Source organism: Megalops cyprinoides, chromosome 8 (genome assembly GCF_013368585.1).
Source record: "Megalops cyprinoides isolate fMegCyp1 chromosome 8, fMegCyp1.pri, whole genome shotgun sequence".
NCBI lineage: Eukaryota > Metazoa > Chordata > Actinopteri > Elopiformes > Megalopidae > Megalops > Megalops cyprinoides.
Genome location: NC_050590.1, coordinates 11,173,341 through 11,245,429, shown reverse-complemented (window position 1 = coordinate 11,245,429; position 72,089 = coordinate 11,173,341). Strand labels below are relative to the sequence as shown.

Sequence of the window (72,089 nt, the reverse complement as noted above, 5' to 3'; positions counted from 1 at the left end):
TTACTTGATGTGAGGTAAGTTGTAAGTACACATAGAAAAGGTTATACTACAATTGAAAATCAAAAGACAACAAAAAGGTAAAATTCAAAATAATAATCTTAATATTCATTTTTAAACACCTGTCAGTGGTTTTTGGCTGCATGTGTTTTGTACTTTGTACTTTGTACTTTGTGTGTGTGTGTGTGTGTGTGTGCGTGTGTGCGTACATATCTGAAAATGTGTGGTAATTTGAACATTAGTACATGATATGTACAGGGACATAAGTGTTTGAATATGTGATTGTGCAAGCAGTCATGTGAACAGCCAAGGTTGACAGGAGTGATGAGGTATTTGTTGTGCAACAGTTTGTTTTTCCGCCTGTGACACTAATCAATAAATGTACTCCCTGTATCCCTGATGGGCCTAGGCGCTGTCTAGAAATCTGAAGAGTGGGTGGCGAAGGGGTTCCAATTAGGGAGAGCCACTGGTAGAGGGCTCGGCAGAGCCGGGTCCCTTGGAAGAGGAAGAAGAGGAGGAGGATGAGGAGGAAAGGCTGGGGCTGTGAGCAGAAGAGAGGATTCCACTTGGGCCAGCAGGGGGCACTGTAGCAGAAACAGCAGCACCAGTCCATGCAGACTTCTGGGCAAACAACATCCCTGTAAATATACAGAAGACATGGTAAATAATTCTTGTTACCATTACTTATAATGCTTAGTCAGTCAGGAGAACAGACATATGATACTGTTAACAACAACAACATGCAGGAATTGTCCAACTACAGCCCCAACAAGGAAGGTGCTAGGGTGAAATAAAGAAAGTGCACTGCAAAAAAAAAAAGAAATGCTGCTTGGCATTTTATAATCCTGGTGTTTTAGATCTGTTCATATATCTTTAAAAATGGGATTTATACAAGCTGTACAGGTCATTTCCCAGCACTTGCAGCCAGTCTGGCACACTGTACCTGAGTAAAGAGTGCCGTTGACCTCCACAGACACACTGATGCTGGCGGCTCCGTTAGAGGAGATGCTCAGTGCCAAGTCCTGCTTGTCTTCTGAAACTGGGCAAAAGGGACACATGAGTGCAATGAACACAAAAAACAAAAGTGAAATCAGAAAAGCAAAAAAAAATTAAAATTGAAATTATTAATGGTATCATTAATAATGGTATCACCTGTAAAGAGAAAGCATGCTTCTGAACTTGCGGGCATCTTCAGAAAGTCATGCATTACTGCTGTTCCGTTTTACTATCCAAATTTGGGTGGGCAAATTTAACAGCTGATAGTTTTCTTTTGTAAATGGTTTGTTTTAATACTGACAACTGAAATTCACAGTGGTAATATGAAAAGGGTTTGAAAAACAAGATTAAAAAAAGATTACGAAAGCCACACAAAGCAAAACTAGACTATGGTATTTCACAGAGTGCTTTTGTCTTAGTTCTCAGCATATGGGAAAGCACTGACTCTTTCATGGTGTCATGCTAATGTCATTCACAGAGCAATTTTTTTTTTCCCTCTCGGTCTCAGTTAAGTTTTTCCATCAGTCAGCACTGCTTTGTCACAAAGCCACACAAACCAGAGAGATGTGGGGAAGGGGGACTCCCAACACACACACACACACACATGCACACACACACACACACACACACACACACAAATGCATGCATGCATTCACACACGCTGCTCAAAGTGCTATATGCACTTTAGAGCTCAGAGGCAGATACTCTATGACAGGGCAGGAGTGGGAAATGAGTGTGCAAGTGTGTGACACCAGTGACTGTGCCTTGCTGAGTGAGTGGGTGAGAGCGTGGAACTGTACTAACCACGGTTGCTGTTCAGGCGGAGGTTCACGGGGACTTGTGTTGCCATGGCCAGCAGGTTCTGCTGGAATGCCTGCTGCATAAGGCGCTGCTGCTCCTCCGCCAGCCTCGCCATCTTCCTTTCGGGCCCGTCGGCCGCGCCCGTCTCCAGCTTCTCCCGAAGCTGCTCCAGGGTGGCCGCCCGCGCCAGCTGCTGCTGCCCCAGTGCCATGGCCATGGGCAGCCTGCTGGGCAACAGGGAAGGCGAACCCTCTTCTACAGGGACAGACAACAAAGATGGAGGTGAAGGAATGAAACACTAGTCAGAGATTCAGTATATATAGGACTACGTTGTTATAATGGAATAGAAGCAAAGCAGTATTTCAAGATGTTCTGTACAAACAAGGGCAAACACCTTGAGCTAAGTGATAGGGTGCCCCCTGGAGAAGACAACTAACAAACCCTAGCAAAACACTCCCAATTTTAAATGCAAATCAAGCAAAACCAACCAAATTCGCCTGCTAGTGAATGCGATTACCTTGCTTGACTCAAATCCATTTATTACCGATGATGTGTTTTTGAATCATTAAATATCAAAATGTGTGTTTCCCATTAACCGGGGGAAATGTGTTCTCAACTGGTAGTAAAAGCTCAAGCGCTCCCCAATGTAAAACACACCTGGAGGAACAGGGGCAGTATGGTCCACCAGATGCCCTCCTCTCAGCACTAAGTGCCGCAGGGCTAAAGAGGAGGAGCACACTTTAATGCATGTAACAGCCCGATTCTTCATTAATGACCCATAGATGATGAACACAGCACTGGGTTTCATGACAGATTTCCCGTAAGCTACACCCCTGAGAAGCTGTTGACCTGGAGTTTTGTTCTTTTACATTCACGTGCCTCAGTTTGACTGTTCAGAGGTAAGCTTTTAGTTTTGAGACGTATTAGTGTCATGTTAGTAGAACATGTCTGTGCTCAGATATAACCCCCATAATTTATTTTCTGTAGTTTCTAGATAAAGTCACATTGAGGGTTCTGAAGTTGAGTCAGCTGCGGTTTCAAATCTGTAAAATGCTACCATATGGCTGGAGAGATTAAACCTGCTGTAGTTTTAAAGATGTACAGAAGAGGGCCCTCTTTTGTGAATAACATTTTTAGAGATTATGCAGGGACAAATTTTGACAATAATAAACAGAAAAACAAAAACAGTAACTCAAGAAACTTCAGATTTTCCATTCTATAATAAAACAATTAATATAATAATTGATATTGATATATCAATTGATAAACTAATAATTCTGGTGACCCTAATAAGCATAAATGGAAGAATAGTAGATTATTTCTGTTCAATCTTCAACTCTTCTGCCTGACAGATCATGCACCCACCTGCAGCTTTCTTAAGGGAGGGGCTGGGTGAGGCCTGCAAACCATTGTGCCCACTGGGGGCGCTGCCCCCCAGTGAGGACAGGTGCATCTTTGGAGGAGGGAGGATGTGGGGTGCAGTGCTCGGGGAGGGCGAGAAGCGGAACAGGCTGGTGCTGTAGCTGGGGCGACGGCCCTCGCGGCGGTTGCTGTCGATAGCAGCCTGCAGCTCACTGGGAGAGCTCAGCCCCTTCTTGTCACACTCATATGGGTACAGGTACTTCATATACCTGCACAGGGAACACAACACAGCACCAGACCATTACAACACCGCTGAGGCTGTACAACATGTAGCATTTGCGCACACTGAATAACGTGCATGTTCCTGTGAAGGTGTGTGATGTTTATGGTCTGACAGTTCAAGATCTCAATCTCGAGGAAATAATGGAGGGCTTCTAAGAATGTAAAATCAATAAACATAACTGGTTATGGGCCATTAGAAAAAGATGCTGAATTGTTGTCATAATTATTAAAAATGCCTGAAAGGTTAGACAGCGAATCGTGTCATTGTAAAAAGCAAATAATGCTCTACACTCACACCCACCTCCTCAGATTACAATTCAGATGTTCTGAACTCTGACCCCCATCAATAAATCAAACTCCAATCAGTTCTTTAGATGTATGGGGTAAGAGAAGGACAAGGGGGGACAAAGAGAAGAAGGTGCTGGCGACAGTGAACAGATAATTAGTGAAAGTGAAATGGGGGAGAGCAGAGCAGAGCAGAGACAGGGGGTGAATGGGCGCTTACTGGGTGCGGAGCGTGAAGGCAGCGCTGGTGATGGAGGTGGGCAGGTTGAGGCCCTTGGTGATCTCCCTCCAGATCTTCTTGTTGATGACCTCCACCAGCCCCCCCTTCTCCGTCACCAGCTTGTAGAGCATGTACAGGTCCAGCACCTGCTTGGCCATGATGGGGATCCTGTTCACCGGGGTTCCTGGAGGAAGAAAAGCAGAATATGAAGCTATCTGTCAAATACTCCACAGAGGAAATAATGCCGATTGCAATGCTGTTGATCCTCTCAGAAAACTGGAATACAACTTAACTAAATGAAGCAAAGCTATGTTTCGCCAGCAGGTTGGTTTTTTTTTTTATTTGTGAGGTAACTGTCTTGTAACAGCACGTGAGAACCGTGTTGATTTACAAAGAAAATAAGAATAGGAATGGTCTGATTAAGACACAGAAACTCCACTGCTGCCTCCTGCTTGATTTTGATAGAGATCCATTAATCTCGTCAAGCGCTTTTCTGAGCATTATCCCGTAGGTGGCTGTGGGGGTGAAGCTTGACCGTCAGCATTAAAAGTACTATGCACAACTCTCCAATCACCACATGGTGCTGAGATTGTACAGGGATCCTAATCCGTGGGGGGCGTGTGGATAGGACTGTATAATGAAGCTCATTTAGGGGATTGGCCTCAGTAAATCCACACCGCTCTGCTTTGACTGCTGCTTTCCGAGGGGCAGCTTTGTGTGCTGTAATGCCAGCCTATCCCTCACCCTCAATCAGGCTGTGGCAGCCCAGAGTAAACCAATTCATGTGTTTTCAAATGGTTGGTAAATACCTCTGAATTTATCTCTTAATTAAGTAACTTCAAATACTCAAATACATTCTATGTCTCCTAGTTCCTGTGTCACACATGTGCACATACACAGCCAGTCTGGCTCCTCACAGGCTAGGCCTGGCTGTATGGCAGGACTAGAGACGTGTCATTATGTATCTTACATTAAATCATTATATCACTTTTTACTGCTGAACAGTTACTAAAGCAATTCATTGCAAATAAGCCAATAGGCAATAGGCAATATTCACTGCAAATTTACAAGATCCTGCAACTGCCTGGTTGTGGGCCATATTTTCTCACCACTGCTCTGCCCCGGCTGCAAACTGTATTCACTGAAAAAAATATCATTTTGTCAATTTGGCGTAATTCAGTGTGTGTGGCGGGGGGGGGGGGGGGGGTGACTTTGCAGTGTTCTCCAGTAAACATCTTTCATGTAGGTCATATTGCTGTGGCTATTTCAGATGGAATTCTGAGGTCTCAATTCAAATTCAGTCAGACGCACTCATGGGGCAGCTCACGGGGTGAAAGGTCAATAGCCAGGAACTGCCGAGACTCCCACCACAAGATAATATGATTCCTAACAGTTGCTGTTAATTGTCACCCTTTATTAAAGTAACTGTACAGTCAGGTTGTCATCTTTGATATTGTACAGTGCCATGCCAAAAATCCCACCTTTCTTCAGTTTATGAATGCAATAAAGTCATATGACAACATATCTTCCTAGCCTACAAACTTGGCAGGCACTACAAACTTGTTTAAAAATAACAAAAAAACAAAAAGCAGGTATTAATGCAGAGTGGCCTGAGAAAAAGACTGCAAACTCCACATGTGCCTATTGAGCGACCAGCCCTGGAAACAGAAGTTATGTAAGGCAGCACTGGACATCAATCGTACATCAAACAATTAGAACAACTGCAGGGGTCAGAGGTCGGCCAGAGGTTATTGATGTATGAATTAAAGTGCAGGTCAGCAGGAAGCCATGTGGAGTGATGTTTTTATAAAGAAGTATTCGTCCCTCTGGACAGAGGGCAAAACAGATGATGTACAAAAGAACCAATCGGCAGTGGCAGCACAGTGTTGCAGTTTTTAGCTCATTCCAACGCCTGTGTGACCGCAGGCTGATTCTCATTGGCCTGAGATTAAAGTCAACAACATGTATTCTGTATGTGTGTGTGCGCATGTGTGCGTGAGTGTGTGTGTGTGTATGTGTATGTGTGTGTATGTGTATAAACGTACTGTTAGTGCCAAAGGTCCAGTAATGATATTAAGAATCCAAATGTGCTGAGTTAAATACTGTAAAAGACTCAAAAACGATCACAAATGTGTTTGATAGAAATCAAACGACATTGTTACCATCACAGTTGCCACTGGTAACAGAGCCATTAAAATCCATTTAATGAGCAGGTCAAATGACTCTAACAAAACTAATGTGTGAGAAAATTCACAAAATTCAGTCTGTCCTAACTTCATGTAAGCACATGCTGGTGACCCTGCCTCTCAGCCTCCAGGCAACAACTGATAGTCTCACATTTTTCATCAAGCCTAATTATTAGTAGTTATTTCCACTTTGAGGACACTGGACCGCGTCATTCAGCATTTACACTAATGCAAATTACTGCAGGACACTGAAACCCTGGATTTGCTGGGGAAAAACAATGACAATGACACAAGCTGGCTCCAATAGGAATGTACTGCATGTGTGCTGGTGAGCTCACCCAGTAAAAGGATTGGTCCGGAGGAAGTTTACACTCGCTGTCATTGGCTGATACTTAAGAGATCAGCAGGGATTTGTCCTCTGTACACTGGTAAAGCAGTTCCTAATTGGCTAGAAGCTACTCTCCCATCATCCCCTGCAGCTATGGGCCAAACGGGACTGGGCACTCAAATACCAAGTGATTAATGGCATAAAGGGTCAGAGGTCACTGTTGTGGAAAGTAGTCTTGGAGAGGCCCCCTGAGCCTCTCCCCTCACCATATCTTTAGTCTATACATGCAAAGCCTGTCTATCCAGATCTTCAAGAGACTGAGCAGGGCAGAAGTCGTTCACCTCTCACCCCCGCAGAAGAGAAGCGTACAGTAAAACATCAGAGGCACTTGAGCTCAGACAACATGGGCATGTGAAGAGACAGGAACCAGCAGCACTGCCGTGTCCATCTTTTCACCGTTTAAAAGGACTGGGCATACTAAGGACAGATAAAAGATGCACTCACACTAATTGTAGCACAGTGTTTAAACCCCCCTACCCCTTGCTCTGTCCCTCATGATCCAGCAACACTCCACTCATCCTCTCTGTAAAAACAAGGTCATTACATCTGACCCCTGACCTATTTTTAGAGTAAAACAGCTGCCCACATTAAGGGCCTCTATAATAAATCAATGGTCTGCTGCTGACGCCAGTGTGGCAAATTAAATATCGCTGGTGTCACATCGCTGACATTCTTGAAATAATCAAGGCCCAGAGAGTGACAGCTTTCCAGTGTATGAAGATTGGGGAGACAACACAGAAACAGAGGAATTTTACACTAGGTTGCTGTGAGCGTTTTCACCACTACTTGCTCTACACCAGCACTTCAGGAGGGAGAAAAATTGCTTTTTGCTTAGCTTAGTCATATCCATTTGAAATACTGCCATCAATATTCAATTGACCACCAATTTCTCATTCCAGCCAAACTGTGGAGGATGGTGGCAGAAACTGCATTTCTTTCTGAAACATCCACACATAAGAAATGCTGCAAGCACCATTTGTGATTAGGCTGGGATGGTACACAGTTTTACCTTAAGCATACAGTCAAGCCACTATTTTCCATCATAATCTAGGCCTGAGGTCTTTAAAAGTTGGCTTTTCTGAGCCAGCAGTTGACACCATGGCAATTCTTGATTGCACATTAGTATTGTAGCAAAGCCCAGGACAGCGCACGCCCCTCCACTCACTAAAATTTCATGAACCTACAGCTAGCTGAATGATGGCTGGATTACCACTAAGAGCCATGTGAACTGACAAAAATGAGACAACCTCATGTCAGAGTCCCCTCAGCTCGTAGCCCCCGCTCTCCATTATGGGAACCATGGCTACTGCAGTTCATATGTTCACACGCATAGCTCTTATTGTATGCCAAGAACTCCACAACACTGGACCAGTTTTGTTTTTATTTTAATGCAAGGCCTACATGTAGATATACACATTCATACACACACCTCACCAAATCAGTGAAGAAAAAAAGAAACAAAAGTGCCAGTAATCTATGTCAGCCAATACACAATAATGCACAGTCATTGGGGATTGGTCCAAAATTGCATCAAGCTCTTGATCTTGTTCACCTCAATTAGATGGATTAGTAAGAAGATAAAGAGCAACAGTTCACTCACCCCTCCCATACTAGATACATGACCTGATGTCCCAGCATAGGGAGCTGTCTCTGTGAGCCTGATGACTTTGATACAGCCCCAGGGTCAGCTGTGGTAAAGAAAGAAACCTGACTCCCTCCATTCAGGTCATAAAGATGGGTCACCTGGTGAAATGGGGGAGGGTCAACCTCACGAAAAGTGAGATGGCCACTTTAACGGTAACTCAAGTTCCCTAAGTCACTGGAGGTCAAATAGGCTAAGACTAATCTGACTCTAATCAACGCTCAGTCAGATTAGGAAAAAGATGGCAGTAACCAAAAAGCATCATCGGGAGCCAAACAGTAGCTTGGCTATATGCTGTCAGCCTCCCAATCATCAGCTCAACCAGAGGCTCAAGATGATTTCAAACAATCAAACAAGCCTGCCCTTTTGCCCCAAGACAAACTGTGCCTTGCCAAGGCGTAAAACAAACCCATTACACTGGGACGGCTTTGATCTAGGCTCCTAATGACACCCATCACAACACCACAAGAGTCTATTTCTCTCAGTATTTACAGAGAGAAAATTCTCATTTAATTTGTCCACTTTGCACCCCCCCCCCCCACACACACACAGACACACACACACACCACTAGTAGTTGCTTCAAGAGGTTGACTATGACAGAAATTCACTTTTAGAGAGGTAAAATGCATTTCTGAAGACTGATGCACCTTATTGCATGTATGGTGTAACTTGGTCCAAACAAATGTGGCAAATTTAAGATATGACTCAATCAGGAAAAAAGTTTTTTGGTACGAAAACTGGTAAACTGGTAAAAATGTGTCATGAATCACTGAGATTCTCCGAGTATATATCTATGGCAAATTTCTAAAACAGCTGTTCTTTGCACTGGTACCTTTGCCTGAACTGCTACCAACACTTCTCATTCTGGTGTCAACTTTCAATATGACAGAGAACCCTGCCATCAGTAACCACAGTGCAGGTGAAGCTGGTCATTCCAGAGGGCAGAGAGGAGACCCAAGCTTCCCTGTTGGCTAATGTAGGTATATTATCGACAGTATCTCAGGGGCCCCTTCTCTGATGCTCTTCCCCTTCCCCCTACATTTTGCTAGCTGTTCAGATCAATGCTCAGAGATCGACAAATAAAGCCATCAGCTCATGAGGACCATTTCTGGCTCTGCTGCGGTAATCAATACACTCACATCAGCATCTGTTTAGGGACCAAAGCTGCATCCAAGGACTGCCGTAAGGCCAGAGGCTGCAGGAAGTACTTCACTTCTCTTGGCCCTGTGAAATCCCCCAACCCATGATGTACATGCATACTAGACTACCATGATCTGCATTAGCAACTACATCTATCGGCATTGTCCTATGTTATTGGGAATACCATGAGACAAAATTTCCCCTTTGGGGACAATAGTGTATTTCGTCGACACTTTGCCTGTATTAACATTTCCAATGCAACTTGTGGGGGGCGGATGGTAACACACACAGAAAATCATCACCTCGATCATTATCGTCATCAAGCAATCAGTGACTTTACTAACAGGGATAGTGAATGGCTGTACATGTGAAGAAAATAAATCACTGTGCAGTACTCCTGTAATTAAAGGGGACAGGATCATGAAAATACCTGCCCGACCAATTTAGTAGACTGAGAAGAGGTAAAAACAAAAGGGAAAAAACACATAACTTTGTCAATTCAAATGCTGAGGAACATTGGGAAGACCAGGGAACATTGTTTAGACATTGGGGAGCATTGTTTATTTATTTTTGAGTGACTTTTATCTGTTTAAAGTAGGAAAAGTAAGTGCCCTCGGAATGGCTAACAATGACACAACACTGCCACGAATAAGACAGCAGATCCACGTTACTGGAGAAACTAAGCCCTGAGGGGAGAGAAAGAAACAAACCACATCAAACCTCCTTCCATCCCACAAATCACAGCGGTACCACTTAATGGTCTTTTTGGTTTGTATAAGCAGCATAGAGATGTCTCTGGAGAGACACAGTCATCACCACTACTCCCCGCAGGTTTGTCATTTGCAAGCGTCATCTGGGGTTGAGGATTTCTATTTCAGTCTTTGGTCTGTACCGTAACAAACCCACGGCTCCATATATTCATCAAAAATTAGAACCCTCCATACAAAACGGTACACATTGAACAATACTGAAGAAGTCTAATGTTCTTTCTCAGTGTGCATAGGAGCCTCATCTTACTCTTGTCCTGAACTGGACAAGTCTATTTGCCAGCCTTGCAAATGGGAGTTGAGATAGCAGCCTTGTTTCTGTTAAAAAAAAAAAAAAAAAAACATTACCGTTGCCTCCCACTGTCTTGTCCCTCCATTTCTCAGCCTTCCTTGTCTCGTCCTTTCATTGCTCTGATCTCATTCCCCCAATCTGTTTCTCTCTCTCTCTTTCCAGGCTGGCAGTAGTCTCCATCCATGTCTGCTGTCCATCATGCGGCCCGTATCAAAGGCCGGGCTCTGAGTTTTAGGGGCTCATTAATCATCCTATACAGGACAGGAGGCCCCTTAATCCAGCCCCACCCCCACTGCCCCCCTCCTTAAACACTTAATGGCACTGCCCCCTCCTCTCAGCCCCTATCCCCTGTAGTGTTATCAAGTTTCAGTGGCTGTAACTGAACCACAATAAACAGAGCAAGGGGAAGACAGCAATAGAGGATATATTGTTCTTCTCCTGTACATCTCAGTACTTTAAGTGTAATATTGGTTCTGAGAAGTTTTGAAACGACTCCTGAAGTCCTGTGCTTCCCTTCAGGAATCGCACATGCTGCGTCCCACAAAGAGCTGCTTGTGACCATGTGAGCATTTAAATAAATAAATGTTTTGATAGTAAAGCAAAGCTGTCTGCTGCTGGTGCGGAACCTGCAGCAAGGTAAACGGCTGAGGCCAATTAATGCAATTTAACACGTGGTCTGAAAGGATGAATGTAAGACATTGAGGTTTAAGCTGAATAATGTTGCTTCTCCAAACTGCAACCGAAACGGATGTGGTAGCAGCGTAAAGCTCCTTACACCCGGACTCAGCTTCTCCCAGCAAGATGACGCTGGCTGATTGGGAACAGAAGGAGCCAGTGATTTCTCGAGCACACCACCCCAACAAAACTCAAAACTCAAAGGATTGCTGTTGTCACTCACTGCCAGTAACCACATGGGAGTGATTCAAAATGTGATTACTTAAAACATGTTGATACCAAGATGAACTGGACACATAATAAATAAGCCAGGCTCAGAATCAATCACTGGGACATTTTTCTTTTCAGTTACAAAGTAGTGCACGCAAGTTAAAAGTTTGAACTTCTGAGTGTACCTTCAGAAGAAAAACCAAGGGAAAATCTGTAAATGGGATCCTTTACACACATGGAGAATACATGAATACATACATGTGTATAACAAGGTTTTAGGAATTAATATACAGAATAATGGCTTCAACAAGGCATCCATTTACAAATTATTTTAAATGTATTATAAAACTACAATTTAACAAATTGTTCATGTTTTCTCACTTTTCTAGTCTAAATGTACTGCAATATACATTGTGCTAAATCCAACCTGTGGTTCATAATATCCATTAGGCTAGTAGTAGGTAGTGCTACCATGAACAAAAACAACATAACAATTTGTCCATTGTTTAGTGTTTTTCTGTAATCTGTAAAGAAATTGTTGTTTTGCCATTGCTGTTTGAATAACTGTTTACTGATAAACAGCTCTGACCTCTAGCTCTTCCTGCTATTCCAAATCCCACAACATTCCCACAATTCAACCCAGATCCCCCAAACACACTATATATGAGAACCAACAAACAGCTGAGCAAGTCACATCAATATGACATCAGCAGTCAATATGACATCAGCGGTAGTACTGTTTTATGGGAGAAGTTGGGCCAATGTGCAAAGGGGTTTATTAAATTAGAGGCTTGGATTCTGGACCTGAAGATCACATGATCAAATCCAAAACTGGACACTGCTATCATACACTTACAAGGTCCTTCATCTGTATTACCCAATGCTAATTTTACTTCACAAAATTAAAACTGTAGGCACTGAGCAAATCTCTGGGGTCCATTCATGTCTCAAACTGTCTCCTACTAAACTATAAAAAAGTAATCTAATGGTTTAATGCACTCCTTAGCTTTACCTGCTAGTTTGTACCTTGCCTGGCCAACCATTGAAACCTGGTCATCCAATGCTTCCAATATTGTTGACTCCACATGTTGTTTTCACTTGTGTTGTACTCTACCTCACTTGTAAGTCACTTTGGGTAACAGCATCTTCCAAATAAATAAATGTTAATGTAAATGACAGCATCTAACTAGCAAGTAAGTGATGCAGTGTTAGCATGGATCTCCAGATTCAATTCATTATCGTTGACTTGTAGGTAATAGAGTTGATCACAGTGTTGCCCAATTGTTCCCCCATGTCCCCTGCTGGGCTGGGCTGCATCCCCAGTGTCTCCTCTGTTCCCATGTCAACATGGGTACTTCCCCTCCAGATGCTGTTTTCTCTCCACAATGGAAATAAAAATAGAGAGCTGTGAGAGCAAAAAGGAGATGAATCTTCAGACTGCAATCACAAACAAAGAATCAAAACTGCAACACCTGCAACGCAACAGCTGTGACACGACATACAGGTGAATTTTATATATGCTTATAAACTACAGTGCGCCAAAGGACCTCAAAATTCTATGGAAGTTTTTTTTTTTTTTTTACCCTCACTTCCCTATCCTGATCCCACTGGCAGAAGTCTCTCACACTGGTGTCTGTCACAGACAACACCATTAATCATGTCCAGTGGACAGCGCTGACAGGCGTTTTTATCCTCTGTAATAAAGCGCCCGTAGTCTCGCTAGTGGCCCCCACCCCCTCATCCCATATCACTGTCAGGAGGAGATGGGGGAAGGGGAGGGGGGCCTCAGGCCCAACATAAACAGTCACCCATCTGCTTAATTTAAACCTTTTGGAGGAGGTTAATGCTTCCATTGAGCAGTGTCATTTAAATTTTGATCCTTCACTGCTGCCAACCATCTCTACTGCCATCGTCATCTCTCTCCCACAGTCCAAATCCAACTACCACACAACAGGGAAAACATGTTGCAGTGTTGTAATGTTACAATGCTGTGCATTGCACAGACACTGACAAATAATTAAAAATGCTAGCATTCTGCTCCAGTTCAATCCTGTTTGGAACACTGCTTTCCTGTTGCCCCTCCCGGGCTTGAGTGTTTGAAATCATCTGAGCGTTACTGCTACTGCTGTGCAATTCTTCCTTTAAATGATCTCCACCACCTTCAGAGTTTCAAAATGGGCACATGTGACCTTTCAACTGTTCAGCACACAATACATTTATACAACAACATGTAGAGCACAGCATGACGGCCGAGGACCAAGCCCAATGATCCTTCTCTGATCCACGTAAATGCAAGCAGCAACAGCTCTTCTTCACAACCCACAAAGCAGGAGTACAATGGAAGAAAGGATGAAAGGAATAAAGGATACACTAATCATACTACTGATGAAAAAAAAAGAGAATAGTGGTAATCATTACAATTAAGGGACTGGTAGTCCAGCACAGTCAGAGTGATTGCGTCTGAGCTACCTGCATATTCCTTCCAGCTGAATGGAAATATGACCTAGCAATTTGTTTATCCAGTTATGGCCCCAATGTAGTAGTGAAGGTCAGCAAAGCGGCTTTCCTAGATGGAGTGGAGGGAGGAAGTGGATGTTGTTTTGGGGAAAAGGTACAGTTGCTGGAGGTAAGGCAGTGGCTTGACATACATAAATAAGCCTAGATAAACACACTGAGCAGCACAGTGTTTCTAGGGTTACCAAAACAAGAACAGCTGGCTTTCTGCATGATCTTGCCAATACAACTATATTCTCATTTAAATGTGCCGTCCTATTTCCAATTAAAGGAACTTGTCTATTGACAGACTGTTAGATCCCTCTGAAAGTGTCACATTGTTGCATCCCCATCTGTATATTTGTGAAGAGAGACCCAGATGGTAATTCTAGAGTGTGACAGTTCTCACTTTCACTGTAATACACAACAAAAAACCAGTAACTCCTCATGAAACACAATGCAAATCACATCCTTGCTGGCTATTAATGCTCCCAGTGGTAAATGTGGAGTGGAGATGGGCGATACAACATCCTTGTTGCCACAAAACACACACACACACACACACACACACACACACACACACACACACACACACACACACACATACACATACACACACACACACACACACACACACACACACACACACACACACACACACACACACACACACACACACAAAAAGCAGGCTGTTTATGTTAGCTGCCCAAATCTTCAGGAAACATACAATGTCAAAGTAATGCCCTGAGTCCTGCAATTAGGCTGATGCTGAGATAAGCATGTCTGGGTTTATAAATCTCTGCCTCACAATCACACAGCCTCTGTGTCATGACTCTACCTGCTAGTTTGGTAGACAGGCTGGGAACAGGACACAAGTGAGGAAGGCATGACAGCACAAATTATTCTTATTTCCATGGCAATGAACACAACCTAATATGTAGGTGTGAATATATTACTTAATCACAGAGTCTACAAATCCAGGAAGGAAGGAGAGTAAATTCGCACACATACTTATTGACAAAACTAACAGCTCCATTCAAAGGAGTCAAAGATTGTGGAGGTTTCACACTACTATTTGCAGTGATTTCTACCACCACCACCTACATCCCACATCCCACATCCATAGTAACCATAGACAAAAGTGTTTTGTCAATTTAGGCAGAAGTGGATGGGTGACTGAGTTTAAAGACATAACTTTTCTACCTTAAGCAAAAAGTAGTAGAAGAAATAAAAACAAAAATGCTACTTGAAACTAATGCGGAGGATGGTCTTGGTTTGTTCATCAGCAATGAAAGGCTCATTTGAGAAACATTTGATGACCATACGCTCCCACAGCAAGCAAGCTGACATGTGTCACACAGATGTCACAGAGTATTAGGACAGTGACAGTATGGCAAATTGAAATCACCCAGGCTCCATCCTAAAACTAGCCTCTTGTGTAGGTACGGATTCCAGGATAGGTCAGGCATGTGGGCCACAGTATAGGGTGTGTTTATTTGAAGTTTTTCAGTGCCCTGTTTAACTGGTCTGGTGCGCACACACTGAAACTTCAGGGATGTAATCGAGAATGCAGGATGATCGCAAACACGTCAGGACTCCTTCCATTCAATTCCACTGGCTGTGAGATTTCGGTGTCAAAGATTTTTCCCTATTTATACTTTAAATCAGTTCACTTTCCACAGAGCAGCAACATGCATATTTATGCTTCAGTTCCACTCCCATAAACCATACCCTTACTGGACATTATGTAAATGAATGAGATTTCAAGAGAGGGGATAAATCAATAATTCACACCAAGGTAAAAAAAGCAGTGCTTTACAAAATGAACCAATTGGCTGGGGGAGTATGCTTTTTTTTTTTCTTCAAATACATGTGATGTCATAAGACTTTTGTCTCAGTAATGTTAAAGTCTTGTAGATGGCTCACTAATCACTGATAAGGATGAAAAGAAGTTGTGGAGCAGTACCTCTTTTCTGCATGTAGCTGAACAGGTCATCCAGGAACTCCTTCCGGTTAGGGTCATTGTCCAGTTCATATAGCTGTTTGGGGAAATTTGTGGATGAAGTTGCACATTTTCTCATCACCATTAACAACTGCTATCATTGCCACCATATATTTCCACAAAGAAACGGCTATGCCAGCATCATATCTAGCACTTACAGAAAATCTATGCTGGCCAAAAATGTCAAAACAAAACCCATTCAAAATGTGAAATTTTACTTCAGTGGTTTTTACAGAGAACCTGAGAGCGTCATGCCACAATGGGCACGATCTCACACGGAATGACCCACACGGCTGTGTCACAGATGGCGGAAGGCAGTGAAATCTCTTCGAAGCACAGCTGTGTGTTTCGGAGGTTTACCTTGGCGAAGTCCCTGGACGCCTCTCCTCTTCCTCTCCCACACTCAGCTTCATCGGCCCAGGCTGCGCTGCCATTCTGCTGGCACAGACAGGAGAACACAGGAGACTCAGAGCCGTAGATGAACATTCAGCCCACTGTGCAAATGAAATTCCTGGAGCCTCTGGGCCCCCTCGCTCTGCTCTGCGCCTTACCCCCAGCTGGATAAGTGAGCAAAGGTCAGAGTGAATGACTGTTAGACAGGGGCTGGTCAATGGCCCCACAGTGCTGTAGGCAGGTAACACTGGGACTAGAAGTTCAAGGTATGCGACTAGATATTTAACTGAAACAAAGGCTTATCAATGCAAACAGAATTTAAGGAATGGTAATTTTACAAACTGAAAGAGAAGCTACAGCAAAAGGATATTTCATCAGATGTGTAATTGGTCATATTAAAAAAAAAAAACAATGCTAATGAGATGAGAAGCAAGAGAGGCGATTACGTTTGGAGAAAGTTTGCAAAGATCCACTGAGAACAAGACATTTTTACTGCTTAAAACTGCTGCATAACCCACAATTGGAATGGAAAATTCATACAGCAGAAACTTCTGTAATGGTGTTCTTAAAAACAGGTTTGCGACAATTAACATAGTGATTCAATTCATTAAAACATTGAAGCAAATTTAATTCAGCTAACATTATTCAAGCTGCATTCATCCCAGAAAGAACACAATTCCCAGTTACACATTAGTCCAAACCATCCCAGCACAAAACTGTGCTGTATTAATGGTGCTATATAAATAACATCTCTTTATTATTACCGATTCAAAGCTTATCTGGAAAACAAAACTGCAAGTTGCCGGTCCTTCAATCACTTAAGTTGTCTTATTCACAATTAAGTGGTCAGCTGCGTAAATTGCTAACATTCAACTTTGAATGCACATGTGTTTAAAAAACATTCCACTTTATTAAGTAATATAAAAAATAAATTTCCACAGACAAGATGTGCCAACAACAAGGCAGTTGTTTTTAGAGAATGTGATTAATGTAAGAAGAGTATTTAATGTTCAGAGAGGATTATTTATTCATTTTTTGGTCAACCAAACAATTTATTTCATGCCCCTTTAAGAATAGATCATTACCACGCATGGCTGATTCCAGATCAGTATGACTAACACCTAAATCAATATGCTTTTGCCTCCACTGTGACTTCACACATTTTTCCTGTATTTGCGAGTGTGAAAAGCCCTTAAGGCATGTCACCTACCAAGCTCTGTCTGCATCTGTGTGTATCGCGGTCAGCTGCTATCCTTGGAAAACTGAGAGATACAAGCTTTGTTAGATATATACTTATTGCTTATGTTCTATTCTATTTATGTGCTGGAAGTCGCTTTGGAAAAGAGCTGCTAAATGCATGTAATGTAATGTAATTTAATGTAATGTTTCAATCTAAGTTACCATACAAATATTTGGTCGTCCTAACAATATCCTATAACCCAGAAACATTATGCTGTGACAGGCCCGAGATGCACCACACCAAATTCATTACATTCTGATTTTTGAAAGCCTCTACAGCCTAAAAATGTGCATAAGCGGAAAACACCCATAGCCCTACTCTTCTGAAAATTACACTATTCCATTTAAATAAAGAACGCCAAAAAAAGACATAATGGCTTCAAATCACCCTTTAATTGCTGCTGCCGTCAAATAATACAGTACAGCATGGGCCTCTGCTGAACCTCCCACTCCTCTCACAATCCACTTTCCCTCTAATTGATCTATATATATGCTTCTATAAATACACATCAGCACAAGCATGCATGCTAGATTTCTGTGTCTGTTTCGCGTCTTCCTCTTGTCGCTGGGCAGTTATCTCCAGTTTAGCCATTAATGCCTCTTGTGTGGATTCCAGCTGTGGGAATTGCTGTTGAATTGTACTTTAAATTATGGAAAGAGCGATGTGGGTTTCACCAACCAACAGTGATGAATGCGTGATGAATGGAAATAGAGATGGTTACCTCAATAGAAACAGTTAGCCTAATATCTCTGTGTGTCCTGCACTTACAGTAATTCATAAACTTTATAGGGTAGCACCAGTGACCTGTAGGCAGCACCATATTGCTCCTGAATTGTTGCCAAATCCTGTTGTGGTGACACATGGTAAAATCCCATGATTTCAAACACATGTGGCATGTCTCCCCAGACTCCACCTACTCCTCAGTGGTCGTAATGCATTTCAGGCTAACTGGTATTACTCTTGCCAATGATTTTGAAGGATTGTAAAAGATGTACCAGCTCTGCTTTTCCTGCTGACAGTCAAGCCACTTTCTTGCTGCAGTGGCAGCCTCAGTGTTGATTCTTCTCTTTCCTCACCTAGGAGTAAAGCACCAGGTCCCTCTCTCCCGTCTTGGCGCTGTTCACCCACACTGAGAGCCCTCTGTTTCAACTAAACACTGCTTGTCAGGGCCAGGCAGTAACTGTTACTGGTCTCGGATATTCTGAGGGGCAGTCAGCAGTGGGGATCCTGGTTCAGGGTGCAGGTGGGCCTGGCAGCACAGGATGTGTAAGAGAGGAGCTTCATTGAACGGCTTCTGCTGTCTGAAAGATAGCCTTTTCTTCAACCACTCATGCCAGTGTCACGTCAATGTGTCTATCACTGAAAGAATTATCACAAAACTTGGATGAACTACTTAAATGGATTATTTCACCATTCTAAATTGTGTTCTGTAAGCCTCAAACATGACCCTCCTCCTCCAGTCAACGTGGCAATCCAGTCTTACTAGTAACCAGATATTTTCATTGGAATAAGCGGAGAATGCACACACTCTGGCAACGCTCTAACAATTTCACTTTTGAACAGGGTTCTCCATAACTTGTTTTCTCTTCATATGTGATTCGATATAGCTGTGTGTACTATGTATCCGCATTTCTTTTTTCGTGGCTCATATGTGAGCACATATGCTGAAATGCAAGTGTGCACACCCTCCTGCCCTCCCTCCCTCCAACATACACATGTAGGCACTTGCAGAGGAAGACAGTCAGTTGAGCAACTGCAAAACACTTTTGTTTTTTCTGTGACTTGCCTTAAGCCCTCTTTTGACCACATGCATTTCCATCCCTTTTCTCCTACATGATCAGCAATCCCACATTCAAAATGTATATATGTACACACAAACACACACACACACACACACACACACACACACACAAAACATTGTTCAAAATGTTGGGCTCCTACTCATTTCAACACAGAGTCTATCCCTTTCAAACTGCATAATAAGTTATCATTAAGCAACCTTACACTGCCCCGCATATACTGCATGTAAAAGGCTACCAGCAAAAACCTAGCTGGCCCCACACTGCCTGTTTTTAATTGGCTTTCATACTACCTTGGAGATGGTGTAAGGCCACCCATAAGAGACAGCAGAGGTAGTGCATGTGTTTACACAGTCAGCATCACATCATGCATATCATGGATATCAGTGGCCAAATAGAGAAGTAAAGGCCAGATATCCATGACTGCTGAAAACCAAAATTAAGCACAACTGACATTTTGTAGATTCTTATCTTTCAATTTTGAAAACCTGTAAAAATTTGCAAAACCCAGCAAGAATACCTTGGAGATGGTGTAAAGTCACTGATAAGAGATTGCAAGGATTTAACACTGTTAGCAAGGATAGCCAGCCACTTAGCAGGACACTTACCCAGCTTCATCCAAATGAAGAAAGCAGTTATGGAGGAATTTGTGTGCAAGTGTTTCCGGCCATGTAATATTTGTGTTTCAGTATGTTCCTGACATATTGAAAAACAAATATTACAAGAAACATTGCCCTCTTTTGAAAGAGGCCTACATCAGGAGATTTGAGAAAAGCAATGAAACATACAGCTATGTCACCACTGCAGGCAAGTTGTAGGTAAAAGTGGCTTTTGACAATGCAATCTGAAAGGTACTACACCGGCACACAGCTTTCTTTTTAGTGCAGTAAAGCCCCTGGTGAGAATGGTGAAAATGGGATCAATCCAGTTTACGTGAGCTGTCTATAAGACAGCTTCCAAGATATGAAAAGAGCTGCAGTAGAAACAGGCTAGCTCCACTCTCCAAGTGGCTGATGGTATGAAGGGGCTGGCCAAGTTGTTTAAAGGATAATCAGGTTAGGCTGTCCGTGACTGAACAGCATCCATCTGAATTACGAGTGGTAATGAAAACAGAAGATTATCTGTGACACTGGGAAATCAAGAAGAAACAAACACAATTCCCACTTAAATACAGACCTTGATATGAGACACAGACTCCACTATCTTGAAATATAGTCGAGGATTACATACCTCAGGGAACTGACAGCTCTTCCTGCATGGTTCCGTATGATTTAATCTACTGGCTCTTATTCCAGGCCTTTGTATGAAAGCACTGTCTAACCAAAGTTGAAAATCTTATTGAAAATCTTATGGCATGAAATAATATAGCTACCATCACGTATACTAGAAACTGGATCCACAGATGGCTCGTATCTTAAGAGAGGTTTGAGCTTTGTCTCTACATTCTAAATTTATAAGACATCTACCCACCACTGACAAAGTTTTGACAACTACAAGTCAGGTGCACAAGAAGGAGACCAAATATCATGATAGCTGAATTGACACATAGCCTAATTTTTCACCAGGGTTTTGAAATGTCAGGAATTTCACATCATACTGAGATAAATCACTGATGTTCGAGGTTATTGGCAGCGGGGTACCTGACGCACAATGCCTGCAAATGAAACGCCACCAAGCCAATTTGGCAATTTTTTTGGTTTGAAATCAAACCAAATGAAAAGGGGAACCCAAAGAAATGTTACACGATGTCCTTATTAGCAGTAAGTATCTGCAAAAGATGTCAACACAACCATTTTACATTGGCATCTGGTGTTCATCACCCATGTGGACTTTGCAGGAATGGGATCAGGAACAGAAGCTCTTATTTGACAATGCAACCTCCCAACTAGGTCATACAGTATGTTACCAAGACTGCCATTCCAGAGCTGTGTACTAAAGTTCTAATTGCATTCAAGGATGCAGAATTTCTACTTTTTTACCATAATGAACTACAATGAGGCTAGATGCATCATTAACAGCACACTTCATTAAATAAAATGGAGTCAAAGTGTAAGATGCTGTCTGAGCATGTTAGTTTATTGTTGAGTTTTGCTTACAGCTAGAAGAAAATGCATAAGTTGTGACTGGCTGGTCCAATGCAATGAAAAGAGTTTTTTTCTTAAAATCATCAATGGGATTGTCACATCAGCAATGGAGTACCACATCACCAATGTCCAATGTCACTGTCCATCAGCACAGCACTATTATTCATTATGTATCTGTGCTCAAAATGAGGGATTAATGATGCCAGAATGGGAAGAGGGAACAAATTCATTGTAGAGTGTTCAACAGCTGTTATCTCATTTGATCAGCTACAGCTATTAGATTAACAGCTAATAGATGGTTTCTAAAAAAAACAAACTTATGATTTTTTCCCCCCCGAATGGTCCGGAAATTGGCATTTACTGGGTTATACTACTTTCATGTGATGAACATCTACATATATATTTTCTGAGAACATGTACTGATCAGTGGAATGAATGGACTAGAGTCGCGCGTACTCCTGCTTTCCAAGCAGAATACTGCTGAGTCATAGGGCCTGGCTTTAGAGAGCATTAAATACAGCAGTGCATATGTGTATCTCATGATCTGGTGGTTCTGGTTCTACCTTGTCTTTTGATTCATCACTTGGAAATCATTACTAGGGCAGGAAGGAAACAGGGCAAAAATGGGTCAGTTGGAAACTCTAAAATCTGAATAATTCTGATTCTCCATGGGATAAACAGCACATTACTAGCTTGGAGTTTTCATGAGATGAGAGCAAACTGGTGAAACGGCACACAAAGAGCTAGCTAACAAGCAGCTGCTTGCGCACTTCCATTAGAACTGACAGGGCACTGAAAGCCATTCTTACAGCTTCATTCTGGGGGTCTATTCCCAGAGGCTGGATAGTCATTGAACTGTATTCCAATCAATAGCTCTGGATTTGCAAACATGGGAACCTCCGTCCGATCTCGTTACATGAGTCAATACTAGTCTTCATTTTCAGGCAGTTACAGTCTTTGTCATGTGCACTCTGGTGGTGAAATTGGGGGTGGGGCTGTGGATACAGAAGCTGCTGGACCTATGGATCGTGTAAATAATGGAACTCTTTATTTAAATGCACAGGCTACATTTCAAAACCTTCAATGGTATTTTCCTCTGTGCAAATGTTAAAGGCCCAAAAGCTGAAGTGTCGTAGGGTCACACGGGAACATATTCAGAAACATGGTCAGTAAACACATTGAAACAATTATTACTCGCCAGATATGCACAGAATTTGCACTATTGTTTAATGCAGCCTCTCCACAATTTGCAGTGTAAAAATTTACAATACATATTTTTAATGACAGTTGTATATCCCAAAACATGTCTACCCTTGTACAATTACTTTATCTATCATAGTAGCTGCTGTACTGCGCCAAGCACATTGTACTGTCATTGCTAGAACCAGGAATGGAGAGGAAGTCAAGAATGTGAAAAATGAGGTTAATAGGAGACTGGGCTCTGGGTGTTAACCATGGTCGATCCTTGTGTTGTGTCCATCAGAAATAGAACGTGTTGGAGCATGTGGACAGTTGGGGAGGAGACGAATCATCAGCTCTGCCTAGTTTGAGCCTATTTTTAAAATTGAATCAAAATTTAGTGTGTCTGTGTCTCTGTGCCACCATTCTGCCCCTTATAGTGCAGGACTGAAATTACCAGCTGCTTTATACAGACACTCAAGGAAGCTTTATTTGTGCAGGGATCACAAGTTGGTAGGACACATTTTTCAAGTCTATCATATTCAGTCCAGAGGCAGAACGCCCGACTCAAGCAACATACTCACGTCCCTGGTTCAATACAAAGCCCAAGAACAAAGAAAATCCCCAAAACAACTATTGCACCATGCAACGTAAATCTGTAGTCAACCAGTGTACATTTACAGCCTGAATTCTGCAATAATTGTATTGTAGTCCCCATCCACCACCCCACCCCCTGTCACAGCCACTCTTGCTAATCTCTTTAAAATTGCTAGTTGTTAGGATGGCAGACAGTGGAGGAAATGTCTAAAGCAGAAATAGGGGAGAGGTAATTTAACTGCATTCAAGGTTGTTTCTGGGCTAAGCGTGCCACAACAGAGAAAACGCCATCCATCAAGACTGGGCTACAGTAAATGCGCCAAACCATCCTGTTGGCTGACCAGCACGTCAAAAATGTTATTCAGACTGTTTATTTTTACATTCATAGACCAACAAGAAACGAATGAAAACCAACCTTTAAATAAATTGGATATTTTTAAGAGAATGTATGTTAACCTAATTTTAACAAGTTAATTTGATTGACTGTAATTTGCATCTTGCATCCAGAATTGTGGCTTTCAAACTATTTGAAATAATCAGTCAAAGTTCCTAGTTCTGTAGGAATAAAAATCACTAAAACAAGTGTCCACAGCCCATCACAAACACAAAATACTGTCCTTTCTCACACTGAGTGCTTCCCCCAGCCTTTTGTGGAAAAAAAAAACAATTCTCCTTCCCATTATCATTCTCCTACTTTCATGAGTGTATGAATGCACCACATTAGAACATTCATGCTGAGCTACAGGTCTTCAGCTGCCGCAGAATGGCGCCGGGGAAATCTGGCTCTCTGCACGCTTAAAAAAACAGTCACTGCCAGTGGGGGGTGAGGGACAGGGGTCTGCAATCTTTATCCCAATGAAATAATTGGGCTTTGACTCAACCATTCATGCATCATCTTGCAAGTGGGGGTGAGTGGCATGAGTGAATATGGCTCTTAATCTAATAACTTTTCAAAAAGATCTTGTGTTGAGCTGCCCATGCACTGTCAGTGCAAATTCTGTCTCTAATCATGATTCTCATACAAAATAAGTTGTGTTTGTTCAGCTTTAAACTTTTAAATCTACATGCTATTTTAAAACAAAGTGCCAAAATCAACCTGAACACTGCAGTAACAGCCACAGTACTTAAAATGGAAGTGGTTTGTTCCTGTGTAAGACCTGTAAAAAGCTCCAGGAAAACAGAGTTTTGAAAACTGAGGCCAAATGTCCACAGAGAAAGCGTGCAGCTACATGCCTGTCCCGGGTACTATGCCTTCATGGAACCCCAACCAGGCCCCAGGCAACACCCAATCCCCCCCCCCCATTAATCACCCCAATTACACCCTCATCCCCCAAGAGAGAATTCTCACACCCAGCCACCTGAATTCTACTGAGAACTGGCGTGTGAACACACAGAGAGACAGAGATGGAAAGGTGGAGACAAGGAGGAATGAAAGAGGACTTACACTAAACAAATGGCTTCTCACATCACCATGCAAGCCCCGCTTTCTCTCACATCCGCAAACAAGAGAAAGATGGAGGATGGGCTGTGATAGGATTGTGGCACTCATACCGTCAATCAAAATTACATCATCAGCACAAGCTGTAACAAAGCAACACTGAAAACTCTCTCACCAAGTCTTACTCAGTGTGCTATGCAGTTTTAGAATAAACACATGAATATACACCAGCTTCACACTGGTATACTGTACAATTTTGAAAGCTACATTTAAAAAAAAAACAAAAAAAAAAAAAACAAATATTACTATTATTTCAAAAACACATTCTTGATGCAGCAAAAGATGCTACAAAATACTGGACAAGGCCACGGTTGAGGCCCAAAAGCAAAGACAGCCAGACTACAGACAGAGCTCATCAACATGTCAGCGCAAGAAGCCAAAGTAAACAGGTTTGGTGGCCATCGGCAGCTCCAGCCAGTGCTGCGTTTGTTCTGCTAAAGCCCTTTCACCAAGAAATCACATTCCTCAACGCCCCCCCGCCAACATGCTCTGTTCCATCTCCTCTGCTTGCATCGATATATAACGTTTACAGGCAAAGCACAGCTGGGAGTTCCCATGCAGGACTGGTGCTCAAATTAAAAGCAAACAAACAAACAAAAAGAATCAGCATGTTACATTGTTACATCACATCAGATTGGATCTTAATCTGAATGGACTCTTAACTGACAGCAAACTGCAACCCTCGGCACGCAGCTACATTCTACCCTAATCTATAAACCACAGCTTCGGCTGGATGTGTACTAAATCATGCTACAATTCAGCCCACATCTGTACATCTGAAGATACCTTGAGTATATGTTAAAAGCCTGACCTTTGTATGCGTGGCATGATGAATGAATGCTGATAGGAGAATGCCAAAATCAGGGCAGAAATTAAAAGCAAAAACCCTTTTACTTAGGGTATACGATCTGGAACATAAAACTGCATTTATTCCATTAAGATCAAAACTGCTCAGAGCTATGATCCTGCTTTTTCTTCCAGGTCAACAAAACTATTAGCTTTTATCAAAGCTTTGGCTAAAAATATCTAGCATACCTTACATCTGTCAAAGAGGCTGCATCCACTTCACCACTTTACCAACACTACCCACAGCTGGGAACATTTAGTGGTTAAGACTCATTTTACACTCATTTTCATTGTTCTCCAACTAAATAGCCTTCAAAAGCTTTTGGTGTCATACAAAGACCTCCCTGCTATCAAGCAATGAAAAGGTTCCATGGATCACCCTACTGTAAAACTACGATAAAAACAGCATTTGGAGTGTGAAGCAGACTGCTGGTTTGAAGCCCTTACAAAATCCTACTCATATCTCATGGTAAATTTGAAACCTCATATTAGAACACTTGAAACACAACTGCAGCCTTGTTGGAAATATCCTAATTAAATAAGTAAGCAAACAAGATTGGTTTTGTCTCAACCATCCATTTAAACACCAAACCTTAAAAGTTGATGGTGCATGAGTACAGCCGATAATAAGAGGAAAGAATATTGAACCTTGTATTTTAACAAGTTACAGGGACTCAACATGGGCAGTAACATAATTTTTAAACAGTCTATGGGGGGAACCATGGCAACACATCCAAAAACTTACCTGCTTCACCATGGCCTTCCCTGCAGAAAGATCCTTCATATGGAAATATGATAAAACAGGAGACAGGACAGCCAGGAATATAATTTGCAATGCAAAACTGGCATGTCATAAAACCAGCACTTAAATGTGTCACCACATGCAACCGAAGCATGCAGACAAACCAGTGTCGGCGGCAATGGACAGGAAAAAAGCAAACGTATGTTTCTGCTTTTGTTAGCGCAGCCAATGGTTAATGCAAAACTGAGCTTGTCTCCAAAATGACTACCAAGGACATTCTACCACTGAGCTTAGCTGAAGGCGAGGGGGTTTGCTGAGCTATAGTAAATGTCCTCATTCACTTCAAATGGTTCCACCGTGTGTAGAGATGGGTAACCAGTGGGCTTCTTTCCAAATAAATGTTTCAATATGACTGCCCCCTCTCTGACATATTTAATTTTCCAACTGTAGCACAGGCGTGCTTGCCAGAGCGCTCAAAGTCCAAAGTCAGAAGATGGCTCAGCTTTTTCACACATGGTATGCATGAACTAAGCATGTGAAGGCTATAACCACCAGTTTCTTAGTTTGACTAAAATTAAGTCTTTTGCCAAAGAAGGCGTTCATATGTAGGCTATAGCAGCATAGGGTTCACTTCCTCAGATTTTAGTGTTCTGCATCTGTTATGTACAGGGTGACATGAGTTCTCCTAGCAACTTACACTGTATTGCTGCCATGGAAAAAACGTCTACACATTCTAACAGGTTGGTCTTTGACATATTTTAGACTTTAGTATAACACCCAAAACATTTTCAGATAATGCTCACTCCAGATGAATATTAAAAATGAAGTGAGTGAAGTGATGTTCTGTGCCTTTTTCTGTGAAAGAACACTCCTTGGAGTCACCATTCTTAACTGACATTTTGCCTTCTGAGTTTTGCAATTTAACTTGAACCATGAAAATGTAAACTTACTTCATGACCCTTAGAAAGCTACCTGAAGATCCACTACCTGAAGATTAAATATTCAGACCCAACCATCTTTCAGAAGCAGCCATTTTAATTTGATTAGTTGCACAATTTCAGTTATCTTGAGGTTGCAGCACGTTTGCTGAAATTTTGGGGGGTTCTTGTGTACTTTTTTGAAACTTGTGTACCTTTCTGAAACATATTTGAGCACCAGCATTGTTCAAAATGCCCATCCATACCATAGGCTGACATCTAAAATTGAACACCACTTTTTGACACATGTTGGAACACCACTGAAAAATAACTGTTTTCCCCAATAACCTTGTTCATTACCAGTACAGTACTGTGCAATGGGAGAAAGAGAAGGAGGGAAAAAATGCTGGAGAAAAGTAGGGGTTGAAGAGTGATATGTTCACACTCACTTTTCTGAGAGTGTTGTTATCCTGGTCTGACACTGTTGCTCAATCAAACTGAATGAATACACTTCTATTCCTTTGTGCTTGAAGTCACTCTTTATTAAAGCATCTAAATGAATGTAATGTCACGTAATGTAAGTAAATCTGATACACTGATAGCAGCGTATTCCATCCACAGCATTATTTGGCTTATGGTGCTCATAGAAAAAACCATCTGAGAACAGGAGCCTGAGCCCTCCTTTAGCAAAAGAAATGGAAAATGACTGTTAAAACAATTGTGCAAATAAATTACAGATTCTCCCCAACTGGTACAGTAGCAACAAAGGACACTGGAATGAGGTCACAATGGGTGCATAATATACCTTTGTGACGCAGAATGTGTCCCGGTAAAAAACAGAATCAGTAGAAGACAGATCGATGAATGAAGACAAGTTGTTCACACAATACTCAAAATGGACAAAATGCATTTGAGAAAATAATGCCAGGACAGTTAATGAAAATAAAAAGTACTAACTACAGAACTCAAAGACAAGTGACTCATATTGTATTTACCTAGATCCATCAGTCCCAGATCTGTTTCCCTTCCACCCCAAACCAATCACAGCTGAACAAAGCCCTCACACAGAGAATGAATATATCACCTGAAGCAATGACAGCTGGATGAAGGTCACGCTTAAGCAAACCATTTTTCTCAATTTGTTTATTGAAATATCTCAATCACCATGGGTCACCATGGTGACACCTGCGTCATCAAAACATTTTCTAATCCCTTCAAATGTGCATACCAAAAACCTCAGACAACTGATATGAAGTGGTAACACTACCAGAAATGCACCCCTTACAGGAAGAAGATCTAGATATTTAAAGAAAATAACTGAACAAACATCAACATTTAAACATGCATAAGCAATCAAACCATGGGCAAGGTGGAGACTGACCTCTCTGCTGCACTGTCTAACTAGGGATTCTGACACAGCATGCCAGTAAGCATTTACAGCCAGCCATTGCCTTGGACCTAAGCCAAACTAACCCTGAGACAATAACAACAGCACAGACACCTCTTACACCTCAGCACTCTGCTGCACCTACAGCCATTTCACAGGAGTCAGACAAAGACACTGCTGCTGCCACTGCAGTGGCACTTAAAAGCAATGGATGATCACCACTCAAAAGCAAAAAAAAGAAAAAGAAAGAAAAATCAACACGATTCAGGAATTTCTCTGTAAGCTGAGACCTCTGAAGTGTTGAGGAGCGTGATGAGCAGCATGAATAATTTAAGAAAGGATGTGCATTACACTTCTCACGTCTTTTACATAAAGAAAATGAAAACTACTCTTTGATCATGCTATGGTTCTTTCAACCATTTTAGTTCCTTGACACATACTCTACATGTCCATCTGAAGGCAGGTGTTGAGATGTGTTGGATGGGTGTGATTTTTGAGAAGAGAATTTAAAATGTGTGGGAGGACAAATTTCAGCTAGTAGCTCTAGGGAGGCAAGGAAGTGTGCCCTTCCCTTCCTAAAAATACCTTGTTTCTGCTGATTCAATGCACACAAAAATAAATGTCGTACAAAAATATAACGTACAAGATAAAAAATCGACATCCATGTTGCAATGTTGTAATTTCCTTCTGGTCTGCTATCGTGCACAGCCTACTAAATACAGCAAAAGCCACTTCACAGGGTATAGCCACACCATTTTATAGCAATGAAAGAGCAAAGGGGATCGGCGGCAAGGGGCTAACAGCAACAACAGACCACTTTCTTAGTCTTACAAACATCAGGAGGCCAAACACACAGCTCTAAAAAAACAAAAAAAAACAACAGATGTGAGCCAAGGGGCCAGGCTGCAGTGACTCTTCATGCTGGCAACAAGAGGAACAGACAGATAAATAAAAGAACCACCCAACCACCTTCCCCCACCTCCTCATCACCTTCTCCCACCTCCTCTCCACTCCTGCCATTTCTCTCCCTTTTACGGCTGGTGACATTCAGTGAAATTAATATGCTAAAAAAGGGTGATGTTAGGTTCCCTAGCAACTCTGCCCATGGACACAGACCAGATGCTAAATGAGACAGATGACATAAATGTTAAAAACCTGTTAGCCTATTAAAAAGTGAAAAATGGTTTTTAGCATTTCCATATTGAAAGATATAATGTTCACAATGTTACCAACCAATGGCATAGGAGACAACCACTAATGGTTGTGTTCATGTGATTATATGTAGCCTTGGGGGCAAATTTCTACATACCATGTATTTTAGATAATATTTTCATATTGAAATATTATAGGCTAGTGCTTGTCATCCTCCACACTGTACAGGTTAACACAAAGGATTCAGGGCTGAACACTATCCAGTGTAATACAAAAATAACTGCAACACATAGACAGTCAAAGGGCAAGGCACACCACATATTATAAATCTAAAGCTTTCAACTCATTTAGGTTCATACATGAACAATACTGTTGCGTTTGTTTTGAACCTCTAGCAGTCATTTCTTTGTCTGTTGCTAGGATAAGTGATGCAATCACTTTACCAGCGAATGAAAAGACCACAAATCACAGGATGCCTAGCGTGTGGACACTCCCTCCAGCCTCTTGTTGGAGCGCCTGATGGGAATGCTCACTATTTGAAGAGTTAACTCTTTAATTCTGTCTGGAATGTTTCCTTTGGGTGGGGCAGGGCAATCTGTAAGCACACTCCCCCTTCTCATCCTCCATCTTCCACATAACCCCTTCATTTCAACAATAAATTAAATGCTTCCAACTCTAAGCTTAGACACTTCAGTATTGTGGAGTCGTTTTCATTTCACTGTAAACGTCAAGATGGCGACAGAATATCCATACACTGCCTCTGATGCACATGAATGTACCTTCTTTGTGGCTCTATCAACCGATTACTATACAACATATTTCTGTGTGTATGCCAACAGACCCAAAAACCTAAGGCTTGAGTATATCAGTAGTTTATTCTAATTTTGTGTCCGGGTAACACACCCTACACAGTGAAGATGGGTCAAATTGACCTTTTCCACAGTTTATGGATATCAGAAAGCTGAATGCAAACCTGCACTAACTCAACCCCCCAGCAGATTTGCTCGGGCCTACCGATAATGAGGCCAAGCCAAGACACACCGAGAAGTTACACATAGAGCTACACATAAAGCTACACATAGAGAAAATTCCACCACAATAACTCCCCAATCCCACAGCACCAAAATATTTTTTTCCAGAGTTCTGCAGGGAAATTAAGTGAGTGTGTACATTCATCACATAAAATCCCTTGTGTGAAAGACTAAAGATTAAGCTGACAAAACAGCTTTTCACAGACAGTGCTACAGATGCAAATGAGATCAATACAAATTAAGGTCATTAATTTTTACTGTAAAAAAAATAATGCTTGTATGAAATTTGTGTGTCCATCCAGCATTTGTTTATGGAATAGAATGCAAGGAAGGTTCTACAGTAGTAGGCATGGGATATTAAGATGAAGAAGTATGATGATGTTTGAAACATAATACAGGTCAGATATCTCATCTACATAGTACAAAAGAAAGTTGGCCTCTAGTTTCCAACCACAATATGAGTCAGGGTGAGTCAAAGTGAACACCAGTTTCACTTATTTCTACTACACTGTTCAGAAGGCCAGCCCCTCTGAATGGTAAACTGCAGATACACCTTGAGACATTTCTTCTTCATTCTAATGTAAAAGAAACCCACAGGCCTGACTACAGCAGCTAATTAATAATACATGAGACATAAACAAAGCCAGTCTTCCCCCCTCTGAAAGCTTACATAATCCCCATCGATCGTTCACAGCTGTGCAATGCCTTGCTTCCTCCACAGGCTCTGTCCTGATGTGTTGCTGGGCGACAACTAAATTATGCAATAGCATTCAACAAATGGTTCTAACACACAAGGAGGAACAGGGCTTTGAATTAAATGACACAGCGAGAGACTCGTTGTTCACGCTGCACACCCCTGTGATCCAACACAAAAATGATGAATCAAAAAAAAAAAAAAAAAAAAAACACTAATCATCAAAGCATCCCCTGGGAAAATGCAGGGGAGGCCGCATTATTATCTTGCCTGAGACAGATGAACAGACTGTCAAGGTGATTCGTTCTCTCCAGGCCATGATGGCGTGCGAGGCAGGGAAGTGGCGACTACCGCCATTGAGACAAACACACAGCCGACTGTCCACAAAGCGTGATTAAAACCCCATTAATCACGCTAGGATTAGTTAAGTAGAGGGGTGTGTGGGGGGCCTGGACGTCCCTGGAGAGACACAGGAGATTATTGGGGTCACACGGCCTCTGCGTCCCACTGTGGACTGGGACGGAGAGGGCATCGGCAGATCCGCCAAGCTTGCAGAGAAACCAGACCCTCCCTGACAATCTCTCCACCGGGCTCTTTTGTCCATTCTCTTGTTTGACAATCATTTACTCGGCTGTTTCGGCAGGGGCAAGGTCAGGAAACATACATCAATGACAAAAAAAAAAAAACAAACCCTCCTCCCTTCCTCTATCCTTCTGTCTTCATCATATCACTTACGTTTAGTGAATTTAAGATAGCACACAGCATTGTGGAAGATCTTTGTGTCGTTCAGCAGCTGATGGCCATAAACATTTTAACAGTTTAAAGGGCTAAATCTGACCCCTTCTTGTCTTTGATAATAAAGCTTTTACAAATGTGCGAAACAAAGAGAGAGGCAAGTTTCTTTTGCAAGGTCAGTGATTAGCTACTACATTAGTGCAGCCTGGGCTTGTTCAGGGTGCAAAATTTGATGACTCTAATGACTTACCTTCAGATAGAAACTTTTTTTGTTTCTAAATCCTCACTAAAATGCTGTTAAACCATTTCATCCAATGCTTTGCTTAAGCATACATGTACTCACATGCACAGACAAAAATCAACCCCCAACCTTCACTCAAGAATGACATTTGTGGCATCTTGTCTCTGAGCAGACAATACAATCAACAGCCCCTCAACCTCTCTCCTCTCCTTCTTTAAAAGTGCAACCTGAGACTATAACAGATGAGTGTCATTAACTACCGAAGAGCTCACCGAATAAGAGGAAGGACAAAAGGAAACAGAAAAGGTGGACTCATTCACAAGACATTCTCCCCCACAAACCAAGGCCCATCTACTAATAGAATCATCACATCACAGAGCAGTCACCCCTTCTCGGCCACACCTTTCCTGTCTTTTACACTATCTGCTGCCAAGAACCAGAGAGGTCTCCCACAGTAAAGTTTCAGTAGTGCTCCACCCACATTTTAGCCTGCTCATTGGAAGAACACCCCACCCTCCTGACGCCTCTTCTCCCACACCCTTTAGCCAGTGCCCATGTTGCCATTTTTAAACTGCCACTCCCTATTTTCGACCACATACAGAACATGACATATATTTGGAAATCTGGGGGGGTAATTGCCCAGGCCAGTTTTGTCTGAATAGCTGGCAATAAACCACTGAAAATGGTGAGGCAGGAAATTATTCAATCTGAAACAGACCAGCCCCTACACATCTCATATTCAAAGCCTCCCTAGACACATGTTCAGAAAATAAAATATATATTTTAAAAAAATAATAATTCTTGAAATTAACACCACAGCAATAACAAAGCTTTACTGCTCATCAATTTCCAGTACTCCAACACACCGCAAAGGGTGCCTAGGAAATGTTCATCGCCTGACAGCAGCACATGACCATGGGACCAACGTCACCGCACTCAGGCCCGCAGGGCTCTGGAGCGTGGGAATGGTGCTATTGCACTATAGTGCACTCCGTCCGCCGGGCTGAGCGACGTGCCGCACGGCGCCCCCGCCGGCTTGCTGACAGCCCTGATCCTATCCTCTCTGCTGCTTGGACCCAGGCCAAGCCGGCGCCGCCTCTGCCAAGAGCGCTTTCCCGGAAGCAACCAGGAGCGTGAAACGGAGGGCGAAAGTGAGAGTGCTGAGTGACAGTGCGCCGTGCTCCTGGTTGGCTGTTTGCCAGGACACACTTCTAGGATTTTTTTTTTTTTTTCGGCCACAAAAGTCAGCTGACAGCTCTCCCCGGAGACTTGAGAGATCACAACAACAACAAAGTTTCACCCTGCCAGGGCAGCACCGTGCTGAAGAGTAGCCCTTTGCTCTCAGCAGGGTCAGGTTAACAATCACACAAACGCACCATGCACGAGGAGAAAAAAGCTAAGAAGGTTCCCTCTTTTATTCCCCTTTCTGTGGAGCATATGTGCTGTGATTATATGGCTCCGCTTTGTGCGGATGTGTTAAAATAAGTCACCGCAACATTGTTGTCAGTTGTGACAGCTGGAGGCTCACCCTCTTAGAAATGTGACTGTCCTGTAAATTCTATTTTTAAACATTGCTAACATACTGCTTGCGTTGGTGGACACAATAGAACTCAAGAGTGAATTTTAAATATGATGCCAAAGATGCCTACAGCACATCCTTCTTGATCAGCTATTAATAACAGACCTAAATGAGCACTGCATACCCCCGAAAAAGGAACGTCACCAAACCATTAAAAGTTATAGAAAAAAAAATTTAATTTAATGACTCCGACCAAGGCAATGCACAAACACCTGAGTAGAAATTAACTGAGGCAATATTACCTGTTTGAACTGCTCGTCATAAGGCCAGTCGACTTGCCCGTTGGGCGATGTGTGCAGGTGAGGCCCTGAAGGAGACTGGCCCTCATCCTCTGGCTCTTCTTTCACCTTGACAGGTGACGAGGGGGCCTGCTGGACACCAGGGGCTGAAGGAGAGGCGGAGTAGGGAGGGTAGGGGTGAGAGGGGAGGCGGGACACACCCTGTTGAAGGGCGAGGGTCTGTTTGCGAAGGTACTCCAGCCCCCCACCCCGCTGCTCATCTTCTTCACTTCCATCTTCATCCTCCATCATCTCATCTTCGCCGTCCTCCTCCTCTTCTTCTTCTGAGCCCCGCCCTCTGTCTTCTTCATCCTCGTGCTCCGATTCCACACTACTCTGATTGGACACCCTCGCCTGCAGGCCAGCTCCATGGGCCCCCCGTCCGAGGCCCTTGCCCAAGATTCCAGCTCCCTGTGGGGCCCCCGAGGCCCTGCTGGCTGCGAGAATAGCCTGCTGGGCAGCCACCTGCTGGGCGTACATGATATGGGCCTCACGCATATGTCTCTCCTTGCGCTCCATCTCCAGCCTGGCCTGCTGCTGTCGCTGCAACTGCTCCATCACCGCCTCCAGCTTCACCCCCGCTGAGCCACCCTGGGAATACATGCCTCCCAGACCACCCTCCTGGGACAAGCTGGGCTGTGAGGGGAAAAATTATTTACTTACTACTTGAACCTGTCACATGTTCCATCAGGACTCCTGTCATTCCTTCCTGTAACAGTCTTATAAGTTGCAATAAGTTACTGAACTTCTACTTGAACAGTGTCAAAGAAACACTATCTGTGAAGTACTCTGTAACACTTATTTTTATTGACTGTGTAAATAAAAAATTTAATGAAAAAAGTTTTAATGTTACAGTAGCCAACTGTAAAACAAGCAAAGCACATTACACACTGACGGCAGTGTGCACTGTCATGTTACATGCATTTAGCTCTTATTCAGCATCTGCAACTACAAAATGTCTAAAATTCAAAAACATGATTCCAAGGAGCACTCCTGTTCTTGGACTTCAAAATAAAACAGTGGTTTACCGTCATTACTCGGTTGTTTACTACCCATCAGCTTGCGACATGTAGTAAATGAACCAAGGGTTATTCTTTAATTCACTAAACAATCACATCAAAACTTCACCGCAAATTTTCTTTTACTGATAAGCAAATACGCCAAACTGTCATAAGGCGACAGCTTAGCGCGGGAAATTACTTTGTGTAGACAAAAAGCCCCAAGAATGAGCAATTCAGAAAACAGCTGTTGGAACACTAACGCACGAATCTCTGAATGACTGGCAACGAGAGGAGAAAAGGAGCAGGGGAAAGGCAAAACGGTTAACTACTACATTGTTCATACCGCAGTTTTTATGTGTGTGATCAGTGGGAAATCGTTTGATAGAGAATGATCTGTGAATCAGACACTGTCGTTTCCGTGGGATATGTAAATGCCGGCAACATCAATTAACGAAATACAAGACCAATCAACTTCAGCCAAAGGGTTCGCTTGCGAACAGGTGGAGCTGTTGCTTTTACTGAAAGAGAAACGTTTGCCTTTGTGTAATGTTTATCAGCACACATAACGCAAAAGAACAGTGGATTACGCAAAACTGCACAACTAATAAATGACATGCCGTACCTTTGCTCTCAAGTACATAACCCTGCAACGGTGGCAACCGGGTCCCCAGACCCCCGTGTCAGCAATAAAATTAATCGGCACGCGTTCACTGAGCGTTTTCTGCGTAAAATATATGGGTAAGCAGACATACTTATATATTAGATAAGGTGAAATACTTTAAGCGAACCCATTTAACTATGTCACTGGCGATGCGTCGTAGCACCAAGTCTTGCTTACAATTATAGCCTATGCTAGGAATCATGATGTCCAAAACAGCTTTTAATCGACAGCGTGTAGCATTCAAAACTTGTTTAATTGCTTTGGCGGTTTAAAGCACAATTAGTACCACGTAAATATTTTCCAATAAAAAAAGTTACATATGGATTTAAAAACATGTTTGCAGGCACGAGACAGATCACTACACATATGGCGCGGTTCAAGTGGATACCACTGAAACGATCTCGCTACTGTAGCTAGCTAACACTTGATGCGAAAGTTACTTCCCAGGCCATTGGATTTAGGCCAAAAAATCATCCTTGATTATAGAAGGTGTCGAGACATGTAGAGGATAAGCATTTCCTTGTCAAATTAACACTTTTCTTAAAAAAGAAGAATTTTCAGTATCAGTCTAAATCTAAACGCGTGTGCCGTTGTTACTAATGGGAACCGATTTTAGCGATAGCTACGTCACACGAAGTTGCTCTAATTATTTCGACAACACAGGGTGTACAGCATATCATAAACTATAGAAATATCATTGCCAGTCCCAATTTCTCTCCAGATTTATCTTATTTAACAACTGTCTAAAGACTACTGCCATTTCGGTTCTCTGAACCGTGTCTTGGTAGCCTCTCACACACTTGGGCACAGCGCCAAACAAGGGGGACGAAACTCACCATTTGCGCCTTGCTGCTACCGGAATTGTCCACCATCCCTCCTTCCTGGGGTTTACCCTCTTCTCCCTCTTTGCTGTTACACTCGGTCACAAACCAACCCACCGGGAAATAGTGCTTTCAATACCTCCCGCGGAAGGGGATAATGCGCAAATCTCGGATGCAACAAACGAATTTCAGTATATTATTTTGCAGTTAAAAGAGGACGGGCAAGTAAGGAGCCTGGACTCATCTCTCGGAGCGTTTTACGTTAGAGCTCCCACTCTCTTGCTCGACTTTCCTCCCCTTGAATTACACCCCCCGCCTCAACAAACAACATCTAAGGCCCGCCCCGTGACAGCAACAAGTTCCTGAGTTACTGCGCTGCTCACTGAGTGGTTGAATAATTACAGCACTATGCAAATCAGCTATGAACCACATTGGCAGGTTTGTAGCAACCACGTGGTGGTTGTTTCCTTTACATATGTTGAAAGCAGCCCTATTAATTTAATTATTTATAATAATAATTGTTATAATTATTTATGCAGGTAGTCTTTTTTTCGGAAGTAAACCAAATCTAGTGGCAATAGCAACAAAAACAAAATATAATGGTCTTTCAATATTGCATCAACATTTAAAAACATAAGGCAAACCCTCCTTGTGCTAGCACCTTCATACATTTCATTATTATTATCACGAAAATAAGGATGAAGATTGATCGACAAGTTTTTATTTAATCATTCATAATAAATGAACAATTAACAAATTCAAATTAAGCGAGCTACTAGGGGAATAAAAACGTAAGTAGAATATAAATTATTATTAAGTATGCATCGATCACACTATTATTGTTATTATTGTTACTATTATTGTTATTATTATTATTATTATTGATAAATGTACGCTTCTTTCGTGTACGTTTGTTAATGCAGATATAAGTATTTATGGTTTCACTGAAATTTAAATGATATGATTCTGATTCATACAGTATTTCCTCTTAAATTGTTTTTTTTTTTTGCAATACTAGTACCAACAATAACAACAATACTGTTACTACTACTACTACTAATAATAATAATAATACGCATTGCTGTTGGTGGTAGTTTTGTAATCATTAATTATGCTGAGAGGAAATACAGTAAAATTGTGAAACAAGCGATTTGACCAGATAACGCTTTAACCAAATGTATTCACAACGCCGTTAAATATGTACTTGTATTTGAATTATTTTTAATTATTATTATACCATTATTATACGATGATTAAATTCATTATTCACCTTGGCATTGTCCATAGATAAATACAATTATGACTCATCCCTTTTTGTGGTAATGCACTAGAGGGCATAAAGGCGATAGATCCTATTCGCTTCAAATAATATTGTGTACTATTATATTTTTCGTTAAACTGCATTTATTGGCGCTACCACAATTAACTAAACTTCAAACTTAACTTCCTTAAATGTAAAATTTGGTAAAATTAAGTTATTAGTCATTTCTATAAATTGTCGCCATCCTTTACATATAAAAGAATAACTATAATAAAAAATATAGATATAAATTTGTGTTTGAAACGGGTATTGCTTAGCAAAGGTATGAATTCTCGCATATAATAATCCAAGTTATAAGTAAACGTAATGAAGTGAACACAGAAACATATGTGTGTATGTGCGTGTGTGTTGTATTTTTATAAATATAAAAATTATCACGCGATAACTATTGCGATAAGTGACTGACAAGCGCGAGATGACTCGACTGCTCCCTGGTGGGCACGGGTGAGAGGCACACCCGAGGGACCCGCTCTCTTAAATCATATCTTTGACATTTGACTATGTAAGATTCACTTTCATTTGTCCTCTTTTTGAAAACTTTTTAAATCTCATTCATATGACTCCACTCACACACACTCACTTCTACAGAGGAAGTGTGCCTGCCATCAAAGCGTTAATTTCAGCGTAAATCACTTGCGCGGAGCTGGCAATACAGTGTCAAAGTGTACGAGGCAGTGCTTCTGCTCGGAGTCTGAACACAGAATGTGTGTCATCATAAGTCAATTTGACACTAATCGCTGGTTTCCATACATGGGCCAAAACTTGACGTTGTGGCCACACTATCAATGTTGTGCAAAGAAACCTGTAAAGCGGCGATCATTGTAAATAAGTAAGATACTTTTAAACGCATAAACTACAACAAAAATAACATTTTGAAAAATAATTACTGTGTGTGTGTGTGTCTGCTTGATGCTGTAAGCAATACTACAACCAAGAAAGCATAACAACTCCTTTTGCTGAAATTTGGGAGATCTGTTTCTGTTCAGTGGGATTTATTGTACTGCAGGCTGCCATTTTAAGGCAGCTCATAGTGAGACAATAAAGCTGTTCCTGCATCAGACCTTCTAGTAATTGTTTGAAACTGGGACATACTCAAATGATCTGTTCAAAAGAAGGAAGCTAAAACAAAGCTGACAGTGGACATTGAGGTTTTCTAAAGGCTTCAGAAGAATTAGTTATAAATATATATAAAGTACAAACAATATTTTCCAAAAAGTAATCCTTTAATCAGTTATATTCAGCATCCAGTAGCATTTCAGTATGCTTTAACATAACAAAAATGCTTATATGAAAAGTGTTTATCTTCATTCCAAAGGGAAAGAAACCTCAAAACAGGTTAGCTGTTGACTGCACCACAAGTTTGGTACGTAATGTGTTTATATTCCGGAAACAATACAATTCACTTCCACATACAGGCCAAATTAGAAGACAGGTAAGATGAGGTCCATCAGCAAAACACCTCCACATTGTGTATGGTCACAACATGAGAAAGGAGTAGGAGGAGGAGAACCAAGATAGCGTCATTCAATAAATCACTCTGGTCCCAAAGCAGTAACCTGACAGTTCACATCAGCAGATTCTCTCATTGAACAGATTAAAAAAATTCAAACATTTCAGAGAAGAATTCAGAATTGGATACAGGAAATTCACACATAGAATTCCAACATTAAGTCAGCCTAAGTCAATCACCGACTTGGTTAACAAGTTAACTGGTAAATTAACACACTTCACTCTTCTCTCCCCAGACGGGGCTCAGACCCTTTTCCCCAACTCCCACAACCAGTGTAAATGAGGTGCGGGTGCACCTTGTTAGCAGATAGTGCACCTGTGGCTCCACCCCCTTCCTCACTCACCCAGGTAAGCTTCTAGCCTCTGACATAAGTTACTCTGGATAAGTGTTTGCTAGGCAAACATAATGCGCTGTAATGACTTTCAAAAGCCAGAGGCATTATTGAGCCCTCACTAAAGAATTACAGTGGTTGTAAAAAATTATTATGGCACTCTACGTCACTGTCTCCAGTTTGACTGGCCAGTACAAATGCAAGTATGTGACTTCACAACAGTATGGTTATGTGTGTCAATTATTCACCCAGACTGATAGTAGAGTAACATTTGACTGGGACTGTAATGATACAATCAAACATTAAGGGATAGAAATGATGGTCCTTGTACAAAGAAGCCAGCCCAATCATCCACAATGCAATTACATTACTATAATGCAAATTTGATGTGCAAAATCATCAGCAAATGATTGAATTCATTTCAAAACAACTGTTACTGCTGTTACTGCTGCCTCCATTAGCTTGGCGTGTTTAGAAAATCCGTATAACCTGTTTCTGTTGGGCTCATTTTCAAAAACTTATTTCAATTGTTTTTTCCCCAGAAAACTAAATGCTGAAATGATCCAGTTGGATGTCCTTGTTAAATGATGGTTGCAAAATAGGTTAGAGATGCACTGGATGCAGGGCATGGAGGCAGAAAGTTCTGACATTGCCCTAAAGGGGGCATCCTGCCCAGTGACACACAAAAATAGAATACATCACACCACATGGAATGATAATCATTCTCTTTTGATTCAGTGCATATTTGAAGGGGCACTTTGGTCAGTCTTTGGTTGGTTTGGTACATTTTATAAAACCTATGAAATATGAACCATTACTTCCAAAAGTTAGCCCAGGAATAAATTTTCCTCCCCATCTGTTATTGTAAAAGAGTCTAATCATATAAGAAAGCTGAATTAGGTGAAGAAAGATATTAGCTAAACTCAGTAACCTTCTGCTTTACTTCAGGTGCCAATACCAACATGCAATATTCATAAATTTGAACATAACTGCCTATGCTACTGTAAGGGCAAGTGTGGCTCATATAACCCAAAACAGTATCCAGAATTTACCAGTGTTAGTGTCAAAGGGCCACAGCAAACATGTGTACAAAATTTGAATATGCAATTAATTTATTACACTGAGAACAGACTAATGTTTTGTCATCCATCCATGTGTTAATTTCTATGTAAAATCTGTTCCCTTAATACTCATTACAGGGACCATTGAAAAGCAAATATAATTCTAAATGACAAGAGTAAGCAATTCAAACAAGCTAGGGTCATCTGTAGTTTACTTTACGTTGAATAAACCATGATTGTGGGTCTCTACTCCACAACAACTTCTGGTACACTAACTCTGCATGGAAAATCACGAGTTTTTTTAGATCAAATCACCCAGTTTTGTCAAGAGTAAACAGATTACGGCCTGGGTTTTATCAACTTTGTCCTTAATTTTCATGAACAAATACCACATTTTTCAATGCAGACACAACTATACAACTGTTTTAATTAATTCTGGGGATCACTAAAACTGCTTAAGTTTGTTTGTGATGTAAAAGCAACATTTACTTTAAATTATTATTTGTTATTTGTTTCTTGAATCCAGGCAGGTCTCTTTAAAAAATGATGTCAATAATAAGGTACTGAGGAAATGAAGTTTGTAAAATTGTGCATCCAACAGTTTTTCCTGTCATGGCTGTCAAGTTTTGTGGTTCATGTGAAAATATAATTAACACATATTGCACATTTAAATGTTAATGTGTACATACCTGCATAAATATTTTTACATGTGTTGTTTGACTTTACCCATCCATAAAGCCTTTTTATAAAAAAAAAAAAAACACAACTCCTGCTTATAACAAGTATGGGTAAATAAAATTCAATTCAGCCCAGACAGGGGTGTCCAGGAACACATCATTAAAGCAGGGCCCACCTGTGTTTACTAACTGTGGTGGATTCTGCACACTACATTTCTTGACGTCATTTCCTTAAGAATCATCACTGCTAAAGCTTATGGATTCATTGCTCCACATTATCTCTCCACTTATGTTCATACTGTGTCAACAGGACTCCCTTGAAACAAAATGTCACATCTTAAAGGGTTTGTCCTGTGCATACATTTCTAATAATAACTACAAAACATTACAACTGAATGCTGCCCCCTAGTGGTGCATCAGCGTAGAGTCTGAAAATCAATGAGGAATCAGTTCTCTTCTGTATGTCACATGATCAACAGGTCAGTATAACTTCATTCATATGTAATTAAAAATGTTAAATTGTATATGGGATATATTGGCTTATTTGTGTGACATTCCTGAGTGATAACTGATTCCTCACAGATTTTCAGGCTCTACTCTGATGTCACAGTTTACTACTTGTACATTTTGAGCCACACCTGTCAAATCTTATCACTACTTAAAGTCTGAGAATGACAAGAAGATGACCAGACACCATGAAACATCACTCTTAATGCTTGAATAAAGTGAAGGAATTCACAAAGAAATCTTTCCCATCTTTGATATTACTGAGAATTTGGGGAAAGTTCTCTTGAGTAGCACCTACCAAATAAGAGAATGGTGTGCAACATGGACATATTTAACCTTAACACTTTGTTTAAAAGGGCAGAAATGGAAACCAAAGATTAGAACACACTGCCAACAACTATAAGCATTCCTTAAAGACATGTTTTCCTTTATTAGGTCCATTAATATTTTATACACAACAGGACACAACAAAGGCCAAATTAAATATCACACAAACATCAGTATACAAGGCTGAGACTTCAAGTGCATTGGCCAACCATGTCACAGAGACATCAGCCATCCTCCGGAAGACCTGAGAGAAAACCAAGAACACAAATCCAATCAGGCTATGAGTTTTGCCTCGGGTTCAGTGTTACCCCTTGTGAATATGGCAGTGCCACTACACTAACTAACAAAAGGGACATGATACAAGGTAAAAATGACTAAGTGTTTGTCTGTCTACAGTTGAACATGTGAATGTTTTTTTTATTCTATTAACCAAACCAAATATTGCCTTTACAGGGTCAGTTCCACAAGCTCTGAATAACACCATTCTGGCACTAACAAAGACGATTTCTGGGAAGCTGTTGCATAATTGGTGAGAAACAGGACTGGTGAATAGGCTAGTTCACTTGACATTCTGTTAAAAATACATTCTCATTTTGTTTGTTTCTTACCTGGGCATAACATCTTATTTCTGTATGTACTGCTCAGTTTAAAGGCTACAAAATGCACAAATGATTGGGCAGAACTGTTTTGCAGATATCCTTAGGTGACACAGATCATGAACACAGCATGAAGGACCTGAAGCTATCTTTCCTTACAAAACCGATTTGTAATTTCTCATTCTGCCTATGCAAATTATATGTATCTTCAAGAAAACAATAGCAACAGTAAGGAATCAGGTTTTCAAACATGAAGTCTTGCATAAATGCCAGGCTATTTGTACCCACCAAAAGTGTGGATGTCTATACTTTGTCAATTCCAAGCTCTTCAGGTGTGGAAATGCCCAGTTCATCCAGAGTGGGCCGCAGTTCCTGAATCAAATATGGATAGATGTCTTTGTGAGAGCCCGCCTTGTCCTGAAAAGAAAAAAAAAAAAAACAGTAAAAGGCAGTTAAAGAAAGTGAAGAGAGAAGGAAAAACAAGAAAATCCACCACTAAATCATTAACCTAGAAGCTGAAACTTCTTTTATCAGGCTATCTTATAGCTTGGTAGTATTAGGGGTGGTAGGTAGTATTTAGGGGTGTAACAGTACACAGAAGTCACGGTTCAGTTCACACCATGGTTTGGACATCACGGTTCGGTACAATGGGGAAAAAGCAACAAAAAACCCCAAATGCATAAGGCTAGTTTTCTTTTCATTTATTTTGAACAGACAGTAGTGCAAGTTACAGTCTGTCCCACCTAGTGTCGTATAGTCCCCCCTGAGACAGTCGGTACAGCCTGTAGTGTATTAAGCAGTAAAATGTAAACAGTGAACATACACATACTCTTGCATAGGTCATATTTTATGTAGGGCTGATAAAAAACAAAAGGCAGTAAGTCACAATCGGCTACAAAACTGAAAAGCATCTCTTGTGTTATTAAAGTACAAAATAAATAGCATAATAAAAAATAGAACTTGTGCATTAGGAGGAGTGTTTCAATTTGTTCCACTAAGGCTATATTTAAACATTCAAAGCTTAAGCCCAACCCCTTCAAAAAAAAAAAAACAAAAAAACAACAAAGCTATGAGGAGGAACTGAGATAGCAGGTACAGCCAGGTAGCATTTTGCCAACTGGCAACTTTGGTAACTTCACTATATAATTGTACTGTATTACGCAGTTTAATGTAAACAGCGAACATACACTCTCCCATAGGCCATATTTTATGTTGGCTAATGTCAAACAAAAAGGTCACAATAGGCTCCCAAACTGAAAAGCATCTCTTATGCTATGAAAAAACTACAAAATAAATAATAAGGAGTCTTTCAATTATTTCGGCCTAAGGCTGTTGCAAAATAAAAGGCAATGCAGAACTGAATAACATCTCCTGGTGTGAAAATACAAAATAAATACAATGTAAAACCTGTGCCTTTAGGAGCAATGTACACTGCTCATGTACGCCTATAAAGGGCAAAGACCACGGATTGGCTTACGTGCGCACGGGATGGAACATTGTAATGAGGCTTGAGCACTTTTCATAAATACTTGAAGCCAGGGTCCTCTACCACTGCATATGGGTGCATAGCTGATGAAATTTAAATGCCAATTGCTTCTGTAATTTTTTTGGCCCTGTCTTCATTCGCATCTAGAGGCTGCTTAAAAGCAGTGGGGATAAGTAGTTGGACTCCTGGACAACTGTTGAACAACGCCGACACACCGTCCTCATCCGATCCACCACTCGCTCTCCATTGCTGTCGTAGTTTACTGGGAACCCAAAATTTTCCCACACAGTTGATTTAAAAGAAGCAGGCAGGTCTTCTAGCTCCTGTGTGTTGTTTATGCTGGCCAGAGTGTGACTGACTCAGTCAGATGCCAATCAGCTTGAGCTACAATTGCAGCTGTGTTGTATTTTAACATCTGAGTTTCTTAGTACTCCAGGGATTCATACAGTATTGTATAGTGGTCACCTGATTGTTACTGATCCTTTTTGTCTTGGTTAGTTTTGCTAGTGCATTTTAACTGCTGGTGTACATTCAGATTGTCAGTGATTCGGCATTTCTGAATGTTATGAGGAGCTCATTCCACCACTGGAAACACCAGAGTAAAAAATAGACATGACTGAGAACCAGAGGTTGCAGGGGAAAATGGTCTGGAGGAAGTCTATAGCTTGATAGTGGATTGAATGTAAGAAGCTGAATGTGTGGGGAGATTTAGATCTATCTCCATTAAAATGTCCATTATTAGCCAGATTAAATTCAGGAATATAAAGTAGACTGTGGCAATTATGAAATTATTAAAACAAGACACATAATACACAACAGGCTGGCATTTATGTCATGGCATATATGTCACATTATCTTAACAAAAGCTCTTTGAATACGCTAAGGGGTCTCTTGCTCACCTTGACTGCCTCCAGGATACGGATGGCACTGGCCAGGTCATTTAGCCTTCGACAAGCTCTAAGGGCAGCGTCAAGAATCTTTGGTTCAGGTACCAGGTCATAACCGATCAGGGTATTCATGCCTGGAAGGTGCATATCAAGAGAGAAACTGAGACTGATCCCATACATTTATATAAATCAGGCTCAATGATGTGAACACTTCTCAATTCATACATAAAATCTTGTTACCAGTGAAAAAGTTAGGGGTCATAATTTGGGGACTGTGATGACTTGACTTGTGGTCACTATTTCTGTTTTCCTGATTAGTCTCAAAGGCCATGTGACTCCTTTTGGTCAGATAGTCCCATATGCTTTTCTTAAAGACAAATATCAAGACAATACATTGTCTAAAGGTCCTCATCAAGGTTTAAACTGCCAAAAAGTAATTTGATTGGTTGACTGGAAGGGCACTGGGGCGTCAGCAGACTACAACTTCTGATGTTTACTCTGTTATTGTTATTTCATCAAGTGGGCATACTGTGCTTATGAACTGCACTCTGAACAGATACTCTATGGACTCTGTGTTATTTTACCATGGAACAATTTTCCTTCTTTTATTTATACCCAGTTAATTGTTCATGTTATGCTGTCATCTATTTTTTTTCACCACTTGAAGCCCCTGCTATTCAGGTAAGACAAGACTTTTGTCAAACTGAATTCTCTCAACAAAATGTGGTAAGATCATGTTGTTGTCCAGAAGATGCCTCCTTTACACCTGAAATAATCTTACAACGGGATGTCTTTTTGGTGCAATTTCTATCTATTTGTTATAGAGGAATTTACCAACTTTTCAAGACTTGCGTCTTGACATATGCATAGTCTTTGTGGATTAGTTGTTTCTCTAAAAAGCGTGAAATTATAACAACTAGAGGATTTGGATTGAGTATGTGGCAGCTATAACCCTCCAGCCATAGTCTCTGCTTGTCAGCATTAAAGGTACAGCTGTAACTAATAGCTACCTTCCTTCCCACAACCAAACAAATTTACAGCATGACATTCACAAGTAGCAAAACAATCTGCTGCATTAAGTACTATAAAAACCTGACTAACTACACAGGCTTGACATAAAATAAAGCCTTGTGTAGCCACTCTATCTAACTAGCCATAGTGAATTTGTTCTTAAAGTATTTGTAAATCAATAACTTTAGATAAATAGTCATTTATATTCAAGGAAGACTGCAGACTGAAACTGATTCAAGAATCAATAGAGAAGATAAACACAATCAGCAAAACAAACTGGGAAATGAAAACAGGTTAACACATTAAATGAACTTTACCAATACTGCAAGATGAGTAACAATGTACAACTGCAAACCCTGCCAAAACACAGTTTAAAAAAAGCCAATCTTTTCGCAGAAACATCATCTGCCCTGCCAACATCTTTCCCTAATCATTCAGAACTTGTGAGATACTTCTCTAATCATTAAGGACTTATGTAGATAGCTCCATTTTTTTAGATCAGGTTCAAAAGCATAGCTGATAATCATGTCAATGATCTCTTTTTCATTCATTAACTGTAGCTATTAATGACATTTTTAGATGTTCACTTTCCTGATGTGAATCAGATAGCTAATTACCTTCTGCTGTCCTAAATATTGAAATGCTGACATGAAAACCAAAAGTTGGTAAAGGGCACCATAGCCCAATGACAGGCAATCATCCAAACCATCCAATGGTTTACAATGTAAACTTTACAGAAATGTTTACGTGTGAGGTGAGTGTCAAGTGAAAGAACAGATGTCTACAGCCCACTTTTAAAAGAGAGAGTGGACATTCTCTGCTATCACCACATGGGGAAACAAATTTAGTCGTAGGTAAGTTGAACAACTATCACAGTACCAGACAGCATTTATCCTGCCCATGCACTCACCTTTCCTCAGCTCCCAGGCATCAATGTCTGGCTTGCTGAAATAGGTGACCCAGCGGGCATCAAACTCCTCGTCCGTCTCTTGCTTTCCATGAGAGTAAGAGCGGGCTGCCAAGGGAGCTGAAGAGGGAAAAAAGAAATGAAAATGCATCTAACATGACTTGTTCTTACCACTACATTCATAGCATTGGCTCTCTTCAAACAACATATTCTTTACAGTGTTTTGTCCAGGGTTTTTCTTATTTTCTATATTTTGAAGCAATTGTTCACTTGGTAGCTTTTCAGTGCTGCACATCCTAATCTGCCTATACAGCATTCTGATGCTCCAAATTAAGTCTCCTCTTTTCCTTGCTTCTCCTCTACTTCTCCATCGCTCAGTTCTCCCCTGAAAGTGGCTCAGATTCAAATCCAAATGCTTCTTTCTTGTCATAATAGATGCTATACTCCTGTCTATTACATCACTATCGGTCCTGATGCACTTTCTGATGCATCGGTCCTGATGCAAAGGTTTCTGCTAAATCAAAACCGTAATTACAGCACAAACAGTAAACACCTCTTGTACCTCTAATTTACATAATCACATTATCTTAATGCAAAAAAGTAGTTACAATTTTTCCAAGCTTTGAATGTATTAACACAAAATACACGATATAATAAAATGAAACGACAACCGCATGTCATTACTTAAATAATAAATTAAATAATCGACGGATTACAGCCACCTAACTACAGTATTGTCTTCAATGTTCCTGGGAGCAGACTAGTTTCCGCATGCCAAATGGTCCACTGCCAAGCATATTCTTGCCCTTCATATAGTGGCACATATCCGATTAAATAGAATCCTATCTATAAACCCTTAAATCAATGCTGGTAGCGTTCTAGGTAGCTAACGGGGTCATTTCAGGATATGGTAAAAAGGTGGGCAACACTGCACCAGGCAGTTAGCTGGCTAGCTAGCTAGCTAGCTAAAGCATGTTGCCAGTTAGCTAATGCTAGCTCGCAATATGCCTTGCAAATTCCTAGACCCTTGTCCAGCCAACGTGGTCAGGCATTTAATTATATGAGACTTATCTTACATACACAGCGATGCAACCTCAAATTTAGACCGACAGCTGAGACCAGACTTATGCTTGCTAGCCAAATATATGATCGGTAGCAACACCAATGGTGACGCTAGATATAAATTTTATGATTTGACTAACTAGCTATGAAAATCTGTAAGCATTTGTCTAACTTTTTTTATATTGCGTTAGCTACTTGTGAAATCGGTGTTAGTGAGTTTTAAATAAATTAGCCCAATTTTCTCAAACAAACAATTCCGACATGAAAACTAATAATAAAAAATAATAATAATAAAAAAAAACCGAATGCATTAACGTTACATTCATACCAGTGCTCATGACACTCAAGACCGGCAGCCCAGCTAACTAGGCCTCAAAGCCTCACTGTAGTGGGTCATTACAAGGGCACTATAAAAGCAGTTTAAATGATTGAAAAGCGTTGAAATCGTAGTGTACGTAAAATGCAAAATCCGTGCATACACAAATTTAAGCGACATTAACGCCAATGTATTCCCACAGTCACGTAGCCACGTCGCTTGCGTAACATGATGTGCCAGAGACTTACTTACGCTATACAGCTCCTTACCACGCTCTCTCCGATACCCTCTTCTTGAGTTTAACAGTTATAAGATAGCTAGCAATCTCCTTTGGGCCATCAGCTAGCTACTGCCACACCAAGTTGTTCAATAAGAATATCATTAAAAGTGTACTACTGTTACTGAGGTAGCTAGCTAATGTTACCAGCTAAGTTCGACGTTACTGCCTGGATAGAAAATAGTAGTTGTCTAGGGATGTTACCTAACATTACAACACTGGGTAGACAGCTAATAAGGCGACCAGCGAGCTAAGTAAGGATTTCTAATGCGTCGCCTACTGTTAACAACAAATAGCTGGACAACTAGCTAAGCCATGTGTCACAATCAACCGTCAAAGCATTTTTCTAAGCTAGATAACTACATCTTCAATACGTTATCGACCTCATACGACCTCTCATGCCTCATCCTCATACTGCGTGAACCTTAGCAGTTTACATCAATCTATAGTTTCCTACAGCCAAACACCTTCGTTTTAACCACCAGCGCTCAAAAAAACACCGTTTTGTTTTTATGCGTCAACCATACCGGTATACGTCGGCCGGGAGCGTGCCAAACTCCGAATCCCGGAGACTGACAGTTGGACAGCTGCTCTGAACATCGTGCACGGACGGGCGCGAGACACACTGTGAGGCAGAAACCCGGGCAGAAGTAGTTCAGTTACAGAATGACATCGAAACCGGCGCACTACGGCTGCGCAATGCAAGACGTGTTTACCAGAATCCAGTTCTGCGCAGGAGCTGCACGGGGATTGCGCAACTCTGCGGAAGTCTCGCTTACGTCACAGACAAGTTTTGTAAATCTGCGAAGTATCTGTCGTCTGTGATGAAGGACGACAGTGCGGTGACACAGCGCACTCAGTTTATAACAATTGTTGATTTAAACCTCATACAGTGATAAAAAAAAAAAAAAAAAAACACTGGGACAGAAGCATCCCTATAACTGTAATTAAGTGCTTGTAAGAATAAAATCCTCAAAGAATACTTTTGTGTTCACTTACAACATGTAATGTGATACTTAGTAAAGAGGACTGATGTACAGTGATAAATTATGTGGAAAAAAGTGAAACTATTGAAGAAATGTATCTGTCTTGTTAGTAATGCTGAAAATGGCATGCAGATATTTTGAGAAACAATGTTGCCTGGCTATGCTGTTATAGCAGGAAAAGGTTTGTCTTAAAAAAAAGAAAAAAATGTCTTAAAATCAACAATGAGATGCAATCAGAGAAACTGTATTTGTGTAGGTGTATGTATTTTTTATAGATGGAATTTTTTCAAGGTTGGCAAAAGCCAATAAATATTTGAAAATAATCAAATCACCATCCAAGGCACGCAGACTCATTTAAACCAACAAAACACCTGGGGGTTTATTTTCTCACAGAACAATTCAAATAATCAATCATATTTTAAATAATTATTGATTTATTTAATTGTAGAAGAGATGTGAAGCATCCAGCTCATTGATCCTCTCAAGACTTGCATTAGATCATGAACTGGGTATGAATTTTAACATCAAAACTAACCCAAGCTTAATGAACATTCTTTGACCCTCGACATGACCCCTGATGGGGAATACTTCTAACACAATCTGAAAATTTAAATGAGTGTATTGTTTCACTTCATGACTCATATCGGTTTGTTCCCCTAAAGCTTTTCCCTGCAAAACACAGTTGCCACCACTGATTATTATTGCAGGTAATCATAATGCCCTACCCCTATCCCCAGGAAACCAGTTCATCCCCTCTCACCAGCTAAGTAATATGAATTACATACAGCACATAAATGAAAGACAAAAACAAGACATCCACTCCAGAATGCAAATAGGATATCCACATTAGAATTCTCGACTAACATGGGAACAAACAGCCCAGCAGATAAATATTGCATTCTACCAGGTGATCTGTGGTCCACTCCATCCTTCCATTGACATTTATCCTTGAGCTTACTAAGTCAGCTAACCTGAACAAACAATCCTATCCACTGCCACAAGTGGCTTGCTCTCCTGATAAGAACTTTCATTGACTGCATTAGTATCCATTTGGCCTAGGTGTGCTGGTAAGGCTCAGCTATGGTGCTTGCTATTTTCCTGTCATGCATCATAGAAGTATGATATGAAAATGATATACAGCAATTCAACCAAACTCTAGTCTACTGCAATAGGCACCTTTTATTTCATGATTTCATATAAATACATAATTAACCTGAAATAATATCTAACCCAGCCATGCCTGAGTGTCAGGAATTATTGGTATCTGGTTGGGTATCAGGCCTCTGGCCTGCAGAGCAGAGCGGTCCCCACCAAAATCACAAACAAATACCAGCTTATAAAAGGCACTCACCCTTGTTTTTGCACAACTACTCAATATACCCTCTTGAAAATTGTTTTTCAACACTTCAATATCTTGTAAAGTCTGTAATGTTGTGGCCCACCTGAAATGCTGTGAAATCAGTTGTAGGTGTGTGTGTGCTCCAACCCCCAACCTTTGTTTTTTTTTGCAATAAAGATGCAAGTTATCAAATAAGTAAAGATTCCAATTGGTAAGAATGCCTTCTCAAAGAGTTTTTTGTAATTAATTATTGAATTAAATGTGATTTTTCTAGTAGTCTTTATGTCACATTATCTTTAAAATATGTTAATATATGTAAATTATCATGCTACTGACATTCCCAAGCTGAAAATAAAAATGTTCAGTTTGCTACTTACAGTCTTGATTCACTTTTTTTTTTAATAACTTTTCAGCCACACAAATGCATATTCCCATAGACATTCAAAAGCTTAAAACAAATCTTTTAGTCCCAACCATAGTATTTTAGTCTACTGAGAAATATGAATATATTGATATATATGAATATGAATATGATAATATGGTAAAGACATTGTGGTGGCAATATGTTCAAGTAATATACAGAAATTATAGAAGAACACAGGTAATGGATAACTAACTAATGACAGCCATGAGGCATTTCAGGTGTTTGCATTCCCATAATATGTCATCAGATTGTGTAATCACTAGAATGATACCTAGTAATGGCTTGCTTTGTGCAGTTTTTCATGATGAAGTTGCAAATGAGGCTCAAAAACATATGACAGGTTTTTGTGTTGAGGTTTGAATTTTATTTATCTTTCACTGTGGTGAAAATGTAATTCAGTCCATGAGCTATACTCATGAGAAGTGATTTTAATCACTGCACACAGACTGTGAAACCACCAGTGAGGAAACTTTCAGGTAGAGTTTTTATTTAGAGAATTTTGGTTTATCAATATCTGTTTTAAATATTTTAATTCATATTTTATTCTTTTATTTTTCTATATGCTGTATTATTTCTCTTATTATTGTCATTTCTTGTTTTTGCTTCTATGCTAAGAGTAAGTTAAAAAAAAAGATTAAAAAAAAAACAATATGGGTCATCAAGATCCATAATGCCCATTAATTGTAAACTGAGTTGTCTGTATTCATCCAGTTCTTAAGAAGTTAGTTTTTAAACACTGGATATCACTATGGGTGTTTTAAATTTGATTTGATTATGTTTGAGAGTACACACTAAACCCCCTTTAAAATGATCTCACTACCTTTAACAGCATTCTTAGTTAAAGGCCTTTGCCTACCTGGTGTCGTTGTAGTTTTAATTTTATCATTTTTTCCTACTTTAATTCTCTTTTGCATCCAAGTCATGAATGCTTCCCCATCATTCCACAAGGTGGCAGGATAAACTTATCTTCATTCATGAGGCAGTTTCCATTTTAAAATAAGTGAATTTGGACCATAATAGCCCTTAGGGTTTCCAATTTTATCTCTCCTGAGTTAGAAGACACATTGCATGTGACACTTTCTTACTTAAACATATAATATATTTTATTTATATAATAATTTTAGTGTACCTTTGTGTATCTTGGTAAACTTTATTTTGGTCATGCAGTCAGGTGTGTGCATTGTTTATTCTTTCATACTGCAATAGCCGCAGTCCTGCAATTTTATCCACAAGTTCTCTATTATTACATTTTCACTTGGAATTGTACAAAATGTGACAATCCATTCATTTACATGGCAAAATCCATATTAGCCTCTGCTGACTTAATACTGGGCTGTTTTATAATCAAACGCATGCATGTGTATTTGAGTACTTCTCCCAAATGCACAGGTCTCTCTCATTTAGTGTGTAACTTTTAGGGAGGAAGATGTGGATTAATTTGGTTAGTTTCAATATGCCTCCTATCCTTCCCACCGATTCGATGACAAATTTGTGATAATAGTTACTTGTGTCATTGTTAAAATGTATATATTTTTTTTATTTATGTATTTTTCTTCTACTGCTTAAACATTCAACTCTTGCACAGTCAGTGATTTATCTTCACAATGTTCCCAGCATAATGCATTTTTCTGTTAAAGCAATTGCCAAATTATACACTGTCTGTTTCTTTGAGAAACAACACCGTGAGTGCATAAAGAGAATAAAAAAAAAAAACCTGCCCTGACTCACACTGAAGACAAAAACGGGAGAAGCGGTGTATCATTCGGATAACTCAGGCAGAAAACACTGGAGGAATACATTTTCGATTTAAAGGATTTCTTGATAAGGGTGGCTGAAAAATGGCAGCAGTGCCCACTCTTCTAGATAAGAGACGGAACCATCTGGTCTGAGAGAGATAGCGAACTCTCAAACCAGTCGAGAGACCTTGCTTTCATCTGCGGGCTGAGGAGAAGACAGCGAAAAATAGAATGCACTCACTTCAATGGTAGTGTTCAAAATTAACTTTCTCTCACTACCATGCACTCGGTCTGGCCTTGTGGATATAACTACAGAAAGGGAAATATGGAATAAATAAATCAATTCTAAAAAACTAACAATACCTGCAGGGCCCCCTAAAGATATTTTCCTTTTTCCCTCCCATAGTATCAAACTATGAAATAAGAGTTGTCATAACTAATTAATATATTTTAAAAGTAAAACTGATCACACTAATTATAAAGCGGGTGTTATTGTCAATGATCAGTCTACTGAAATTATAATTTACAAATATGCAAAAATTACGTGCTGAGATGTTACTGTCATAGATTAGCATGTACTGTCATATTAACTGACTTTTATGCAGCAACTCGCTTTGCCTAGAAGGTCTCATCTTGATCTCACAAAGATCTTTCCCTTCTTTTCCACTTTTTTCCACTTTTGCCTCTCCCCCAGCTACACACACACACACACACACACACACACACAGACATGATTGAGGTCCTTATCATAACCCCTGCACATCAACATGGTGTGCTCAGTTTAAAAAAGCATCTAATTTTCAAGATGACAGAAAAATGTGTGTGTTGCAATGACAGCTTATATTTATAGTTTCTCCGTGCCTCCGTGTCTTTTCCATTCAGCTGTGACTGCTCTTTCTTTCCAATCATAAAAACTCTGGCCCTGGGCTAATGTCTGTGTCACTGTTCTTTATCAGTCCTCTCACTCAGACTGGTTATTGAGTCATCCTTAATTACCTTCACATCATTCTACATTTGGCGCAGAATATGTAATGCTTGATAAAAGATGCAGGTCGATAGTAGGTTTAGAAAGCAATATGTACGTGACCTGCATTGATGACAGTTCCTCAGGCTACATATTCCAAGCTGTTAACTCCATGATAACCTCAATGACCCTTTCCAAAGTCTATGGCTTATTGCAATTCCAGCATTTTTTTTTTTCATTCTGTACTGATTTGTCTGATGTATTTGAAAGCTTGAGGGAAGAAAGTTAATTATTGGATCTGCACTGGGTATGTGGCACTTGAGACATTCTGTGTAAAAGACTTACAAGAAAAGGTTGGTTCTGTTTTATTAAACCAGGAAGTGTAGATTCACCCTAATATTGTGATTGAATTCTAAAACTGAACATTCTATCCATTGTGTACATATGTGACTGGAACACTTAGGAATTCTGAATGAACTGTGTGTATTAGAATATATAAAGTCCAGAAAATGTTTAATTAATTCCACAAGAAAGAATACTTCATACACACTGCTGTGATATAAAAGCTGATATAAAGCAACTGATATTTTACCCATCAGTAAAGTCAAATCATATCCAGTTTGGAGCACTTTGTCAGGTATATTTATTTCAGGTACTGGAGCTTGGGAAATTGTGCCACGAAGGTGCATTGGTAATCAATATAATGCGATCCTTTAGAAAGACCATCTTACCATATCCAGACTCCCCTGGAGTAATTTTATGGGAGTCGTACCCTGAGCGGTCACAGATATTAACTCCGGGCCTTCCTCTGATCAATAGTTCACTGCACTGTTAACCTTGCTGCTCCAAACATTGGCAATTTATTGTACATCTCCACATCACTGGACACCCAGTGATGTGTGGTGGTCACGTGAGCCTGCGGTAGATTTCAACATTTCCAGCATTTGTCCCACAGAATAGACATTCATCGAAACGTGCCTGTTTATTATTCAGAGTGTGCCTTGATACGTACACCTGCAATCTTAATAATAATCTGTGTTTGTATTCAGCTGCTGGTGTTTCCACATACCAGCTCTGGGAAGCACTGGCTTATGAGTTGGGATGTTAATACTGCAAAGCTTTTTTTCTGGAGGACAAATCTCCCCTCAGTTTCATCAATAGATAAGAATGACATAATTCCATTTTCAATCAGGATTTATCATTCTTTATCCTGCCCACAGCAGAAGAAATCAGAAAAAAATGCATTCAATAACTCCCATGAATATATTACTGGAGATATACTCCTCAACGAATAATTCATTTGAATGTATAAGATGCAAGTGCATACTTAAAAAAAATATGTGTCACAATGTCATAATATGTCAATATATACATCAACTGCTGCATTTATTTATATTGTTCATCACACATAACTTACCTTATGCATTTGAAGAGCATACCAGTTTCAGAAAGACAGATTAAAAAAAAAAATCATACAGATAATACAGAAAGTCAGAAAATATTTTCCCCAGCCACCAGCTAAAATCTATAATATCTAGAACTTCAGAAATTAAGACCTCAAAAAAGTTTCATGAGATGTAACATTTAACAAAAATTAAACAAATGCACTATATTTGTTCAAAAAATCTCCTGAAACATGCATGTGTTATTGGAATCTGTACAACGTTAAAAAAAAAAAAAAAACTTGCTTGACTTTTCCATGTAATGACAATTCTGCATAATGCAATACTGGTACAGAGACAAACATTCAATTGTCTTGCAAATGAACCTCTGGCTCTTATTATTAAGTTATGAACAGAAGAATCAGTGTCTGTCTCACTTGTCTCAGGGTGTGTTTTGTGGTGTACTGAGCATCATGAACATCAATGATCCCTGTCTTGCCTTGTCTCCAGAGAGTTCAGTCAGTCAACACAGCTGTTTAAAAGAGCCCCATGTCAGACAAGCTTTCTTGGAATCAGCATGGCTGGGGTACTGTGGGCTGCTGTAGGATCTCTTGCCTGCTGTCTGGGGGATGCCACCACCTTCCTGCTCCTCCTGGGGTGAAGTGTCCCAAAGTGCACTAAGTATGGCAGGGGGCTGATAGCCAGGCTCCTTGGGGTCGAGGGGGTCTTTGGAGAGGAGTATGCTGATGGAAGGGACGGTTCTGTGCACTGACATCTCTGAGCCCCCGTCCTCATGGCTCTCCCATACCTCGTGCACACCCTTGTAGTGCAGCTTGGTCATCTGGTGCAGCCCCGTCACCTTGCGCTTCATGATCTCTGCGCACGTGATGGTCTTGGTGACAGCCCGACCTGACCCCGCAAACACGATCTGCCTCAGCCCCTTTCCGCCGTCCACCCCATTCTGCCCTTGCATGCGGGCCATGGCAAAACCCATCAGGTTACGGATCTTGCTGCCCTCTTTGACCCTCATCTCCAGCACCCCTGCCGCCAACCCTGGGAAGGGGGAAGGGCTGGCTTCCTCTGTACGGCACACCTTCCTATAGCCACCCTGTCCCGGTTTGAGAGGATTGGAGGGGAGTGGTGGTGAGGGTAACAATGCGCTAGTATTGCTGCATGCAGTAGAGGGCTGACCACTCTGTGTCTGCTCCTGGAAAGGAAGGAACGTGTCCTGGGTCACCCTGACCTCCATAAGGTTGCTTCTGTTTTCCTTAAATCTGTCACTGTGATCTAAAAATTTCTCAACCTGTGCACCCAGTTCTAGCTTCTAGCAGATCCTGTCCGGTCATCAAAGCTTCATACTTTGAACTCTGAAGAGCCCAACCTGTACATGGTCATACTCTCTTCTCTCCAGCTGCTGAAATCCAATGAGGAGCTGTTCCCAAATGATGTGTCCCGTACACCCAACACAGCATTATTCCAAGAAATCCTCCAAAGTCTCAGTAATTGTTCTTTTTTGTGTAAAAATGTCTATGAAGTTCAAAAAGCAATGTCCAGCCATAAATGGTGTTCAGGGTTGAAATACCCAGACATGTGGGTGTTAACACGATTGATTAGGCTGTTAAGTGGAGACATAAATGGAGTCTTAAACTTGCAAATACTTTTCCAGCAACGTTGCATTAAGAGGACATGCCAATCTCATGCCAAAGACAACAATGTTGAGACAAAAGAAGAAAAAAGATCATGAAAAAGAAAACAAGGAAAGAGAAAAGCAATTATGTATGGATGTTTTTCCCAGTCCAAAACTTTTAATCTGCTTCTAAAAACACTATTTTCTGTCGCAGCTGTATGTTCTTACTCCTTTATCCATTTGCAGGTTGATTGTACAAGAAATAGTTGACAATCACGATCTGTTCATCTCTGAAAACTCGGTCTGGGACGGTCCACTTGCTGCAGTTTACGGTCCCCTCCTCTTCTGTCTGCCAGGACCTCTTGCTTGTGGAGCCCTGGCAGAGGTCTGCCCCCTCCCTTATTCTCTGCTGGGGTAGATGCTGCCGGGAGTAGGCTTGCTGGAACCCAGAGCCCTCCACGTGCTGTTTGGTGTCCTGTGTCCTCGTTCCTTTGACGCTCTGGAAGTCTGCGGCACTTCCACACAAAGCAGAGTAAGGGACGACTACTGCCTCACAAACGCTTGTTGGAGGAGTGTCTGTATGGTGGAGGGAGAGAGAAAGGGTGGAGGGGGGGGGTGGGAGGGTGGGAGACAGTGGAAGACAGCCCTCTTAAAGGCATAAAGGCACAGTCCTTTCATTGCTTTGATGAATGCCCTTGCTCAGCATAAATTACACCCATCAGCAGAAATCAGGTTGGTGTCACTTTAAGAGAGAGCAGGAAAATCACAGCCAACTTTGTCAATCTCTTTAGAGGACATTTTAGTGCATGTGTTCAATGTACATGACTGATTAAGCCTGATTTCTGGAACAGAGATGCAGTGAGGCTTAAAATGCATTCTCAGCTAGGAAACAATGAATCAAATTAGTGTCATTAACTGAAAACATCCTTCAGTGAAAGACACATCCTGTTCAATGTCAGGGGCACAACAAGAACCGAATTTAACATAAAATTCTTTGGGATTTTTTTTTTTTTTACCATGGAAGTGTACCCAAACAGCTTTTAACATCTTTTTCTTTTGTTTTTAATAAATGAATGACCTAATAAGAATACATGACCTAAGAACACATGAATGACATAAATGAATGACCTGACACGAATGAGAATACATACTTCTAGAGGCACGTATGAATAAGAACACATGCCTCTAGAATGAATTACTCATTGCAACAGCTACAGTAGGACATCTCCCGCATAGGCCAAGATAAAAATGACAAGGTGACATGAAACATTAAAGAGAGACACCTTGCTGCATTATACAGAGCAACACAGCAATGCCTGTCAGCTTGCATGTTTATACTGAGAAAGTTTTGTTGAAAAGACGTGTAGCAGGAAGACAGACCAGCCAGGAGGCTATGTGAGCTTTCAGAAGAACAGGACAGGCTGAGGACACCTCCTTGAACATTGCGGCATACAATAGCTACAACATGAGGCTGTGGACGGCTCCAGCATCATGACCACAGTATGATCCACAGCCCTGTTTCTCCCTGACAGCTGGGGGTTCCCACACCTGGCTCTTGGATGACAGGTGAATTTGTTTTCATCTGCAACTGACAGCTGCGGGAATGGGTGAACACTGTGTGGCCTTTCTGAAAAAAAAAAAAAAATACAACTGCAGGATACATTTAAGCTTTTTAACCTTGGCCAACCAGGGAGCATATTACACACTTCATGTATGTATTTTATCATGCGTGTGTCTATTATATCTGTGTTTTACAAATAGAGGTATAAGTAATTTACTTCAGAGTTTAGTTTTCTGGATGTAAAAGGGAAATATCCATGGAGTGATCAGGGTGATAATGAAAGGGAGAAATGATCTATAATTCTCTATGATGTCTTAGCTAGACACATATTTTATTTTTAATAATTTAATTGGATGAATACATGAAACAACAGGTATTCAATGCTTCTTGCATTTGTATTTGCAGGAAATCATATTGATGTTGAACCCTTACAGTCTTGAAGACAACTACAGAAATCACCTACTCTTCTATTTCCTGTTAGAGAACCCAGCCTGCTACAAAATACAAGTCGAACTACCCTTGCATCTCTGCATTGCATGCATAAAATTTTATGTTAATTTGTTTTGGAAACAATGCAAATTCATCAACAACGAATTTTGAACACTTGAGTTTCAGATGATTTCGATTGTCATTATTACAGCAGTGCTTATGATAAATGGCACCTGTGATCCTTAAACCTATCTACTCCATGTAGATTGTAGATGTACTTGTAGATGTAGGTTACTCCATGTAGATTACTGCTCCTCTCAACCAGCTCTACATCACTTATTTTAACAGGGTTGCACTGGACTTCCATAGGGTACTTGTGCTGACTCTAAAGCGTGTACTTTATTGCAAACTGTACAGCCTCCTGTGTGCATGCCTCAATATGGTGACTTTGTTACATAAGTTGTTCAAATATACAGTGTGAAAGGGCTGATATGTGGTTAGATGTGTTATTGGGGTATGGTATAGGGTTTGGCTTTCTCTTAAGAGGATCTTTTTGTATCTGCTCTTTACATGTACCCTGTAACTATTGCAGAATTTAAGTGCTCTCAGCATGTTATGTACCAGTGGGTTCTTTTTGAGTGGTGTGCTAATATTGACCTTTATTTTTGACAGTTGTGGACATGCCCATATTATGACAAATATCAGGATTTACAGTATGTACATGGTTTAGATATGGTATGCCTGGTGAGAATATGCAATGCTGATGGTTCAGCATTGCGTTATTATTCAGTATGAGTACTTGAATGCTGTGTTGTACAGACCAAGGTTTGCACAGCCCAGACTCTGGCTGTACATGTCATTAACCATCACTGGCCTCAAGACTGTCATTTCACTCTGACTAGTGGCAGCCTGCGGCTCTTTGGTTCTGCTCTACAAACTCTCAGCCTGCCTCTGTGAGAGATAACATTGCACAGACGATATGTGCGTGTTCTGCAGGAAGGCTGGCATAAAGCAAACCACATGGGCATAGAAACATGGAAAAGGGATGTCAGATAATTCTACAACCTTCGGTTTAGAGTGAACCGGGCAAAAAAAAAAATTAAAAACTGTGTTTTAGAGTGACAAATGTTATTATCTCAGTGCTTTTTTCATCCTCTCAGGGTGACCAGATGACACATTTAACCGTAAAGGGAGAAAAGGAGAAAGGGGCGTTATTAACATTCTGCCACTGGGGGACAGCGAGAATAACCCCCGTAACATCTGCCTCACAGGAACAGCCTTCTTCTCAGCACTGCAATGCAGATGTGATCTTCACACAGCCCTAGAAAACTTTCATCCAACGAGGAGACTGAGAGAAAGAAAGAGACAGAGAGAGACAGAGAGAGAGAGAGGGAGGGAGACTTTAGTCATTATTGTCATTTAACATTAACATTTAACATTTAGCAGATTTAGAGCGACTTACATAGGTTACAGTTTTGACATCTAGACCTTTTAACATATTTTTTACTTAAGGGCAGAGAGAGTGGGAGAAAGAGAGAGAGAAAGAGAAAGAGAGAGAGAGAGTGAGTGAGAGAGAGCACATCTAATTTACTCCTGTTGATAGAAGCCCTGCCCCAGGCTCACCCTTGTGGGTTTATCTAAAAGTTGTTATTAATTGCAATAAATAAACTTTGAATGTGAAATTATTAAATGTGTCAACTGAATAAAAATGAACCTGAATGAAAATTGAATTGAAAAATGAAATTGAATGTGTTAGATGCTGTGGCTAGGCTTAAAAGCATTTTAAGTAATTCCTTCAAATGTGATCAAAAGTGAACCTGTTGGGTGTAAAAAAAATCACTATAAGAGAGGGCTATTGTACAATCTTCCACAGTTGCCATCCCTCACTCATCAAATCTGCAAACAAAGACACAATCATTATTCTTCTCAGCCTCACAATATTCTCAGTCATTACAGTAAAATTCTGGTACTAAAACAATGCCGGTGATCAATTTCTGTGTCTCCCGAGGCGATGCTATAAAATGGAGGTTTGTCAGGGTGTTTCCAGATGGCCACCATCAGTGTGTGCTGGATTCCAGCGCTTTATTCAAACCGTTGCACTTGCTCGCGCTGGGTCACTGCTCCCACCGACACGCTTTATGGGGGAGGACAGCTAATCAAATGGCTCGTGCTAAAGTGGAAATGGCGAATGCAAATGTGTGTGTGTGTGGGGGGGCGACTCAGGTGTGAGCGTGCACATGCTGGGCAAGCATCAGAGTGCGTGTAGCTGGGTCTGGGTGGATGTTGAGTACCGAGTTGATCAGTGTCCTTGTGTTGTTGTTGTTTTTTTTTTTTTTTTTGCACCCAGTTGAGTTCATTCAGATAAACAATGTCAAACTCCTGGCTTCATCCGTGGCACAACGCAGTGCGGCAGCCTCTTTTTTTAAACTTGTTTACAGGTCCAGACCAGATTTGTCCTATTTTTAATTGCACCAGAAAGCAATCGTGCCCCCCCCCCCTCACCCCCCACCCCAAATCCCCCATAAAGCTGGAGCTTCACAATAGAACCATAATTGCAGGAATTTAATTGCCTGAAAATGTTCTGTTCACTGTGCTTGCGGGTACTGGGGAGCTTAATAATTACAACCAGAAAAATTAGGTGGCAATTTTGTACAAGCGATTATCATAATGCAAAAGAAGAGCCATCAGCATTGTTCTCCCACATTATGCAGTCCTGTAATACTTGTCTTGTTCTCCTCCTAGCTGACAGGAACTGAATTTCTTACATGTCATTTTAGCACTTTCTACCTACCATTTGCCCCTCTGGTTCCCGGTTTATTTAGTGAAACAGTCATAATTATTCCCAAAACTGCACCATTGGACTACCTCACACATGGCCATTATTTTGATTGTTGGTGTTTTGTCCTTCTGTCTCTCCCTCATCCCGTTTGTATCTTCCAGTCTGTTCTGTATCTGTTGCTGCTCTGTCGCAACACTGTTGTGAGGAGAGCTGTTTTAGTTATATGACTGATTTATGGATAAATTTGAAACAAACATATGGGAAGACAGTGCCAGGTCATCAATGGATGGTAATATAACAGTGACTGAGATTTACTTAATAGCCAGAACTAATCTCATGAAAGAAAATGTGGACAAATAAATAATTATATATGGGTACACAAAAACTCATAAACTATACATACAGAATCTCTCTCTCTCTCTCTCTCTCTCCCTCTCTCTCTCTCGCTCACACACACACACACGCACACACACACACACACGCACACACACACACACAAACACGCACACACACATACGCACACAAAATCATTCCGTTTAAATAACAAATATTCAATAGTCTGGAGGAACCAAAAGGATATTGAATCCTTTCCATTCTAAACTGCAAGACTCCTGCTTAATCTTTCCCAGTTTGTTTACACAATAGCATGGGGAAAATCCCATGATGGGGAAAAAACAATCTGTAAGAAAATAGATAAATAATGAATGGAAAATGACATTGGGAATCAGGCAGTCCTTCAACGCCAAGGTTTAACAACTCTCAATGGCGCACAAGCAATCAGGTGCCTGGATTTACGCACGGTTTTAATTTAGGATGTATTATCCAATCCCTCATGGTCTGATGAGATGAGGAAATGCTGGCAACTTCTTAAACAAAAGACATGCACAGATTCATTTGAAGGTCAACAAGCTGTTACTGTGAAGATATTTTCAGACCTTTTCAAAAACCTTATGGAATCCATGAAAAATGACTTGGTTTTCTTTCACCAGAGTTGATGTGTAAAGCCCCCATCAAATGTAATTAATACTTGCTAGTCTTGTATTATATGCGAAAATCATAGCTTGGTGAAAGACCCTAAAAAATGAGTTAACTCAAAAAGACATTATGAATCAGAGAAAAAAAAAAACTATTAATGAACTTCCAGCTATTGGTGTATAAAATGAGATGGCCTTTTGCCTGCCTATTTTCATTGTATACTGTGAGAATATTCATGTGTTCTCTCAGAACTGCTAGTTTATTGAATGTTCTTGGCTTTGCCTCTGAGAGCATTTTGCTGATGGAGTCAAAAACCTTTTCACAGATTTAAATGAGGTGTGCTCTGCTGTGATTGGTATTGCAAAAGCATTTGTCGGACCAGTGCCTCAAAGAAATATCTTTAAATACAAGGCAATCATAGTGCTTCATACAAAAATGAACAAGACATGTGCACAGACTGCAGAATACAAAAGAAAAGATAGTTACAATTATGAGAAGAAAACAAAACCAAATCAACCTTGAATTTTTCAGAACAGTTTTTCAGTGGTTATTTTTCTTTGACATGTTTTTTCATTATGGCTTGGCTATGAATCAAACCCATTTATCAGCATTTTCTGGAAATGCATTTTTCATCTGCTTTCATCTTAAAGATGCAGTGCGCATATATATATATATACATATATATATATATATATATATATATATATATATATATATATATATATATATATATATATATATATATACGTATGATACATAAATATAGCAGTTGTCACTGCTGTATGAACAATGGGACAGGGTGTTGACATTGTGGCATTGTTGTGGCCACCTCCTTAAAGGCCTCCTTAAAGTGCCGGAATTGGCAGCTGCACATGTAGGGGTGGAAATGTTTGTCCACCTGCTATCCCCACTAGCAGCCTTCCCTCTCCGGATGCCCTCATTGCTGATATCTTTGTTGAGGATGTAGGCCTTTGCAAAAACTGGAGTTGCAACCAGGGTGTTCCTGAGCCTGCAGAAGGTATGCAGACACTCCACTGATCAGTGGAAGGGTTGGCTTTTAATGGTTAAGGTGTGCATTAGCCACAATACATCGGTAACTGGCAGATGAAACTCCTGTAGTTGGACAGCAGGCCCAAGAACCTGCACACATTTCTCAGCAGTGGTGGAGTAGGCCAGTGCGTCTACGCCTCAGTCTTTGCAGGGTCCATGCAGACCCTCTATGGTCCAACGACATGGCCCAGGAGACTGGCTTCCTGGTGACACTTGGCAGAACTGAGATGCAGGTTCACCTGGCTGTACCTTACTGTATACATATAGATTAGCCTACATAATAATGATTGTAGATGTTTCTAAATCTAAGTATGGACCATTTTGCTGTTTCCAGTAAATGCTGAAATTATATGTTCTGACAAGGCTGTCATGTGTGTTCATTTTTATCAGTGAAAATATATTGTTTTTAGTGATGCCACTTTCTGCTGTGTAATCTGTGTTTTTTATTAGCCTATCAGTATTTCATATCGGAGAAGTGCAGACTATGAATGCAGTTGCTCATGGAGGCATTGCTCTTTTGTTAAAAACTCCTGTAAGGCTGCAGGTATGCACTTTGCTCTCAGAGTCATTGAGCAGTATGAGGAGGGTCACAATGAAACTCAGTCACTCCAGAATTCAGAGGCATAAAGTGAACTCTATTGTCCAGAGTTATAACATCCCATGGGTCTGTCAAGATAATAAAAAAAGACAGAGGGGTTTGAGGCACAACCATCTCCCCTCTCATCACTTCCACTCCTCCTCTCCTGTCCCATCACCCACTTGACATGCTCACAAAAGACTACCAAATTAGATAAATTAAAAATATACTAATACCCAAAACTCTGTGTCAAAATAAAAGTTCCTCAATAAAAGTCTCACACTACTGTCATTTACAATCTACACTTGTATCTAAATATTCAGTAAAATTAGATGGAAGAACATTCAATGGGGTTATACTGTTTTTAAACATTGCATTTTTTATTTTTTACAGTTACATGTCCAGTTGAATTTAAACAGCATGTCATCTGCCTGCAGCTTAATGACGCTATTTGTCATCTAGGTTCAAGGTAGCTGATTCTAAACAACAGAGTATCATCAGGTCTCCACTCCTGAGAAGAAAACCCACTGAACAAACTGAATGAGATTCAGTGAGTGAGATTTCCTTAAAGAACTGACAAACTGGAGGAAATGAAAAATCAGCTATTTTTATTGTCACTTTCTGAGAGAATTGGAGCAGTGTCACTGAAACTGTGGAGGAAGTGCATGTGGGTCATGGTGTGCAATGTATGATGAAGAGAAATTTGCATTTTGAATGAATTTTTAAGACATTAAAAAAATAATTTCAAAGATATTAAACATCAAAGAATTATTTGCCATGGGGGTGGGGAGGCTGGTTTACTGAAAAAAAAAGTGACTGAGTGAACAAATCTTTGTACTGAACTCAACAAAATATTTTAGGTCAGTACAAAGTGTCAACATGGCCATTAGAACAGGCAAGGAAAGGGTCACATTACATGACACTCATCTAGTCCACAGTGGGGAACATTAAAAAAGTACCTAGAATTGCCTGGACACAATAGAGAGATTAACGCGGGGGAGACAACCGGTCTTACAATTACATACAGTGGTACAACACACACTTACCCATTTAACATATAGGGAAACCCAGTCACAACTTCACCCTTGTACTCCTGTCCCTGATTATTAGAAAATTTTTAAAAGTTTTAGAAAGTTAATATACAAATATAAATCAGACATTTTTTATTGATTAAAGGCGTATTGTATGCTTCATATTTTTCTTAAAGTGAATAGTTTGCTGTTCCGTGAACATCAGGAAAAGCCTTATGATTCATGTGTACAGTGCCCTCCAAATTTACACAGCCATTGACTAAGTAGGGACAAAATACCAAAAAAGTATTATTTATTATATTTTAAAAAATATAGTATAATTTTCTTCTTTTAAATGTTATACTTTACTTTGTACTTTACGTTGTACTTTACTGTAAATATCACTCCACAGAGCAATGTCTTATTGTTCCCAAACATTGTTCCCATATTGCTCCTTCACAAACATGAGGGTAACATTTATTCACACCTCTGTAGTTAGCATTTTGTAAACCCATCTCTGAACTACACTTAAAAGATGTTTCCTGAAGAGTTTTTGAGGTTCTGGCACTTCTGAGCTGGCATTTATAGCTATTCCTCTTGTCAAAAGAAGCTTTTTCCTTGAAATCTGTCCATGATCCCAGCCATGTTGAGAAGGGACCAGATTTTAAAATCCTAGGTTAGGCCAACCAAACACATTTTCCGAATTAGAGGGTACCACAAACAGAGCACTGTGGTACTGTACAATAGCCAACAGTAACCAACAACAACCAATACAATAACCAACACCATCTCCTGACAGTGGTTGGTGGGTAGACCCAGCCTGCTGTTTCAGTCCCCTTAAATTAACACTTTGTGTATGGCCTGGCAGTGCAAAGATCTTTAAGGAAAGAAAGCTTCCAAGAGACACGTTCCATACAGAAACAGAGGCAAACAGAGGAAAGACTGGGCTAGATTTCAGCTCCTTTATCACCACCACAGTGCAACCCTTTCTTTCTTGATAAGGGCACAATATATTATGATGATATTATGATACAAAGACTCAAAATACAGGACAAAGGTTGCCATATGAAAGCCTCATGTTTTGGTTTGCAGTTTAGATCACAGAATTGAATGTTCAATGCGGCACTACTGATAAACACACATCTGTTATCTGCCCAATTTCATAGTTTTTATTTGGTCAAAGGGCCTGATATTGCAATGTCTGTTGGATCAGATGTCAGTCTCTCCAGCTCACTGACCAGCCATTAATGCTGTTCGGTGACAGCAGACTTCGCACTGTGATGTGTTGCTTTGACACTGCCTAGCAGATGAGAAGTTATATTTAGAGCAGAGACACATTTGCTGTGCCTCTGTTTAAAGAAGCTGTGAATTACGCTGTGTGTGAAAATACTTACTGCTGGTTTAACCTGGCACAGCGGCTGCTGTTGCATTAATAATCCAGGGAAGCAGGGACAATGCCAGGGCGCTATGCATTGCTCAGTGCTATCTTGGGGAGAAGGAGAAAAAAAGCAAGAAAAGGCGGAGGAAGTGTGGCGGAACATCGCAGTCAGGAAAGCTTCTGTTCGGATTTCAGCCTGAACAGCAGGAATGAGAATGGGTGAAGATGCACAAGGGCCGGTTGGGTGAGACCAGCACTAGAGGAGCCTGTGTACCATAGAGGAAATGTTACTACCACTTCCCAGCTGGAGAGGCGTTACTCTTTGCATCAGCTGGGATGGAGCATTCTCCTCGGATGGTAAGATAAAAAAAAAAAAATACACAGTGCATCATCTTAAGTTACACAGAACACCTGGTAGCATTGATTTGGAGTGGTGCTTGTTCAGTCTGTGTATTGTCATGTGGGACAACTTGTTTGGTCTAACTTGGTTTCATTTTGATGCCAATGTCTTAAAGGCAGACTTGTGTTTGTTAATATTTTCATTGAATTGTAGGGATTAACTGTTTTGTTAACTTTTTTTTTACAATTAAAGAATTTTGTAGTCATTTATACCATCATGACCATTTTATCAGATAAAGTTCTAACTGAATGCAAGCAACATAACATCCAATTAATGAGAGGACAAAAACATCATCAATACAACCCTCAAAACAGGTTTATCCATAACCAGAAATATTGGGATTTTCATTCTCTTTCAGCACACACATTACCCTGAATTCTTGATTGGGCCTAGATAAGCATGAGACATACACCCACATACATCAACCTTTATCTTTCAGCTTTCTTTCTACTCAGATACCTCTCAGCATAGAGAGTGGGTACTATTGATCTTGCACCAACGCAAATGTTCAACTCCTGCCTAATGGCTTTGCCCCTTTTTCGACTAATAGGATTAAATGGTGAGACTGCAGAAAACTTGCCTGAAGTTAGAAAAAATGCAGGGCAAAGTGGCACAGAATGAAAAACAGGCACGTGGAAAGTTTTTTGTTGTGTCAATTCATCACAGACACTGATGGAAAGAATAAATTCACCCTTGAGCTTTCTTCAATGTCTGCAGCCCGCTCCTCCATCTTTTACAGTGAAGTAACAAAGGTAGAGACGTTTGGATTTTAAATTTCAAGCTGCATTTCTCTCCAGGAGAGCTGATAGCCTGGGAAGTGCTGTCATAGTTCTTGCATATAGATTTTTTTTTTCTAATTTTAAGACTGTGATTCAACCCTGCACTCCAAATAATTGCGTTCACAGTGGCTTTGAGAAAAACACATGTTCAAAATGGAACTTAAATGCTTCTTTTGATGACTGAAAACACTCTGAAAAGAACAGAGACAAAAGAGATTAGCTGGTGGCAGATTTATGAAATCTAAATTAGCTTCTGTGGTGAAAAACTTGTATCAACCTTTGGCCTGTGTCACATACCACATAATTTCAAGTCTGGCTGTTCATCTGCCTGTTGTATATGTCAAAGCACCAGCAGGTCAAATGGCTACATTCAATATATGTATGGTAGGAATGTAACCACCCCCCACCCCCCCACCCACCCTTGGTGAAAAAAGAAAGAAATAACTAACATTTCCAGACTGAATTCATCGCAGGAAAGCTACAATTCCATTAAAAGCATTGGCATCTGAATACCAATGTATTGTTGCCATGGCTTCAACAGCACATAAACAAAGAGACATATCTCCTGTGAAATGGTGATGGTGTCTTCCTTTGTGCTGAGATCGTTGGTCTAAACCCAAAGTGGCAATTACAGCCATTAGTTTTCAGTATGCCTCCATCAGGCTGGCTTTCTATCAATACATGCCATGTCTCTTTTCACAAATCCTTTTACACCCCCATTGCAAAACAAAGCCTGACAAGTATTAATAAATGTGCTTGTCTGTATAGTGGGCGACCATATAATTAACACTTTCTGCATTCTCCAAAATGCTGGGCTCTTACCAGACACTCTCGATCGATCAGCTCTTACTCTGTCCTTCTGCAGTTTTCTCCCTGCATTCTAGAGGAAGAAAAGGAGGAGCAAAAAGGCATTTAATTCCCGCCACACGCACAAGCCCTGCCGAAGGGGCGAGATGATGAGGTTTGTGATGAGAATCAGAGCTGTGACGGAGAGGGCACGGGGGGTGCCAGGATGAGGGAGATGAAAAAAGGAGAAGCATTATCTCTCTCTGCTCTCAGGCAAACTCCTGCAAGCACGCACATATGCACACACACGCACACACACACACGCATGCATGCACACTTGCACATACACACACACGCACACACACACACACACACACACACACACACACACACACACACACACACACACACACACACAAACATTCACACAGACATGCACACTCATAAATGTGCAAACACACAAACAGATGCAAACATATGCATGCACACATGCAGACACACTTACAAACATGCAACCATGGACACTCATATGTGCAGACACGCACACACTCAGGTGCACACACACACACACACACACACACGCACACGCACACGCACACGCACACGCACACACAGACACACACACACACACACACACACAATTAACTCAGAGCAAGCACAAGCATGTGCACACACACACATACAGACACATACGTGCTTACAGACACATACACACACATTTGCCAGAGTGGTGTTAATGACCTGTGCAGTTCCTGATCCAGAGCACATTTATCACTCAGTTACTGCCAGGACCTGACAGCACTGCAACAGGGCCACATGCAACAGAGGACAGTGCAAGCAGAGCAAGTGCAAGGCTTTTCAAAACACTCCCAGTAGCATAGAGGATTATCTGGTATTAAATTTATTAAAACAATATACAGACTAGTTCATTGAATGTTTTTTTCTGGTATGTTTCTGTTTTCCGGCGCATGTTATATATGCACTACACACATTACAACAACATACAACAGATGACATGAAACGGACCAAATTATCTTAATGAAAATAAAATTAAACGTAAAAAATACACATATTTTTGGGGCGGGGGTGCTTTCGGGGTATGTTACTTCAGGGAAAAAAGTGAAACAGATTAAGTTTTTTTAAAAAAACAAAATGATATTTACAGAAATACACAGCATAATATTGACCAACTTAAAATTCAAATTCATAAATAGTGAAAAGCCAGAGGACAAACAACATTTTTGGAGATTTTTTGAGGAAGTATGTTACTGCACCTTTGTACAAGAAAGACACTGTACAAGAAAGAATGGAGGTAAATATATTTAACAATTTATTTAGCTGAGCAGAACTGGAAAACAATGCAACACAATTGAAAGTTGTAGGCTGTGCTGCTAAAACCGCTGAACACTTTTTAGCAGATGCCAAAAAAACAAAAGCATCCCTATACTCTTCTTCTCAGGTACTAGTATATCCATCTTCAGTTTCCTTTGACTCACAGCTTTTGGAATTTCATTCAGTTCTTCTCTGAAGTGAAGTACCAGTGAGGCTAATGCACTTCACTTTTACTATGGCCTTACAGGCAAGGCAATTACACCAGCCCCACTTGGTTGGTCAAAATCAGGTAACACAACGATGTTACCTACTTGTCTGGAAAAGAACAGAAACAAAACATATAATATCACTGCTTCTCAAAGCAAGTAATGTGGATTGACATGGTATGTTTTCCATAGCATGCATAAGCTAAGAAAGACCTCCGTTGTCCCTATCTCTGTAGTTAGTGCAGCGGGTAGCACTGTGACCTCCTAAAGACTGAGCACCTGCATAGACATTAGCATGGTATTGAGAGAAATTCAAAAATTCATTAATATCAGTTCAGAAAGAAGCTAAAAACATGATACTTTGGAGTACTGATTAAAACTCAACAGATATACAATCATTTGGAATGAGTCAAAGCATAAAAATTTTAGGAAAAAAAGAAGCATTCCATTGCAGCATATTTGACATGCCACTGAAGCACTACTCATAAACAAATGCCGTGCAGTTGCAATGAATGTTTTTTTTTAAGCAACTCAAAACGATGCATATGCCTGTCTCTTCTGGCAGCCGTTGAATATCTGTCAGACCTTTGCATATGATTCCCTAAATGAATCTGTCCTTTCCCGCCATGGCTGAGCGGCAGGGCACCGGCTGTACCCAGAGGCTTTTTACTAACATCAAATTGGCTTTTATTCACACATTATTGCAGGGCCTTGCTGTCCCCTGCATACAAATGCACGCTTCTTTGTGATGGATAAGGTGCAGAGATTTAACCAAATATTGTAGCTATGTTGTCCTGGCGATGAGCAGCAGCTGAATAAATTGCTTGGCTGATGGGCTGTCATTATGCTCCAGGAGCAGAGTCATTGACTGCACTGCTCAAAATGGAAGTTTGCCCTGGAACAGTTTCAAAGCTAAATAAACACTCGGATTAGCCTTGATAAAACCTTTAAACACAACTGTATTAGGTTTAGTTTGCATTTAGATTCCCTTGAATTAAAACTAAGTGCAGTTTTTTTTTTTTTTTTTGCATTTGAACAAAAACTTATATGGTTTGGCAGGACAATGTAGAATTCTCCTGGTACAGACCACCAGAAACAGGAAACGTTGAATGGCCCTCCACACTGCATGGACAGTTTTAATGTCGCTGTGATAATCCTTCTTGATCTGGTTTTGTCATGGTGAATCAAAAAATCATCCTGTCTACCCCATGGCATGGGCAACCTCAGACACTGTTCTCTCCTATTCTCCTCCTACCTGGCAGACAAGTCACATCAGGTATCCCAGGCTCCTCCTCCACCCTCCAAGCTCTTGTAATAGGTGTTCTGCATGGATTAATCCTGGGGCCATTGTGCTTCTTCCTCTACACCTCATCAATGGGGTCAATCACAGCCTCCTGTGGGTTCTCAACATTCAAAAGATTGCACTCAAATGTTTGTTTCCCTGATACACAGCTCTTGTCAAGAATCAAAGTGTGTCTT

The 72,089-nt window shown here is 40.7% G+C and overlaps 3 protein-coding genes across 3 annotated transcripts; all 3 read right to left on the bottom strand.

The window, feature by feature from the left end:
• Window positions 1-184: 184 nt before the first annotated feature.
• On the bottom strand, window positions 185-36,692 carry LOC118782184 (AT-rich interactive domain-containing protein 3B-like). The gene is made up of 9 exons (XM_036535480.1): window positions 36,630-36,692; window positions 34,096-34,767; window positions 16,100-16,174; window positions 15,704-15,776; window positions 3,944-4,127; window positions 3,160-3,425; window positions 1,798-2,049; window positions 941-1,036; window positions 185-635 (listed from the first exon to the last, which is right to left on the bottom strand). The coding sequence occupies exons 1-9, from the start codon at window positions 36,663-36,665 to the stop codon at window positions 451-453; spliced, it is 1,839 nt and encodes a 612-aa protein (XP_036391373.1). The 5' UTR covers window positions 36,666-36,692; the 3' UTR covers window positions 185-450.
• Window positions 36,693-42,495: 5,803 nt separating this feature from the next.
• LOC118782068 (cytochrome c oxidase subunit 5A, mitochondrial) lies at window positions 42,496-49,585 on the bottom strand. The gene is made up of 5 exons (XM_036535310.1): window positions 49,418-49,585; window positions 47,239-47,355; window positions 45,330-45,451; window positions 43,233-43,361; window positions 42,496-42,592 (listed from the first exon to the last, which is right to left on the bottom strand). Exons 1-4 carry the CDS (start codon window positions 49,488-49,490, stop codon window positions 43,248-43,250), a joined length of 426 nt encoding a protein of 141 aa, XP_036391203.1. The 5' UTR covers window positions 49,491-49,585; the 3' UTR covers window positions 42,496-42,592; window positions 43,233-43,247.
• Window positions 49,586-56,176: 6,591 nt separating this feature from the next.
• LOC118782474 (ribonuclease P protein subunit p25-like protein) lies at window positions 56,177-57,192 on the bottom strand. The gene has a single exon (XM_036535851.1). It carries the CDS (start codon window positions 56,968-56,970, stop codon window positions 56,245-56,247), a length of 726 nt encoding a protein of 241 aa, XP_036391744.1. The 5' UTR covers window positions 56,971-57,192; the 3' UTR covers window positions 56,177-56,244.
• Window positions 57,193-72,089: the final 14,897 nt, after the last annotated feature.

What these genes read in the sequence shown, in the direction of transcription:
- LOC118782068 (XM_036535310.1), bottom strand. Translation starts at nt 49,490, where the DNA reads ATGTTCAGAGCAGCTGTCCAACTGTCAGTCTCCGGGATTCGGAGTTTG. An exon ending in TGCCTGGGAGCTGAGGAAAG is followed by an intron (nt 45,452 to 47,238) that starts GTGAGTGCATGG and finishes TGCACCTTCCAG; the next exon opens with GCATGAATACCCTGATCGGT. An exon ending in GTATCCTGGAGGCAGTCAAG is followed by an intron (nt 43,362 to 45,329) that starts GTGAGCAAGAGA and finishes TTTTCTTTTCAG; the next exon opens with GACAAGGCGGGCTCTCACAA.
- LOC118782474 (XM_036535851.1), bottom strand. Translation starts at nt 56,970, where the DNA reads ATGGAGGTCAGGGTGACCCAGGACACGTTCCTTCCTTTCCAGGAGCAG.
- LOC118782184 (XM_036535480.1), bottom strand. Translation starts at nt 36,665, where the DNA reads ATGGTGGACAATTCCGGTAGCAGCAAGGCGCAAATG. An exon ending in GCCTTCACGCTCCGCACCCA is followed by an intron (nt 3,426 to 3,943) that starts GTAAGCGCCCAT and finishes TTCCCTGTGCAG; the next exon opens with GTATATGAAGTACCTGTACC. An exon ending in CTCCCTTAAGAAAGCTGCAG is followed by an intron (nt 2,050 to 3,159) that starts GTGGGTGCATGA and finishes CTGTCCCTGTAG; the next exon opens with AAGAGGGTTCGCCTTCCCTG.